We start from the raw sequence: 70,339 nt of genomic DNA on the forward strand, positions 1-70,339 counted from the left end.
GTACATAGCTTGCGTGTTGAGCGTGTCCAAAAGCGTTTCCTTTGGCACCTAGCATTCTCAGCTGGTATAGCTAGAAAAAAGCCATCGTACAAAGAACGTATGAAACACTTCAACATGTGCAGTCTGGACAAAAGGAGGCGACTTAATGACGCCATATTTATTTCAAAAATTTTGAAAAACTATATAGAGTGCCCCAGGCTGCTGGCACTGTGTAACTTGCGTGCTCCCTCAAGAATCCCACGCAACTCAATCACTCCACTCTGTCCTCCACATAGACGAACTGTTTTGGGTTCCAACTCACCCTACGCCCGTTTTTGCAAGATCATAAACAGCAGTAGTGATTTAGTTGACTTGCATCATGACTCATTGGTTAAGATCAAAACAGCAATCACGAAATCCTTGTCTGATTTATAATAACATTCCTATAAGTTATTTGCATATAAGTACATAATTATATAAGTTAGTTATAATATAAGTACATTAGTCTGACTAGATTACTAGAGATAATAATATTGTGTTTGTGGTGTTTACCTATAAGTGAGTGTTGCACTCTATTCTGTTTGTTAATAGTTATAAGTACTCATGCATTAGTGTAAACATTCGTTGGTGAACCTAACCTAATAAATAAATAAAATTGTAGAATCGAAATAAAGTAATGTTACAAAATGAGTAATGTTTTGCGTAATTTATTTATAATAACACAATGTTTTTGCTGGAGAGAACATGCGTCGCAAACATCACATCCTACTAGTTCTACTATCCTACTAATATTATAAATCCTACTAATCCTATTAATATTATAAATTCTACTAATATTATAAATGTAGAAGTTTGTGAGAATGTATGGTATGGATGTACCTATGTTTGTAATTTTTTCACGCAAAAACGCCTGGACCGATTTGGTTGAAAGCGCCCCAGCAACCGCGTCTCGTGAAAACTACTTGCTGTACCTATGTCACATCGACGGACGAGTATAGTAAAGCTTCCCAAAAGTGAATAGCTTTAAGGTTTTCATCTAATAAAAAAATAGGTTCGCTCGCGCCTTACACTTAATTTCTAGTAGTTATTTTTCTTTATTACATATATTTTTTTTTTTTTTTTTTTTGGTTGATTGCGTATGTAAGAGTAATAACTATAACTATTAGTCCTGTTTTTCCGTTTGTTTCCATAAAAAGTTGTTAAGCTTTAAAATTGATGATAAAATTGCGCTCGCTTCGCTCGCGCCTTTTCACTATATGGTCTGCTCTTCCTGAAAGGGCAACAGCCCCCTGCTCTTGCTTTATACGGGTGTTTCATCATCATCATTACAGTCAATTCTAAAAATGTCAGTCAATTCTAGAAGTAGGCCTGTCCCCAAAAACCAAGCCTATAATACCTAAATACCTAAAATGAATCTAGAATTAATAAGTGCCGCCCGCCTTCAGTTTATTTTCCACCTAGTGGCCCTTGCCTGACAAAAGGTTGACGACCGGTGTGCTAATTCAATAGAAATTGAACCACAATAGCTGTTTTAACCTTAGCGGCATTCTGCTACAAATATGAGACCAATCGTATTCCAATGACATTCGATTGGTTTGCGATTGCCTGCCTTTTGGTCTATATGGTAGGTAGTTTGCTCTACAATAATATTACAATCGTTAATAATTTTCAGACAGTATGATTCATTACTGAGTCGTGAGTGGATCTCAGTCGGATGTGAATCGTATGTCCCTTAAGTCAAATTAGGGGAATCTTGCCCCTGGGGCCCGATTCTCTTAATTATAGTTTTACTTAAGCAACATACGATTCACGTTCGACTGCGATCCAATCACGACTCGATTACGATTGAAGCGTATGTGTCATTCCGCTATTTGTTCTTTCTAATACACGTTTTTATCCTTTTCTGTCATTCAATAATTAATCATTTTGTCGGCAAATGATTTATGATTGCAATATGATTGTAGAGCAAACTACCGTATATACCAAAATCACCAAAATAACAGACCAATCGCAAACCAATCGAATTTCGTTGGAATACGATTGGTCTTATATTAGTAGCAGAATGCCCGATATGGTTAAAACTGCTATTGCGATCATATTGCGATTCGATTTCTATTCAATTTTGACATTATAAACTTAGGAGAATCAGGCCCATTATAAAGGCCGTGGCTGACAATCGATTAGGACACCATTTATTGGTATAGAAGCTAGAGCAACTTAGTTTTTAGGCTTCGATTCAGTGTCAAATAGTTTATCTACTAAGAAGTAAAGGACCTTTCGGTAAAAAACTATAATATGAAGAATTTCGAGTCGTTCTATTTATTATTTATTATACATAGAGCTTTAACATAAACTTTACATAAACAGAAAATGTTGAGATCAAGTCTATGATAATCTCCTGTCTATGATCGCCTGTGCTGCTTTTGACAGCCGTCATATTTTTTTGTCAGCTGTCAAATTCGATCAAAATTACAAAACTGAAGTGACATTATAAACTTGTTGAAAAATACGATTTGAATAAATTGTGTTTTACTTGAAAAGTCCCATCACTTTAAGCGATTCAACGTGGTTTATAGAAACATCATTGAAATTATTTCTAATAGAAAAATAAGAGTTTGTTTGTGATGTAAATTAATAATCTATTGCTTGCGTATGTGTACAAACCTATTACGTATTTCTTGCGACAGCTACAATTTAATTTGCTTGCGTTCAACTTTTCAAGGTTTCTCAAAGAGCTAATAGATTATAATAATGGCTACCGCAGCAAGCGGGACTCACAATTTCAAAGTAGTTTTACTAGGAGAGGGATGTGTTGGAAAGACTTCTCTGTTACTGCGATACATTGAAGACAAGTTCAACGACAAACATCTAACTACGCTGCAGGTATGAATTACTCTAATTATCAAATTACAAAACATTATCTTAATATGAAAACACAACTACAAAATGCTACTAGAAGAAGCACTTAATAATCTGATGATCATTGTTTCATTTCAGGCCACCTTCTTAAACAAGAGACTAAATATTAATGGTAAGCGTGTTAATCTCTCCATTTGGGATACAGCCGGTCAAGAAAAATTCCATGCACTGGGTCCCATATACTACCGCAATTCTAATGGAGCTATTCTTGTGTATGACATTACTGACGAAGATTCCTTTGGAAAGGTACTATCTCATATCTTATCACTTGTTTAAAGTATTTACTAAACCACAGAATCATTATGTTTTGATAATGGAATAAATTCAAACTCAGAATTACATTAATATAAAATGTATTAAGAAACATCTTATTATGAATATACTTTAATTTATTGCTTTGTTCTTACTATTTGCTGTAGATATTACTAGAAAAATTGAGTTTAGTTCAATTAAATGGGATTAAAAGTCATTTATTAATATTGTTTATAGGTTAAAAATTGGGTGAAGGAATTGAAAAAGATGTTAGGCTCTGACATTGTCCTGACAATTGCTGGAAATAAAATAGACTTGGAACATGAAAGGACAGTTCCCCTCGAAGAAGCTGAGAGGTAAGAAACACATTCACACGTTAGTAACTATCCAAAGTGGGAGTTAATGTAGTAATTAATGTTCATACTACTAATATAATTAGCAACTTCATTACAAGAATCAAGGCGATAATAAGGACGGTATCTTTTATTCATAAACATATTTATCTACTACAGCTATGCCAACATGGTTGGAGCTCAACATTTCTACACATCAGCTAAACTAAACCAAGGAGTGGAGGAGCTCTTCTTCAATCTGACAAGAACTATGATTGAGAGGCACGAGCAGAATGCTCAAACAGACGTAAACAGAACATCTCAAGTGTTGGTGGTAGACGACGAAGCAGTTCCCGCCCAGACATCTTGCTGCTCAGGAAACAGAAGTCAATGAATGTCTCCAAAGTATCTGTTTTAAATTACTCTTGATCAGGTTCAGAAATTTATTGACTATTACCAAATGAGGCCATTCTTCAGTCTATTTTCAAACCACCAAGACAGATCCATATTTCAAACACAGTAGAATAATAAATTGAAAACAAAACTGATGCCGCCATGTGGCTCTAAAGCCAGTTTTTATGTTATGACCATATTCATGGAATGTTAAACTGCCATGTGGTTTTATCATGGCCTACAGAACAACCTCATTATGTAATAAGGAAGTGGCTGTATGATGTCAGATCTATGTAATGTAATTCTATGTAAAAATGTAAAATATTATAACTTGCATATATTTATTTTGAATACAAAATGTAGCTACTTTTCCATTTTTCTTTTTTGGATGAATTCGTAAATATGTTCCATAGTTTATTATCATTAAGAATGGTGCACACTGAAGAGATATCTACATTGTTTAATATTATAGATTATTTTACATAAGAGTGAAGCTAGAATGCACATTTTATGAATATGTAAAAATATCTTTTACTATGTGATAAATAAAAGCTATGTCAAATGTATTATCTATTCATTAAAACGCTTTTATTGGACATTATTTGTAGACTTACATGTTATTGTAATAGTTAAGGTTAGGGCAAATTCACTTTTTCTGTCTCTGAACTGTTTTCAAACAGATTTATTCGAACAAATAAAACATATTTTTTGTGGAATCTAAATTGTAACTGCCGATAAGGTTAATTTATAATCGCATTTATCCAATGTATATGTGGCTCTATAGAAATTAAATATCTTAGCATCCTTCGTACAACCTGAGGAATTGACGTTGGTTTTAGTTAAACAAACAACTCTAATGCTTTAATTATCTTCATTTGATTAGATGAATAATAATAATTATTATTTTTTGATGTTATTGTTTTTAAGTCATTAAATTAATGATACGTCATGTCTTTCTTATTATGAAGGCATAGTGTGATTAGAACTGTGTCAGATACCTTTACGTAACTTATGAGTGTCAAGTCTGATGAGCCTGAGCCAAAATACATCATACGTTTTTACCTATCAATATTTAATTGTATATTGAATATTATATTTGGGAAAATCAAGTCAATACTTACTTTACATGTTTGTAGTCAAGATTATAGGTATACTTTTAAATTAATTTACTTAAATCTTCCTCTGCATGTTAAAATTCGATTCAAACAGTTCTGATTGTGATTCAAATATGTATTTCTTATTTTGATAAATAATACTTTTTCTCTTTTGACTACTTCTTGGTCTCATATTTTGTGTGTTACACTTATCAAATATCTTGGTGAAATTTTGCTGTCGAGTACCTATTTGATAAAATATGTTAAAAGGATTATGCTTATCTATTAACTGAATATGGGAATTATATCTTTAGGTAAAAAAATCATTTGAGCAAGCTATTTATTAAGTGTAGTTCCGCGTGATCATTTAGAATTCTATTTGAGATAGACAACACACTTCATTTCCTACCGTCTGTAACTACTATTTACACAAGCTTCCTTGGTCCGATGTTTCACCTTTTCTGTGCAACTTGTGACTAACAAAATTTCTTTTCTGCAAAGTTTTCCTGAAAACTGAACCCATCTCCTGTTGATGCATAGCAGATTCTATGTATACCGGACCGTCCCTTGAAGAGGCTCCTCTATTTTACAGGTTAATATAGTTTATACCGAGTTTATGAGTGTTAGCTATCCTGTTGTCTTTATATAACGTTCATGTTTACATTTCTAGTTGTCGTTTCTGGAATGGATGAATACAAAAAATAAAACACCATGTTTTTGTTAACGATATTCTAATATCCACTACTAGTATAACTGTGACTAAAACGATAACAACAAACTACATAGCATTAAGCTAAACAGTTTTCGCTGAAAATAAACATATTTGGTTTTAAAACAATGGCGCACTATATTTTTTTCTCTTTCATTGCAATAAAGTTTTCATGAATTTGCCAACGACAGTGTCTTATTTTCCTTCCGCCTATCTCACTGTGAATGACACAACCATGTAGTTTGTTACAAACCAAAAACTCTTATATCGAAAGTCACATAACACATTGCCAAAACCACAAGTTGTACACTTGCAAGCATCCCACTACATTTATAATAGTCTCCAATACTATAATTAAATCCAATATTATTATATTAATTTTAGAACAAACTTCATACATTTTTGTACCAAATATTTTAATCCTTAATCCCTTTGTACATTTGTGGTTTAGTGGTTACAATATAAAATAGTAGGAAAATCTATGTTTCTGGATAAGTTTTGAAAAGATCCTGTTGAACTGTTTTAAATGCGATAAAATTATATACATGTATTTGTCAACCAGTAAAAATTATGGTGTTCCATGCATATTAATTAAAATATTATTATTTACGACTAAATGCAATTTCATTTTTGGTGGTCTAGTGACAAACAATGTTTAAAATAGTAGAGAAATGTCTATTTCTCGGTACACTTCAAAAATAATGTAGTACAATAGTACATAAAAATTATGATGTTTCATGCATATTAATTAAAACATTATTATTTACGACTAAATCAAATTTGCTCCATTTTTGTGCTTGCTTTTTTCTTCTGCGATAATTTTCGCAAGACTTCCATGTCACTGTCATTTAGATCAATAAATTTTTTAGATTCTGTTTTTTTACAGTCATACATGAACTTTCGAATTGTATCACAGTTTGTATTTGTTGTGAAATTGGAACATATTATGTTGGTTTTAGCTAAATCTACAATGTTATTAGGGTAGACACTGTGTCACTTTTCCGAGTCTAACTCTTTAATTTTCTGTGCATTTTTGGATTTTATCTGTTCTGAATCCTTGTTGGCAGCAATTTCAGGTACTGCCTCTGTGTCGAGAGGCGGCAAGTCCAAAAGGTAAGGCATCATGCTTCGAGATTTCTCTTCCGACGATAGCCACTCCATCTGTGAACAATAAATTGATAAATGAACATGTTCCAAAGGCGAGTAGTTTGGGTGTCGTAATCTTGTGTAACATACCTTCTGGCGATGATCCCTGACGGCATCATCACAAATGTCAATACACATCTGTTCAGTGAGGCGTCCGTCGTCGGAGGCGTAGGCCGCTGCCTGCCACGCCACGCCCAGTTTGGAGAGCGCTCGGCCAGACATGCCGGCTGTCCGGGCAGCCAGTGTCGAACACAAAGCGCTGTAGTCAAACTGATCCACACTCAACCGCCTGTAAAACAATTATTTTTATTAATATGGGCGAGGACAAGGGCAGGAGGAAGATGATGATGGGCGCCACATTTTTTTGCAATAAGTGGCCCCATTGGCAAAAAGCTCATCGAAAATTTATTTACCTCTTCCCTTCTGATGCTGGTTTAAGAACAAAGGTGTCGAAGTAAAGACGAATCAATCTTTCACGCTCCTCGACTCCCGGTAATCCAAATTCGATCATCTTGTCCAAACGATCGTTGATGGCAGAATCGAATTGCTGAGGTGTGTTAGATGCGAGCACCAACATGATACGGTTGCTTTGGTCAGATGTCCGGTAAAGGAATGCATTGAGCGCTGCACGTAAATCTTCGCTAATTCTTTCTGACGAACGCTTCCTCAAAAATGCATCAGCTTCGTCAATGAAGAGAAGTACTCCTGTAAAATTTTAGTTATAGAAATAAAAAGATAAGACACTTGATATTAAAAATTATATTTCTGGCTTGTTTGAAACTAACCCTTATTGCTGGTATTTGCCCAATCAAATACTTTATGAATTGCCGCAACTGCGTCTTTTCCCATTGGAGCGACATCACCACCAGTCAGGATAGCATATTCCATTCCAGAGTGCTTTGCAAGTTTCTGTAAGTATCAAGCGAATTGTTGAGTATACAACCTCGTTGGGGAAACACAGTTTTAATGTGTTTGTTTGCTTACCTTAGAGAATAAAGTTTTACCAGTTCCAGGAGGTCCATACATAAGCAGGTTTCTATAGAATCCTTTATTCATGCGTGTATTTTTAGTCGCAATCGCGATATCACGAAGCCGTCGCTCAAGAGTCGGTGCAAGTACAACACCAGCTAAAGCATCTGTTGGCTTTTTAAAACTTGCTATTGCCTTTGAAATTGTGAGTATTGGATGCTTTACTGCTTCTAATATGGAGAATCTAGATGTTTCGTTAACAAGGGTGGGTTTGCCTAGAAAAGGTGAATAGAATGAGTATATCAGGCTGTTCCTATGTTAATGCATTAACAAACAATTATTGGTACTAACCAATGCGTGCTTCAATAAATCGTGCAGCCACAGACGTTGCGCCCTTAGCCGAGTATACTCCGAGAGCCAGCAATGACAACCCACCGGCTGCAGCTAATGTTTTATCCCAATCAGTGACGAGAGCATTCAGTCCAGTACCAACTACACTGCCTGCAGTCCTGTTAATTGATTAGCGATTGAACATTAATATAAGTTGACCAACTTTTTAACTGCCTGTTGTCACAAAGTTGACAAAGTTCGCACTCCAGTTAAGTCAGAATTACTTACTTAATACTCTCAAGGATAGTAGTTCTATTTTCAGCTGCCTTCAATCTAATCTGCTCCAGTGTAATGTCACGGTTCTCCCTATCTGCCTTGGCCCTGGCCCGGGCTTCAGCCTCAATTGCTTTGAGCTTGTTCTTCTCGCGCAATTCCATTTCATGTTCTATGGTAGCTCGTCGTAGAGCCTCCTGTTTGGCCACGCTCTCTTCTTGCCTAAAAGTAAGTATTGTAAAGTATCATGCCATGAGACTATACCATAAGTTACCATATTGACCAGCCCCCAGTCCATTAAAAAGTACAAAATGTATGGGTTACTTTAGGCCCAAGTTCATAGACAACATAAATATCAAAGATTTTGAAAATTAACTGTTGCACCACAAAAACTTTTAAATGTCTGATGAACACTTGTCTTAAAAATTACAGATTATGATGCTGAAATAAAGTCCGTTTTGCATATTTTTTTAGACAAGTGTTCAACAGATGTTTAAGTTTTTGTAGTAAGGCTGTAAATGTTTAAACAGTTTTTTTTTAGAAAACTGATAGTTATGTGGCTGGTGTACTAGGGCCTTAGACAATAAAAACACAATGTTTTCAGTACCAATTAACCTGAGGTACTTCTACCACAGACTGACATAATTGAGTGACATAAACCGAAAGACAAGTTATGTTTATCATATGACAAGACTTACTTTCTCAGGATCTCCTCTTGGGAGCGCTGCTGTTGAACCAATTGTTCTTCATATCGCTTCTTAGCCAACTGATCCTGATACTGTGCTCTCATTTGATGTTGCTTTGTTTCTTCCTATTATATCAAAGAAATACATTTATTTACATTACCACAGAAGCACACTTGTCAGTGATTAAGTGTTGACTAAATATAAATCGATTTCAGTGGCGTGCACTTGGAGAGGCCTATGTCCAGCAGTGGACTGCGATAGGCTGATGATGTGATGTGATGAAGTGTTGACTAATTGTTTTCATACTAAATAGAGTTAGTACTATGAAATATTCACCTGTAATGTTTTTCTGCGCTCTTCATAATCAATTCTCTTCTGTTCTACTTTGGATTGTTCTATGGCAGCCTCGTATTCTTTAATTTTTGCCATCTGTTCTGACTGTTTGGTACTTTCTTGCAGCTTGCTGAGTTCTAATGCTTCTTTTGAATGTTCTGGAGAAATAACATCTCTGTTATAGAAACCATTCTCCTTAACAGTGAACCAACAGGCAATTCACAAAGAGCAACTTTGATGTAGCATTTTGTACAATATAATAGTTTGACTTTTCTTGTTGATGATTGATTATTCATTTTAACATAATTTCATTGGAAAAATGTCTTTTTAATACATAATAAGAAGAGTAAACAAAATGTGCACTTTTTGGTTATTTACAAATTTTATTCATCCAAGTTCTTAAGTTAGGTGTGCCTTACTCAAATGGTTAACAAAAATTGCAAGTTGCTATTGTTTGATTCATACTGGCATGAAATCAACCCATTTCAAAAGTAATGAAAATTCTTTATCAATCCACTTAATAGTTTGAAATAACTTTTCCTTGCATATATTACTCTTTCTTCCTTATATCTAACGCTAAGTAAAATTAATTCCTAAATGTATTTGTTACATTCCTATGCATGATTTGTTGATGAGTTTCAGAATATTCCAACCTATAAAACTGAAATCAAGTCTACAATTTCGTGTTCATAGAGAGGTGAAGACTCTTTTTTAGGATGTCAGTGTATTTTTGTATGTCTATTGATAAGGTATAAATAGTAGAATTTGAACAATTTATCTTAATTAAAGTAGGCCTTGCGGCGCGCTGTAAGGTTATGCGGTCGCATTATGCAATAGCGCAATGTGATTGATAATGCTCGAATCATGACTACTTACTTGATCTTTCTAGTTCCCTAGCTGCCTGAGCAGCCCTTTCCAGGGCACTAGAATCAAACCGATAAGCCTCCATGGCTTTCTTTTCAGACTTGCTCAGGTTAACTGGGGGTGCGGCTGCGCCCCCAGGATCTGCAGGCGGCACATCGGGCGGCGGCGGGGGCGTCGAACTATATCCGAATAACCAAGACATTTGTCTCAGATACCTGTTTTAATACAGGAAAAAAATATTCAAAAATATAATTTTCTTTTTACAAAATTATTCTAACTTCAACCACGAGCAAGCGACCGTTCACAGAGCGAATGTCATGTTACTCGCTCGCTCCTTTGACAGACTTTGACTATGGACGGCTTGACATTTTTATGCAGTGTTGCCAACTCTGATTTTGGAAACTGCGTAGACATCAGTCTTTAGTGCGATTTTGACATAGCTTCAGGTTGGATGAACAGCAGTGATTGTAGTACGAGCTCAGCACTAAAAAACTGCGGTTTTGAATGATAAGGCTTCGGCTGTCTGCTTGGGCAATTAAGGCAATGTTCTTCGATCAAATGGTCTGGATACCGATGAGTAGCATTGTAAGGGCATATTTGGAGCTTTGGCCCATATTTTTCGCATTTTACAAGGTGGCGCTGGATACCTACGAGATTTGAGTACTCGATGGCATTTGTTATAAGGACCTGGTTATGTTTTTAGTAAAAAATATACTAACATTATGTTAGTCTGACACTTGTAATAGATGTAATGTTTTAAGAAGAAGTGTAAACTTTTAAAATCTACTGGAAATAAAAGGCTTTTGTTATGTTTTTAGTCGTGATCTATTAGCAAAGTGATGCTAACTTTTAAAAACGTTTATTTAAGTAACGACATAGGTACGATTCACATCCGACTGAGATCCAATCACGACTCAATTACGATTGAAGCGTGTATGGTATTACCTGTGGTATTACGCTATGTTTTCTTCCTAAATAAACGTTTCTATGCGCTTCTGTGATTCAATAATGAGTCATCATCAGCCTCCGAACCTTTTTCCTAACCATGTTGGGGTCGGCTTCCAGTCTAACCGGATTCAGCTGAGTACCAGTGCTTTACAAGAAGCGACTGCCTATCTGACCTCCTCAACCCAGTTACCCGGGCAATAATGAGTCATATTGTCTGGAACTTATTTACGATTGCAATATGATAGAGCAAACTACCGTATATACCAAATGGCAGACCAATCGCAAACCAATCGAACGTCAATGGAATACGATTGGTTTTATTTTAGTAGCGGAATGCCCGCTAAGGTTAAGACTGCTATTGCGATTCAATTTTGACATTATTAACTTAGCAGAATCGGGCACTCACTTGGTATTTGCGTTTTATGTTTCAATTAAATTCTTGGTTTAAAATAAAGCAATAAAACTGTGCCAATTACACAATTACAATTTAACAAGCGTTATCTAAGCAAGTTATAAATTTGTTTTATATACAAGTTGTTTTTTGAATTCATTCAACCATGGCAGGCGTCTGGTTGCTTTTTAGTGTCGCAGCGATTTTTATAAAAACCACTAGCGCGAAGTTGGCGTCTTTGGTAAAGATTAAAAAAATAATTCCTGTCGTGTCGTGGTGGCCTAGTGGGTAAAGGACCAACCTCTCAAGTATGAGGGCGCGGGTTCGATCCCAGGTCAGGCAAGTACCAATGCAACTTTTCTAAGTTTGTATGTACTTTCTAAGTATATCTTAGACACCATTGACTGTGTTTCGGATGGCACGTTAAACTGTAGGTCCCGGCTGTCATTGAACATCCTTGGCAGTCGTTACGGGTAGTCAGAAGCCAGAAAGTCTGACACCAGTCTAACCAAGGGGTACCGGGTTGCCCGGGTAACTGGGTTGAGGAGGTCAGATAGGCAGTCGCTTCTTGTAAAGCACTGGTACTCAGCTGAATCCGGTTAGACTGGAAGCCGACCCCAACATGATTGGGAAAAAAGGCTCGGAGGATGAAAAAAATAATTCCTGTATTTTATACTTTTTATTTGTTAATGTCATTCATTTCCTTTTTCAGCATCCTGTTCTGGTAGCCCGTTCATCGCTGGATTGGATGCCAAGTAGAGTAAACTCGCTTTACTCCGATGTGGGAGCATGGAGCGGAAAATTTGTGTGTACATGTGTTTGCTTCCTAGATAATCAATTAAATTAAATTGCACAATGTTTTTATTGTAATATTGCACAAAGTTATTGTAGGTATAGCGGCCGCCAGAAACTAGAGATCCATAACACTACTTATAGGTACCCACCTACTTAACTTGAGAACGGCTGAATCGATTTGCTTGAAAATTGTTGTAGAGGTGGCTTAGAACTGGGGGGAAATATTTCCCCCGGGATGCATGTGAAACCCTAGGCGGAAGCTAATTTCCTTCACTTCGGTTCGGTGAGATGTTTCCTTCGGTTTGATACAAACAGTTGTTTCATAGTGAACGTGTTTCATCCAGCCAGCACGTACTTAGGTACTTACCTACTTAGTTCCTATTGTACCTATATGTTTTGATCAGTCAGTCAGTTAGATCATTATTTTTATATTCTATACTACGTACATAACGTTTATTCTATTCTATTCTGTAACTGAACTAACTAATTAACGTATTTATTATGGGTTTTGGAACATTTTTTAGAGGCCTGTTATGGACGAAATAGAATCCGACGAAGCACTAAGATTCTATCAGTTTCTTAATTACTTGGATGGGTCGAGTTTCGGAACAGGTAATGCGTTTACTAAGCAAAGTGTAAAAAATCATATTTTTCGTAGAAAAAATAATCGTTCAAATTGACAGGACCTATTGATGAATTCGTCGAGGCGATGCATAGATTATCCAATTACATGAAACAACAGAATAGTAGAGAAACGCAAGCTCGGGGGATGCGAGAACTTGAAGCGATTAACGGAGAAAAAGGTAACTATGCCTGCGTGCATATTTAGACACATTTAAGGGACATAACTTATTATTGAGTAATTAACTAGAAATTCTGGTAAGCAGTATCGGGTGTATTGGAGGATATAAAAAAAACCGGGGTCCGGACCCCCTGATATTGTTTTTGCATTTGCAGCCAACAAAAAGTTACGTACCTCGCTGCGCTCGCGCATTACACACTGTGTCCCTTTCTTTTTACGTTTGCAACCAACAAAAAGTTACCTATTATTTTACGTAATTTTGGTTTTGAGTCTTAAAAACTAATTAAAATTTCGCGTTCAGAAACTATATATGCCTCTTTCTTTGCTTACGTACAAAAGAATAGAGTACTTGCGTTTTGTACACGCAACGTTTAGTTTGTAAGAAATCGCTTAAAAATAATAAGAGCACTCTAGTTTCACTACATTTGGTGTAATTTTAGGTAACAGTATTAAGACCGTTTTGGAGGTGAGTACATTAATAATGAGAAAGAAACGCAAGTTCTTCTGCACTGGAGAAGTAAAGGAACCGATTGTTAACAACAAAATAATTTGCAAGGTAATGGATATACTAATATTAATACATTATTTCATAAGCATAAGGTACTAAAAAATCCGTTTTATCAGGACAGAATATTACTTCCCATCGCTGGTACATCCTGTAGAGATGCTATAATGTACTGGCATCCGGATTTAACTGAAGAACATTATTGCGTGGGAGCACTCGAAGCCAAGAGTGCCGTTCATATTATGGACATTGAAGGTAAGGCGACAAGCTCCAATAACATTGAGCAATATTACGGGTTATTGCCGCTCGGTAACACCCTTTCGTGCTTACTGTTGACGATCGGGAAAAAAGTTTCGTTCGTTCACAGTGTTGACGAACGCTACTTATTATTTCGAGTAATTCCCGCTCGGTAACACCTTTCGTTCCTGTCGTCAACACTGTTGACGATCGGGAAAAAAGTTTCGTTCGTTCGCGGTTTCCATTTATTCCCGATCGTCAACAGTGAGCACGAAAGGGTGTTACCGAGCGGGAATAACCCAATATTGCAATAAAAATTTTATGCCTAAAAATCTTTGCGCTCTTTTCAAAATGTACTTACTAATCCTAACTATCTATATTTAACTCACTAACGTTATATTGCGCAATTTAATTGACCGTTTAGGAAGCCTCTAAATCCTTGTGATTTCTTTGTTCCTAGGTGAAATGTTCTGCAAAGGAGATGATTATTCAAAGCGTGAATATCTCCTAGCTTGTGATTTTTACGAAGATCAAGAATCTCCTGTCGCGGACTTACTTCAGTACTATCCTGATCCCGATCCAGAGATTAGTCCGAAGTTGTTCTAAGTGTTAACCAATCAAAGTATGATAGTGATACCTACCTATCATACGAACACTTATGACCGTTCATCTAAATATTACTCAAAAAAAATTGTTTAATAAAGTTTTTGAACCAATTTTTATATTTATTTATTTAATATGAGGTATTACAGAACTGCTCGTAGAGCCGAAAGGAGGTTTAATAGACCGTCATAAAGAGTCAATTAACTACATTTTTTATGTGTCAATCAACAAAAGTTGGTAAAAAAATCACCACAATCTTTCATTTCATCAAACGCATAATGATCTGAGAGGTATATTGATCGTCTGGGGAGGATCGTCGCCTATGCAAAATAACATGGAAACAATATAGATAAAAAGAAAGCATTTTAGATAATAATACTGCAATTAGACATCAATAAAACATTTATTTTTTGTTAAGACAGACCATCATTCTTATAAGTATGTAATTCAAAAATTATTACATAGAAAAAAATATTTTTTTATATGTAGTACAATATTAATAATTCCATAAGAAAATAGTGTTTAAATCATATGTATAAGAAATTTTGTTACTTTTAAATATATTTATAAAAATGTAAAATGCTTGAATAGAGAAATCAATTTTATTAAAATATAGAAAAGTATTCGTATTTCAGAAGCATGCTCCCTAGATATCGAATTATGAAAATACTTGTAGGAGAATCTTCAAAATACAATATATTAATATCAAATGACTGTAAGTAGCTGTCATACAGATGTACTTAAAATAAATCGAGATTACATGCCTAAACACTGGAAATTGTGATGAAGGTGTAAAGAACATTTCATTACGATGCCATTATGGCTAAATGCTGTCGGCAGTAGGAGTACGTATTACGTAAGTATATAAATCAACAATCATTTTGTAAACTTCAAGCTCAATAGTATTCCCTATTCATACATAATAAAACTAGATTTAAGTTAAGCCGGAGTGCAAAGGTAACCAAAAACACATTTTGTCAACCTTCAATTATTATGCTTTAAATATTAGCTGCATAAAAACAACAGTATTATTCAAATCAAATTAATATAAATACTACTTACTTGCCTAACATTAATGTTAATAAATGTTGGTAACAATTGTTTTCCCTAACCATAAGGTACATATAATATTATATGAATCTTCTTCTATCAAAATTAAAAATTACTAAAATGTAATTAATGCTTATTAGATCCTTGTATTTCTAAAACATTGAAAGGACATTTATAAATATATAGATTATAAACACAACACTATTGAATTATCTGGGAAGTCCAAATGTGATAAATCATTTAAGTAGATCTAAGTGGCTAGTCAAATAAACCACTAACTGTTAAGGGAAGATGGATCACTTTATTAATACTGGGTAACAAGATCGACACATTCAGTACACTTATATTTATATACGTAGATTCTCAATATTACAAATATCGCCTAATATCTACTGCTACTATAGAATTATGTATACCACTTTAAATATTCAATACATAAAGCCAATTTCAGTTTTTAAGTTCCAAATGTGATGATATATAGTGCTGTCAATAGAGACATGTAAATATATTATTATTATTATATATTTAATAATTGCACCGTACCGTACATACAGTAATGCGCAAAGGAGTACCTACAGGCAGCTAAACATTTAGAATATTATTAAAATCGTGTACGTTAAACGAGAATTATGCTATGGGGCCATCAGAAAGACCATTTTGGCACTAAAGAAAAACTGCGTAAAAATATACCATGGCTTGTACTTAAATTACAAAAAAATCACGTAACTCATAAATTATTTTCATTAACTAAGTCAACAAATTCTGATGGTATTCCCATATGGTAGAATTTTGTATCAAAATAATATTGAAATGATGATTACATACTCAAACTCGCAGCCAAGTATGCTTCAGCACAAAACAATAAAACAATCGCTAAATGCCAGATCCAGGTTACAGCCATTTGTTATAAACGATCGCAGTAGCGCGCGCGGCTTTAGACTTGGCTCACTAGAATAATACGCTATAATAATAATATTATCAATCACCTCTATCCATATAACAATTTTTTTTAAAGTCTTCTTTCGGAGCCACAAGATACAAGCTGCGCTTAGTTTGTGGCTCAACGTCAATGTCAGAGCTATGTAAGGTTACTTATGTCAATAAACAATAAACAATAAACATATGGGAATATCATCGATAATATTAAAAAAAGCTAATTAAAATAGGCAGGGTGTAATGGAGGATTCTGATACAGATCTTTGAAGGTTTCCCCTCTTTCTTCATTTCATAAACTGCAGCTTGAGATGTTTATCGTCTGTACCGGCCTAGATAGGCTGCGCAGTTGGGGCATTTGTGATGTACATCCATGCAACTGTCGATGCAGCAGGGGATGAGACAACATCCCAGAAAACATCTGAAACAAACCAAAAAGATTAAATAACTATGCAAGTCACATATGTCTTGCCGTTTTTTCAAATAATTTCCTTTGTTACTTACCCTAAAAGGAATATGATGGCTCCAGAAATGTAAGCAATCAGTCCAGGTTTTGTTTGAGTAGCCGTGTCAATTTCAGCATGGCAGCTGGGGCAGATCATATGAGTCGGGTGGGGACCCACTGGCACTACCGTCGTCACTATGGAAGGTCCAGATGCTGTAAACGAACAATAAGTTTACAGAATGTGTCACAATCAAATTAATAATAGCTTCAGCAAAATGTCATCATTGCAGTAATTACTCATTGTTTTCATTGGAATTTCTTAGAAATAAGTTTATTATTTCAATATAATATGTATTGTAAGCGGGTCATAAACACCTACATATTCCACAGGCATAGTATCAAGTGTTGAATCATCTTGTTCAATGCCAAACCACAAAATATCTCGCGAGAAGGTCGCGTCTACATTATGAACGCAACTTAGTGCTTAGCCTTCGCAAGTTCCGCTACTTAATATTCATAATACTTATTTATGTTTTTTAATCACTTTACTATGATTCTTATAGAAACAGATTGCCATTTAGAATCCTGTAGAGCATGTCTACTGTTTTTAATTTAATCAATTAAAATTGTCATTAACAAGCAATTTATTTATGGTTTTACAATATTCTAAGATAATAAAATAGAGTTATACATACAATATACGTAGGTAGTTGTTATTTAGTTAAATTCAGAAAACTACACAGAGATGCAGACGTGACATTCAAATATTAGGTCAAGGTTGCATATGAGGCCAAAATATACATTTTAAAACATTATGAAGTTTTACAAATACATCATTATAACACATCTGCTTCCCATGTTGTTGAGCAACTTTAACAGAACCACCTACATTTTGTGCAATTACTCGTATATTTTAACACAAGTCAATTTTCCAAAATTTGTATTATCGGTGACACTGTTTTAATGAACAGAAAGATAAAAGACATTGTTTACTGAGGAAATGATTAGAATTCACACATTTTTGTCTTATGAATACACAAGGAAAATATGTAAAGCTGAATAATAAATGATTTGAAAACTGTGTTTCTCCAATAACAATAAATATTTAGAGTTGTGTTGTGACACAATTGAATTATTGTGTCTTTTCTCAATGAGCTTCTCTGCATTCTATTTCTTTAATGTAAACACCCTGATAGAAACTTTTATTTGCCTGCCTATTATAGTATTCAATAATAATATATAGGGTAATTTAATTAATTACATATAACTTTTTACAGAATCTTAATAATGAAATTATATACAACTTACGACCAACTTTTTACCTACTATGTACACTAACTATAAATATTTAAAAAATTGCTACAAAAAACTCCTCATCGCTGCCCACCGGGAGTGTACCCAAGACGCTGGCAGCATTGCCACGTTGGATGGCAATGCTTACTTTTTGACCAAAATAAAAACCAGCAATTTATGTAAAAAGTTATTTGTTAATAAATTCTTCTCTAAAATTAATAAATTACATATCGAAATTATAAATATTTGATATATTCACCCAACAACACAAATTTGTAGAAGAGCGGCCAGTTGCTGACTAAGTATATTAACACAACTAGTTCACCAATTATGACTGAATTTTAATTTTACCCGATGATGCGAGGTTTTACAAGCTGTATGTATGAATTCATATTCAACATTAGTATCAATGTCAACTTAGTGATTTTATCTTTACGACTGCAGTGATGCAAGGTTATGCTATCATTCTCTTGTTTATAGTTTAATAGGAAAATAAAGATAATTATTTTGTTCTTTGTTACATTTCAGCCTGTATGGCTAATTTTCATAGCCTTTATTCAGACACTTTAAAAAGTAATAATAGGTCAGTGGGTCACCTTAGATATTCTAAATTTTGATATGCAATTTGTAGGAGTGCAGCATATTAAAATTGAGTATTTAAATACATAATAAATAGGTTTATCCTGGATGTGACCCAGTTATGTTCACCAATCTAGTCCAACATTATATTTCATGCTGTATGTAAGAACAATAATATTATTTGAGCCTCCAAAACATGTAAAGAAGATGATAATTTATCCATTTCACTAAGATAATGAGTTAATATGAAAAATTAAAAATGTTACATTCTGGTGGTCTACTTACATGGTGGGTACTGTGGTGTGTAAGGGCTGGAAGGTCCAACACCCCCAACCGCTTGAGAGTAGCTGGGAGGCGCGGCCGGTGGCGGCTGAGTCGTGTGCGCGTTACCCCACCCATATGGAGGCGGATTCCAGCCTTTCTCCATTGTGCCTTCTGAAATACACTAAACACTACGGTAACTGCTAATAAATGCTCCTTACAATCGGTCACTGTGATGCAATACAATCTTGAAGCTATTTTTAGGTATGACTCCACCAACCTATTTAACGCACGAGTAGTGTGAGCTGCCTCCAGGTAACTGGAAGTTCAGAAAGTACACTACCTCCCTCGGCGCTCGGCGCACCTCGATGAAAAATCAATACTTGCACTAGGGTATGAAATACTAGGTGTATTTTTTTATTCCTATTATATTTACACACAGTCCTTAGATATTATAACATAGCACTCTGTGGTTAACAACAACTATAGTTTCCACTCGGTCAGTCAGACAGTGACACATGCAATGTTTTCCAATCCATAGAGAATCCACAATTCTGCAACAAGTTGGAAATAATATGATAACTTTTTCCCGCGGTTTCACCCGCGTCTTGACACAACTGCTTCCTTTAATCAGATGGTGGCAAAAATAATCCTATGTTCTTCTCCCGGGTCTAAACTACCTATCCCTTAATTTTTAGCTTTTGCGGTTCAGCCATTCTTGAGTTATATATAAGTGGTGTAACTAACACGACTATCTTTTATATTTATATGTAGGTTACATGTTATTTCTTCTAATCTGCGATTCCATAACATGTTTGAGTTATTGAACTTCTGAGGCTTTTAATGTTAATTAGAAAAAAACTTTGTCAGTGCATAAATTAATCATCTGACTAGCCTTTTCCCAGCTATATTGAGTTCGGTTTCCAGGCTAAGAGGTTGCAGCTAGGTACTCTAGTATTGACGGATATTCTGACGATGGGATGGACAAATAGATTGTCTGGTTACATCTGTTGACATATTGTGAAAAGTTGTCAGAAGTGGCCTAAATTATTTAAAATATAGTCCAAAACATTTCAAGGTTACAGCCGCACTCACATCACTGCCAGTATAAATGAAGGCAAAAGTCGTATGTATGTACATACAAAAGTAGTATTAGTAAAGCTGGGTACTCACTTAGAAGTGGCTCGTCCACGATCCTCACGAGCACACTGCGAGCCACCTCTGTGCTTACAGCTTACAGCGCTTCACGCGCGAGCGCTTGCAGCGGGCTCATGCCTACGTACTCACTTGATACCGTATCTGATACGTTACGTGCTACACTGCTAAATGAGTACCCAGCTTAAGAATCGTTGTCTACTTTTCACCAATTAACATACCTTCTGGATCATTGACGTGACAAGGTGGTCGCATCCGTATTTTTAAGAGCGGTTGTTACTAAGCCACGAACATTTCGAGTGCCTGAATTAATAAGAGTAGGCGCAATACTGGGTTTTCTTATTTTATTGCACTAACTTTACCTAAACCTGAAGAAAGAAGCACTACTTATAAAGTAGGCATTTAGTTTCTTGCTACTTTTGGTAGGGACAACTAGAATCAATGTGAGTTATATTCATGACATCCTTAATGTTGTAAAAGCCGGAGTTGATATTTATATATAAGTATATTAATATTCTGAACAGTATTTTTTATGACACTCGATATAACAATGCATCCAATATTTTTGCAGAATCGCTACCAAACATGTGCATTCATTCAGCAATTCAGTCAATTTAGTCTCTGGTCTATCTTCTATGCATATGTTATCTGTGGTGTCAGTTTTGTGCACAGGTTTTGTGAGTGAGTGAGTTTTGCTTGTGTGTGTCTTGTTTTCATTTCCTTGATTTTATTCCATCAGAGTTAAAAATAAAGGTAACACCTTTGTGACTTAATTTATGATTTGTTTAATATATTTTGTAATAAGCCTCATTACAAATACTCACTTAGATCCTCTAATAAAGGTGCTAATTTAGGATTAGTGTTCAGGTGTTGATTGGTTGTGACCTTATTTTTATTAGGTAGGCAGAGTGAGATGTCGTCACCACGCCCGAAATCCCCTCGTACTCCCGTGTTACCTAAAAAGGAAGATAAAGAAGAATCGTTCTGGGACAAGATTGGAACCATTGGTCGCAAGAAGCGCATAAAAGAAGGTATGTGGTGATATCATGTTTGTCTTTTGTTTCTGTGTGATTCATGAAACACAGAAATTGGTACAATAAACAGTAGCAGGGTCAAGGATTATGTCGACGTTCGCTCTCTTTTTCAATACTCATTAAGATAATTACTAAGGATATTCGCCCTTCAGAGTACTCATTGATCACACAGCTGAATGTAGAATAGTCATTTTGATAGCTTCTCAAAATGTCATCTACTCATACCAAAACTATCAGAATATTTCATTGAATACAAGGTTAAGTAATAAACAAGCCATTTAACACATTAGGAAACCAAGTGGTTAACAGTACTAAAATTCCATAAATAAAACTCATTAAAAAAAAAATAAATTAATTTGTAAGTAGTTTAACTTGTTCTTTTGGTTTGTTCAAATAGTTCAAGATGTCCAGGCTGAAGGCAAGTTTGCCATTGACTCTCCAGGGAGCCCAACTGCTCCAGAAATACCACCTGAGGAGTACAGCTTGCGTAAGTTACACTACACCATATGTTTATGATTGATACAAGCTCAGTAAATATTACTTGCTCTATTTTCTGCACACATAATCTATTAAAAAAATATTCTAATTGTTCTATAGAGGGTATAAATATACTTGTTATGGGGTTTCCTTACGCTATGAGTATAATATGACTCACCTAGGCGTGGCTTAGTTATCCTACCAAACAATGTAATAACAAACAGGAAAAATACTGAAAAGGTATGTTTTTGCAATCTAAATTAATGTCTGTGTTGAATGTTTTAGATGACAATGAAGAAAGAGCCATAATCGAGCCTAGATCTCTCGATGATCCTCGAGTCAAAGAGCTGGTACAAGTACTTATAGATTGGATCAATGATGAACTTGCCACTCAAAGAATAATTGTTAAAGATATCAGTGAAGACTTGTATGATGGTCAAGTTCTGCAGAAACTCCTTGAGATGCTGACAGGCACCAAACTTGATGTGCCTGAAGTTACACAGTCTGAAGAAGGGCAGCGGCAGAAGCTAGCTGTTGTTTTGAGAGCAGTGAATCGGGTATGTTCTGTCACAGAACTAACAAATAACCTGTTTTCTATAATTTCTTCTGTTTATTTACACTTACTATTTACAGGTACTGTTTGGAACATCCAAACCGGTCCCTAAATGGAGTGTGGACTCTGTTCACTCGAAGAATGTCGTATCTATACTGCACTTGCTTGTTGCCTTGGCACGCCACTTCCGTGCTCCTGTACGTCTTCCTGAAAATGTCAGTGTCAATGTTGTTGTTGTGAAGAAGGATACTCCAAATCAACTGTCTCACAGGTACATCTACTCCTATTATGTATTGATTGTTTGTTGGTGTGTGTGTAAGTGAATAATACTAATACCTTGCTGTATAATTTCAGAACTTTTGTTGAAACCATCACAACGACTTATGATGACTTGGGAATGAAATGTGAAAGGGATGCATTTGATGCCCTGTTTGATCATGCTCCTGATAAACTGCAAGTAGTGAAGAAGTCACTCATAACTTTTGTTAACAAGCACCTGAGCAAAGTGAATCTTGAAGTGATGGATTTGGACACACAATTCCATGATGGTGTATACTTGTGCCTTTTGATGGGACTGCTGGAGGGATTCTTTGTGCCTTTATATGACTTCCACTTGATACCAGAAGATTTTGACCAAAAGGTTCACAATGTGTCTTTCGCTTTTGAACTTATGCAAGATGTTGGACTCGCTAAGCCAAAAGCAAGACCTGAAGGTAGGCAGAATTTTTACATATTTTCAAGAACTTTATATCGTGTGCGTTCGCGCAGCGGAATGTTGTTGAATTTAGAGATTTTAATTATGCAGATAATTAGTGTAAGACGTCCTATAATTGTGTATGGTAAATTAAAATTTGTGTATGCAGCCATTGTGGAGAAATTCACCAAAAACAGATTCCGCTGGGCGAACGTTGGCGAACGTTGTCCTGGCGGAACTTTTTTTAATCCATAGACTTTAGAAGAAAAGAGATGTGTCCGAAAATTAGTGTGTATTTGTGTATAATTGATTATGTATGAATGAAATCAGTGCATGCATAAACTTCGGAGAAATTCAAGTTTCCGCTACGCGAACGTTTGGCCATTAGCTAGTTTTCATATAAAGCGCTTACATAGAGAGCTGTAGATTTTTACATACGTTATTTTGAATTTGTTTATATTTGTTTAAAAAACAGATTTAGAAAAAGTCGTAGGGTTTAAAAGATAAAAATATAAACGTAAAATACACTTATTAGGTCTTAGTTCTTAAAGTATGCAGTTTGGGGTCTAGATTTTCACGTTTACACAAACCTTGTAAGTGTCTCCAACATGTTGCCAAGTATCAATGATGTTCCGTTAGTAATTAAAAAGTTATAGGATATTTTACCATGAACAGATAGTCACTAGATCACTGTTTACAAAGCAGTCGAATATCACGACGTTCTAAAGGAATTGCATGGTAAAATGTATGCCAATAATTAGTTTAATCATTCAACTATTCACTTGCAAAATTTCATGTCATTAAATTCAGTAATTAAAGAAAGACAATTATAATACTGACGGAGCATCGAAACCCTACATAATCCGACCAAGTTCGGATAGCTACAAAAAAGCGGCCGTGCCATATGGCTAAGCAACGTTCTTAACTTGGAAGGTTAGTATATTTATTAATATGGTACAGTTGCGTACACAAGCGCTAGGAAAAAATAAAACAATTGCATTTCTTCAATGAAAAATATTTTTTTAATAATAATGCCACTATCTACGACATTTTAGTTAAAATACGTAACGTTTATTAACGTTATTTTTAATCACGTAGTCAAGTAACTTATGTAAGTAATAATAATAAAAATATTTTTGTACACGGATATTTAAATAGAGAAGTACTTGTTAATTGAAGATTTATTTTTATCGTAGATAGTGGCATTTTTATTAAATAAATATTTTCAATCAAGAAATACAATTGTTTTATTTTTTCCTAACGCTTGTGTACGCAACTGTACCATATTAATAAATACTAACCTATCAAGTTAAGAACGTTGCTTAGACATATGGCACGGCCGCTTTTTTGTAGCTATCCGAACTTGGTCGGATTATGTAGGGTTTCGATGCTCCGTCAGTATTATAATTGTCTTTCTTTAATTACTGACATGAAATTGCAAGTGAATGTTGAATGATTAAACTAATTATTGGCATACATTTTACCATGCAATTCCTTTAGAACAGTGGTTCTTAACCGGTGGTCCGCGGACCACTGGTGGTCCCTGGAGGCATTCCAAGTGGTCCGCGAAGCTTAGCTTCGCGCCGTTGCTATACGTTATCTAACTTAATTTTTATCGACTAATAATTGTGAGCGGGGGTTTTCGCATGGACGTGTATCGGGTGTGTCTTACCTAGTCCCCCCATTCATGAAAATGTATGTTTGGGCTACATTTTACGTAATTTTGGTTTTGAGTGTTAAAAAATAATTAAAATTTCGCGCTCGCTTCGCTCGCGTATTCAGGAACTGTATGCCCTTGTTTTTGCATTTGTCAACAAACAAAAAGTTAAGAACGTTTGGGCTAAATTTTACGTAATATTTGGTTTAAGTCCGATAAAATTTCGCGCTCGCTTCGCTCGCGTATTCAGAAACTACATTATGGCCCTTATTTTTGCATTTGTCAACAAACAAAACGTTAAGTACGTTTGGGCTAAATTTTAAGTAATCTTTGTTTGAAGTCCGATAAAAATTTCGCGCTCGCTTCGCTCGCGCATTTGGAAACCATAAAGGCAAGTTTTTCTTTATTTGCATTTGTTTACCTACACAACTGCCGCCATGTGTTTAGCTTTGAGTAGAACTGACCCAAAAATTCAGATTTTTTTTTGATAAATAATAAAGAAATGAGTGCTAATTTAGGTAAACCGATGAGGTGGTCCCCGGCAAGACAAACTTTAGTTAAAGTGGTCCCTCGTGTCAAAAAGGTTAAGAACCACTGCTTTAGAACGTCGTGATATTCGACTGCTTTGTAAACAGTGATCTAGTGACTATCTGTTCATGGTAAAATATCCTATAACTTTTTAATTACTAACGGAACATCATTGATACTTGGCAACATGTTGGAGACACTTACAAGGTTTGTGTAAACGTGAAAATCTAGACCCCAAACTGCATACTTTAAGAACTAAGACCTAATAAGTGTATTTTACGTTTATATTTTTATCTTTTAAACCCTACGACTTTTTCTAAATCTGTTTTTTAAACAAATATAAACAAATTCAAAATAACGTATGTAAAAATCTACAGCTCTCTATGTAAGCGCTTTATATGAAAACTAGCTAATGGCCAAACGTTCGCGTAGCGGAAACTTGAATTTCTCCGAAGTTTATGCATGCACTGATTTCATTCATACATAATCAATTATACACAAATACACACTAATTTTCGGACACATCTCTTTTCTTCTAAAGTCTATGGATTAAAAAAAGTTCCGCCAGGACAACGTTCGCCAACGTTCGCCCAGCGGAATCTGTTTTTGGTGAATTTCTCCACAATGGCTGCATACACAAATTTTAATTTACCATACACAATTATAGGACGTCTTACACTAATTATCTGCATAATTAAAATCTTTAAATTCAACAACATTCCGCTGCGCGAACGCACACCTTTATATCACTTCTAATTTCTATTGGTACTAAAAAAGTACTTCTTTTTCAGATATCGTGAATCTCGACCTGAAATCTACTCTGCGAGTTTTGTATAATCTCTTTACAAAGTACAAGAGTCTAGCTTGAGAGCTACATTCAATTTTCATCACAAGTCCGTGTTCGTGCCTGATTTTTAATTTAATAAAAAATAATTATTAATATTATATTAGAATGTTAATGATATATTACAAATAATGTATGACGGTGCTTTACCTTAACTAAGTATAGATAAATATATTAATTGACTAACAACAAATTCTATCATTGAGACCTTTAAAAAATAATAAGAATTTAAAGAGAATATTCCTATATTGTTTGTGCAAGAAGAGGCCTGTGAAGATTTCGCTCAAATGTGATTAATGAATTAGGTATTATCATAGCATATTTAGAACAGGTCTATTGTATTAAAAATATTTCCCAACTTCCTGCACTCCGACAAAAAGTAGCTTTTAGCTTCTCTCAGGCTCCAAGACTCAACCACTACCTCAAGAAAATTTATTTTAAATTGGTCTAGTAGTTTCGACGTAAAGGTGGACAAAGTTAGTTTCGCGTTCATAATATTAATGAATGAGACATTTTGTGTCTTTAGAGAGATGTATTGTGGAAGTTAACATTGGGTTGCTAAAGCTGGATATTCACTATGGGATATTTAATAATGATACATATAAGTCGAATACAGCATCATCATCATCATCCGATGAACTATGGTATGAATCAAGCAAAACAATCTCTGTATTATGATCCATTTCTCAGAATTCAAACAAAACGTGATGACACTGTGGTGACCGAAGCTGAACTTTTCTAAATTATATATTATACCGTGTGAACAGCAATCGTGGGATGTAATATAGTAACAAAAAAAGTCCCGTAGTGAAAAGCCGGTTTAGTAGTCGAATGAACTATTATTTATCGTCGTTCTTAGAACACAATGTTGAGCAGGCGTGTAGTGTTAGCACATTAAAAGAAACAACAAAAATTGAGTTACAAGTCTTTATTTGTAATAAAAAATGGAATACAAGATTATCTTTATTTTCCAATACACAATATGAAAATACTTAAAAGTCACGAGTAAAGTGTAAAAAATTAGTGATCGTTAAGCGTTCACAGCGTGCTGTGATGACGCTTTGCATGAAAGCAAACATGGGAGTCCCATGTTTGCTTTCATTACTTGTAACATGGTGCAGGAATATTCCCGGGTATTCAATTGACTATGAGTAAACAGGGAACATTATTTTTTCAAAAACATATCTATAACAAACGTCATCGGCATCAGGATAATTAACTCGTGGTTTTTTTCATTTTTACCTCAATGCGATACTATTTTTATTATTACAATTCTATTAATCTTATATGCAGGATAGACATTGAGCAAACAAAATCTCATAAAGCTGCCTATAAAATTTACAAGACAAATATCTTTATTATATTAGTCAATTATATAAAAGTAAAAAATGTAGGTTTATTTTATTCCTATACATTGCTTTATGTTAGCTGTTTTATTGTTTAGGCGTTGTTCATTGCACAATCGTTTAGTTATTATAACTACAGGAATATATTGGGTCATGAATGATAGGTATACACTTGTATACTGTGATGGTTAACTGAACGTGAAATAATACAATTTAATTACATTTACGAAATAATGTACCTATACACACTATTGACATAAAAAACATTTTTATTCTTATCTGGTAAATCCTTGATTGCAAGTACCTATATGACAATGTAAAATAAATTGCCGATTATTGTACACAATACAGAACCTTGTCATAGTAGCTGCCAGTATGTTGTTGGTTAATAAATGATATGGTCACAACACATAAAATATGTATATCAATAATAACGATAACTAAAACTATCCATAGTAGTCTTAGGGATAGGAATTATTTGGGACCATCATGTGTAATGGTGAAATACTAACTCTGGGTATTATATTAATTAAAATATATGTCTCTCATAAATCTGTTACAATTTAACAAGAATAAAGTAAAGCTTTATATAAGGGCTAAGCAAAATTGACAAATCAAGTATTTCATATTCGATAATGGATTGCGAAGCTTGAAAATAACTTGTGCAAAATGGCTTTGGATATTGCTTGCAAGTGCCCAATTTTTTATAAAAAAAAACAAATTAATTTTACCCAACTCTATAAAAGTTTGCACCAACGCTCACTAAGGGTGGAATTTTAAACATGCATTCCTGTCCAACAAATAAATATAGCGAGTTGACATATTTTTATCTACCCTTAAGCTGTCAGAACATCAAACATATTCTTCACATAAAAGTTATAAAATCGGACCTAAATTAAATTTAATTTTAATCGAAAATAGCAAGCGAAGGTGCAAGCAGCAGTTACATTCATCATCCTCCGAGCCTTTTTCCCATCTATGTTGGGGTCGGCTTCCAATCTAACCGGATGTAGCTGAGTACCAGTGCTTTACAAGGAGCGACTGCCCTATCTGACCCCCTCAACCCAGTTACCCGGGCAACCCAGTACCCCTCGGTTAGATTTAGTGGCTTCTGACTACCCGTAATGACTGCGAAGCAGCAGTTACATTATACCACCATTTTAGTGTTAGGGCCAGGACAGAGAAAATCAATGTTTAACAATATGTTGAGTATTTTTTACATTCATAAATTAATACAAACACATAGTTTGGATATTTCATTTAAATACTTCATCTTAAAACCTAATAAAAATACGTAAGCATTAATTAAATAAGTACGCGTAATATTGCCATCAATACTAGACTGTCTTCCCTATCGCATCTAAAAATAACAGCATAACTAAGTTAACATAATTATATTATTTAGAAATACATTCTAAGGTAAAATAACAAAATACTTTTTTTATATATTTAAATAAATAATAAGAAATTACAAGTTGGAATGTTTGTTAAGAAATGCTTTAGTTAGACAAATGATAGTGATTATATTTCGAAGTGTTACATAGCATTACACAAAAGTGACCCGACATGGAACTAATATTTTAGGCCCATTCTTTCGATGGAGTTTAGCTTGGTCAGAATTTTCTCCAATCAGTTAACTATTTGATATTATGGGCCTTATTTGTCTAATGGCATGAATTTGGGCAAGGGCAATTTACTACCACACAAGCATGTTATGAATTTTAAATATTCTCTACGAATCAAGAACAGCCTACAATTATTACCGTGTCGTTGCTTGCGTGTAGTAAAACAATGTTGTAGTGCCATCGGTTTTAACAAAATCACGTAAAGTTTGCAACATAGTAGGTATGTTGTCAATGCAACATAAAAGGAAATCAAATAGCAAATAAATACCTGCACCATAAAGCGATTTCTGATGCAATCAAAATATTGCGTATAAGTAAATAAGCATGGTCGTCTCTTGAGATCAAAGCTACCAATTTGCTTGTGAAAGTTTATCGTAACGCTTATGTCAAGTTCTATTTACCACATGGTGTGTCCTATATAAGTATTTTTCTACCCAATAATCGATCGTCATATTCAATAAACTATAAAATACTACTATTATATTAAAACTACCTACCTGTATGTCTCAACTACAACCATATAAATTATCCTTACTACATATTACTAATAATGTGCATCAATGTTGAGAGCCTATCAAAATTACGGATGTTCTTTTTAGTGAGCTGCGGCTAAAAAGTGCACCCCTTATCTTGAGGTCACGGTGTAAGTACAATGTAGTTGGCATCATGAGACTGGACCAGTGAATCTATTGGAGTCTAAGCCATCTACGAGTAGATTATTGATTGTATTTTGATCTATAGCTATTTCACTATGTTTTATTCATAACAATCGTTCGAAAAGATGTCTAGCACAACTACTGAATAACATAATAAGAGAATTCCGCGGTCAATGGTAGGCGTTAGATGGTTTGCGTCAGGATCCCTGTCACAACTCTCCGATCCTCTCGAAATACTTATAGAGAGTTGCTACCTAAGCCATTCTGATATCAGGATGGCTGTCACTTTTTCCAGTGTGAAAAAACGGCGCCTGATATCAGAATGGCTGTCACCTTTAGATTCTGAATATCTTCAAAACCACGAGGGTAGCAATTGGTAGCAACTAATGGTAGTTGGTAGCAATTAGGTAGCAACTCTCTATATGTATTTCGAGAGGATCGGAGAGTTGTGACAGGGGTCCTGACGCAGACGCTAGATGAGTAGTACGAGAAACACTAAACGATGTTATATTAAGCGAATACTAATGTAATGAACAATGAAAAGAACGAACATTGATTTTACGCGTTCTACAGGAAGAAAGAATAAAGGCACTAATAAGTACACAGAAAAGTGAGAGAATGAGTGCAGACAGCACGTAAGGGAAACGAACACTAGAGTGGGTATTCGTTACGTGGGTTTCCGGGACATAGCGGATAGGTCGAGGGAAGTGGAAGATTCGCGTCGTAGAATTAACTTAAGTTTCTCGTCCTCCTCTAAGTCGTCCTCGAAAGAGACGGCGCGGCTGATCTCCGTGTGCCCCAGAGCCCGCGACTTCCAGGCCTCTAGCCTCATGACCTGCGAACACGAGCACTTTAATGACATTCATATAACAAGCTCAACACGACTCACATGCTGAAGAAAGAAAAATTACATTTATTTACCACCACTATATTTTTTTACTAAGACACACCCTGGACGATCAATTATATTGCGCAATATTACTTATTGTGCTTATTTTCTGACTGTAGAGTTAATGTTAAGGTTGCGCAATGATTTTTAGCGATTAATAATTGCACAATATTTTTCTTGTAATATTGCACAACGTAATAGTAGGTCTACGGGCCGCCTAACGAGTGCATAAAATATATAGTGTACACGAAGGCATTTTACTGTATTACAATATTTTCATTACACATGGAATTATCTACCACCTCCCGTTTTTGCAACGGTGATCGGAATCAATGAACAAACAGACATAGGAACAAACACGGCATGAAACATACAAACACACATGCATGGATAGGCAGCGCTTAGTTATTATACAAGCGAGTATGCAATGGGTAGGCTGACCGCCAAGGATTTATATGAATGTGGCTGACATGCCGACTAATGTAAGCCACCATCTTGAAATGTCATTTATGATGGATATTTGATGTAAATGATACAAATAACTTGAAGTTTCCCGAATTTCATTCAATATCAGACACTAGTAATTAACTTAGAATAACACATAAAACAATGGAGTATACTTTAAGCACATATATATTAGTCATTTCACTTAATTGTGACGCGTTTACAGTAACCTGTCATCATGTATAGAGAGGAGCTGCAATTTATTTTCATAAATAATCCTTGTCGGTCCATACAATATGTTAGCGTCAAGGTATGACATACACCGACTTAGCAGGGCGATGTCTTCGCCATTGTCGCACATACACTATAATATAACATACAAATTCGTACGCGACTAGTGTGTTCACCTGCTGAAACCATTTTATTGTTATTTATTAGAAATTAATTAAATCAAAGTCCTTCTAGTTGTTTACACAATATTAAAAATGAGCTTTAGTTTTTGCCCTAAAGCTACACTATCCTCGAGTGAATCCGCTAGAAGAAACAACTACTTTTGAATATATGTATTTGAGTATCAATAATTTACAGTTAAATGTAAAAACGTACACAAATTGTTATTTACATAAGATTTGTGTAGGCAGAAGTATAGCGCCATTAAGTAATAAATAGTATGTATGCGATTTCCTTACGTTACTTCATGTGATTGAAAAGGGCACTCATTAGCATTTGATTTTGGAATTCAAGTGGGCGACCCCAAGAATTTTGCAATGGAATAAATAAAAAATAACATAGTTTAGTTGTTTTATAGGGATTTTTATTTAACTTTTTAAAATTAAGATGATATTGGAATGAGCCTGTTAACACACTAGCCGGTAAACTATGGTTGAACTTACTCGAGCCATTTCCAGGGCTCAGTGTCCGGAGTGGTGATTGGTGTCGGAAACTGTGCAGTGCCAAACAAAATGTATCAGACATTTTGACAAAAGCGCATTATTATTATACATAAACAACACTATTATACATAAATATATACCTTCATTCTGATCAGCTGCGGCGGTACGCTTCAAATATCGAGATTAATGGAGTCGAAAATGTTCAGAACTATTAACAGTGAAATGTATCCATTCCAATTGTTTATTCCGATTATAGTGCACAAAGCTACAATCACAGAATCATTGTTCATCAATTTTAGAGTTTACAATCAAAATAAATATTTCATAGACAAAAAAAACTTCGGTGATAAACCTTTTTGGTAAATTTGACAGATGAATGACGTATCATAGTTGTTTGTACGAACTTCGTGTTTAAAACAATGTCGGTGACTTGTGAACAGATGGCAGTTTCCCACCGATATATTTGTACATTAATGTGCAAGTGAGTCCCACAGACAAAGCGTTGTCGTACAATGACGGAAGCGTTTGTTATAGCGAGTGATCACACTGTGCACCTTCCGATGAGATAATATCCATGATCATGTTAGTACTGTGCCAATTTCTTTGATGAAAGTAACTCATTAATTTCAGTGTACAAGCGTGTTAATTCAAACCTTTTTGGAACATTCTTTATGTTTCATTTTGTTAAAAAAGCAAAGCGTCAAGACGCGTTATGTGGTGTTTTTTTATTGTCTCTATTTTTTATGTTATAACTGTGTTTGATACGATCGTATGACCGCTCACTAAATACATTTAAGGCTATACTAGGAGATACTTTTGTTAATTTAAATTAAGAACAGGTAAAGTTATCGCAAAAGTCAATGGCGGTTCGTGGCTAAATTCCGAGCGCACCATAGGGTGACTGCGCTGAATCGTCGACAAGGACAATACCTTTATGTTCAAACACATTTAAGAGTAAATGCTTTTAGTGAGCACTTGCGTGATCGGGTATGTGTGTGTGTGTAGAGTCTACAGTGTGTGTGTGTGTGTGTGTGTCGTCAATGTGTGAGTACCTCGGCCTTTAGTTCGGCGACTTGTTCCTGCAACTCGCGAACTCGGTCCGTGTCACTGTCCATGTTGTTGCGAAGTTCGCCTTCTGTGGCCATCACTTCGTTCTGCAAATTATATGGTTAGTTGGTCAGAAAGAAAGAAGAAGATATAAGCTATTGGCGTCATTATTTGTTTGTATAATTTTATAACAAAAAAATATATATAATTGTGGGACCGAAGTAGGTAAACTTTAAAGTATGTAAGTATTTTTTTTTAATAAATCTTGTTTTTCGGATTTTATCGCGGTTATATTAATATTATTTAATCCCGACGTTTCGGATCTTTTACAGCATCCATGGTCACGGTCAGACTAAACAGTGTACGGAGAGTTTTATTTAAACGTCTAATATTCGCGTAAGTGTCGGAAATCAATATTTTAGTTCATTGGGGCTGCAGTTTAGATGGATAGTATATCCTTACCTTTAATTTATACTCCGACACCTCAGTTTCCAGCTCGGCTATTCTTTGAGCGTCCTCCATATTGCGAATGTTCGCTTGCATGGAGTCGTATTTAGCCTGTGGAAATAAAAAAAAATGTACGAATTAAACGTTATAGTAACAAGTTGAATATTTTAAACGAAACCCATAAAATTTAAGCGTTCGAGTTAAAAGTGAGTCGTGATTACATTTAGAAGAATATGTATGTATGTGAAGGGTGGGCGTTTTGGGGGCTGTCTTATGTAATTTTTTTTGACGTTCGAAAAGTGCTGTTTTGCAGCCAAGTTTGAATAAATGAGATTTGATTTGAGTTATAGCCTTAGTATCGTCCCACTGCTGGGCACAGGCCTCCTCTCACACGGAGAAGGATTGTGCATTAATCACCGCTTGCTCAATGCGGGTTGGTGATTTCAGAGTATATAGTACAGGTTTCCTCAAGATGCTTTCCTTCACCTGTTTATCAGCCATTGGTGTCAAAAATATACTTAGAAAGTACATATAAACTTAGAAAAGTCGCATTGGTACTTGCCTGACCTGGAATCGAACCCACGCCCTCCTACTACGTAAAGAGCCAACCTCTGGAGTATGAAAAATCGTACTGTAGTAATGATTAAATGATGGGTACCTTGCTCTCCAGATCAGCATACTTGTGCTGGAACTCTCGCTGCCTGGTCTGCAAGACTCGCTCGCGTTGCAGCGCTGCGTCGAGGCTCTCTCGTAGCAGACGAGCTTCTTCGTCCTGACGGCGGAGCTGGTTCGTCGACACTTGGACTTGGGTTTCGAGTTCCATCACCTGTTTTGTATGGAAATAATATAGGTAAATAGAAATAACTGTAATTTCAGGAACACTAGTCCGATTTGAAAAAATATTTGTCTGAGACAACCTACTTTTATCGAGGTGCGTGGAGTAGCTACCACGGCAAGTATTAGTGAAAGCTAATGTGCGTATAAAAGACACGCGGGCGAGCTTAATTTTAACCAAGAACAAGATTAGGATACAATAAATTCCTGTTACCAAAAACATCGCAATATTCTATACATATATGTATATATATCTGGTGTTTTGCATACCAAAAATATGAATGTAACATAACTCCTATGGGGCTTATGTTAAAATTCTATATCAAATCGCAAATCAACGTAAAGATATGTTATAGAAATCCGTTAGTTTAACGTACCTTCAGTCTCAACTCTTTAAGCTCCGTCAGTGCCTCGACCTCCCGTATCCTAGTGGTCATCAGATCCTCTTCAAGTTTCTGTGTATCAGCGGACCTGCCTTCCCAAGCTCGCAGTAGCTTCTTAGGCGTCGCCATAATGTCGGACACGACGTTCGACTGTACTGGCGTCGCTGGCACCTCTTGTCTATGCTCCTAGAATTTTTGAAAGTAAGAACTCTTTTTAACCTACTTCACGAAGATGAGGTTCTCAATTTGGCTGTTTTTGTGGGTTGAGTTTTATGATCATCTCGAAAGGATTGTATATTAAGCAAAGCTGTTTGGAATAGTTAGGCAAATTAATTCTGTAATTTTGACTGTTTTGTCATATACCATAAACTACATATAGCTGGTAGACTCAGATTCATAGACTTTTTAACACTTAAAAAGTCAATCAATTATTGCTAATTACCAGCTAATTCACATAGTTATTTCAAACAGCTGGAATCCTGTTAAACCAAGTTTATGATACAGATACATTACAAACATTCAATTTATCAGTAAAGTATCAACATTTTTCACATAAAACACTGTGGACTGCACATCAGTGGTAACTGTCATGAACGTTAACTCAATAGTAATAAGTACGATTATCCTATAAAACTGTTACCACTGACCTGAAGTTGACTGTACATAATTTAGTGTGAACATGAGTTTACCTGTAGATGTCGCTGCCACGCCTCAGAGATCTCGGTCACGCGCTGTCGGAGATCTTTCAGCGATAAATTCGCTTCAGCCTCGCGCAACTTTACGGCGATTAGTTCGTCCTGAAAACATCGTAAATAACATAAGGTGGAACTGACCATTTATTTATTAGATTAACATGACTTCAAAAGTCACTTACATGAATCAAAATAGGTACTTTGCGAAACAAACATTAAATAACACTGAAATTAAAACAATTTTCACTATGGATCTATGGAGTTTCTTGTCAGATCTTCCATTGTACCCACTTCTTGGGACCTTATTTTGTAGGCCTATTTCAATGTAAAAAATGAACTTTAGTTTGACACACGACAAACTATCCCTTAAGATGCGTCCTGCGCAGGCGAGTCAACGCGAACTCGATGCGAAACGAATTAAAATATGCTGTAGTATCTTGTTCTTACTGTGAATCTTGTTTGCTATTTTCGCGTCGTATCGCGCCGCTTAGTGTCCGCATACAGATCGCTTACATAGGTACCGTAAGAAGATAAAAAGGCAGATCTAACATAAGCCTTGGTGATAAACTTGAGGAAAAATAAAACATTTTTCCGCCGTGAAAAGAAGTTTTGCTAAAAAACAGATGTTTTTTCTTCATACCTGCAAATGCGCCACATTGTTATCGACCCGCTGTCTCCTCAGGCTCTTATTCTCATTCTCCAGCTCAGCTATACGGGCGGTCAGCTCCCGCTCGGCTGCCTCGCGTTCGGCGGCGTGAAGCCTCGCTCTAACCAGCTCCCTTTGTAGGCAACGAGCTAGCTCCTCCCCTTTCTGACTGCTACCCCCCTCTATACCTTCGAGGGATGATTGCCGGGAGTTGTTCTGGAAATTTCGGTGGTGTAAGTTTGGAAAGCACTGGTGTAGAAAAAAATATTGACAAACAAACAAAAAAAACAAAGTTGGTAGGTAATCTAAGATAGTCAGAGGTAATCTTAGGTAATCAGAGCTATTAGGCTGTAGACAGACGGACTGGATCTCAACTGCAATCCAACTGCAAAAATGCAGTTCAAGGGCAGTTTCAGTTGAATTGCAGTCGGCGTGCAGTCGTGTTGATTTGCAGTTCTATTGCAGTCGTGTCAACTACATTGAACCATTGCACTGCATTGTCCTATACCTTGCTTGCTTGTGTTGTATTCATCAACTAAAAAATAATTACCTCAGCAATAGTCATCTCAAGGGAGCGGATCTCGTCCTGCGCTACTGCCAAGCGCTGTTGAGCGTCCACATTGGCCCTCCTCAGTGCCTGCACCTCCCTGGCCAATGCGAACGTCTCCTCTTCTCCCTCAGCCAAGTCCACTTGTCCTCTCACCAGCCTCTCCGCCAAGCCAGAGCTCTCCTTCTCCAGTAGTTCTACGCGCTGCTTCAACAACCGGTTTTCCTGACGCAGGCACTACAATAAATACCATGTTGCCAAAAATAAACACATGCAGGTTTAATTCACAAGGTTAAATGAAAATGAAAACACAGTGTTTGTACGTTCCACAACTTTTTTTTATTTACAGTGGTGAAAGGTACGGAATGTATTAATGTTTGTTAGACCAAAAGCGAGCCTTGAAACCTGTTGGAAGATAGAGAAAACCACTCAGAAAGAGAAACGCACACACCGCAATTTTCGTAAATGTATTCTTACCCTCAGCACGGCAATGTCACTCTGTTCTTTTGTTTTGATAACTGTGTATTCTTTCTCGAGCTTTTTCATCTTTTTCGGGTTAACCTTGATAGAATACGCGAGGTTCATAAAAACATCCTGGTCAGCTTCCGCTTTTGACGGCAATTCCTTTTGTATATACTGAAATAAGTCACAATTTAATAAAAAAGACAATTTTAAAAGTAAATGGTGTCCGTATTTCGGAAGGCACTTAAACCGGGTGCTGTAATTTGTACGTGTTTTACAGTAGTTAAAAGTAATTAGAATCCAATAAGTCTTGCAACCAGTCTTACCAAGCGATATCGGTTTACGCGATTAATCAGCGTTCTTAATACTATACCTATCTGCTAATTTGCTAACTGGAGATAGACGTTAAACTGTAGGTCCTGTCATTGTACATCCTTTGCCGTCGTTACGGGTAGTCAGAAGCCAGTAAGTTTAACACCATTCTTACCAAGGGCTATTGGGTTGCCCGGGTAACTGGGCATGAGGAGGTCAGATAGGCAGTCGCTGCTTGTAAAACATTGGTACTCAGCTGCATCCGGTTAGACTGGAAGCCGATCCCAATATAGTTGGGAAAAGGGAGATGATGATGACTCAATGTCTTATTCCTATCTCCAGTGAACAAAATAACATATAGATAGAATATTGGGAACGGCCGTAACTGGGTCGATGAGGTCAGCGAATCGCTCTATGCAAAACACTGCCATATCCGATTAGATTGTAAGCCGACCCCAACGGAGTTGTGATGAAGCCTAGATACATAATAAATACAGTAGAACGCCGACTATCCGAATTAATTGAGACCACGGTCGATTCGGAAAATCGAAAATTCGGATAATCGGACATAGACCGGTTATAAAGAATTATTACTCGAAGAATAAACCTACATAAAGGTTAACAAACTTAGATCTACGCTAAAGTTTACTTGAACATCTTGATTCAGTAAGTTGTAACCTCATTAGGCCTTAACAGAAGTAAAAATTATAAAAATTCACCACAACAATAGAGGCATATAGTAGCTGAGGACCGATTAGGATGTATTTTTTATTTTAATAGTACACATATTTTTTATGTACACAATTTTACAATTTTGTATTTCAACGGTTCTTCAAACCATGCAGAGAGAATTGTGTTGCTGGGGAGTTTGTTCCACCATTTCTTCAACCACATAGGAAGAGGCGAAGGGCGGGCGTTTTGGGGGCTGTCATTTGAAAATTTGACCTTCAAAAAGTGCTGATTTTCAGCCTACTTTGAATAGATGACGTTTTATTTTTATTGGAATATTTCTTACCTTCAAAATACTTTCCATGTCCAAAGACAGCAGATCGTTTTTGCCGACAGTGAGCAAAGCGAGCGCTACTTTGAAGACTATCTCTATTCCTTCAGATAGGAACACATCCATGATTCGGCAAGCAAGAGGCAAGGTCAGCGTAGTAGTGAACAGAGTTAGGAACCAGCTGCTAGCGTACAGTGACGTGTTAAAACTCTGCAAATAATATACATAGAACCTCATTTTTATTTTATTAAAAAAATATGTCAGTGAGTGTTAGGACTTGTTCGCATCTCGATGGGACCTGTCTGTAATGCCTGCACCAAAATAAAAGGTCTATATGTTATTCTAATGTATAACCTATACTAGCTTTTACCAGCGGTTTCACCCACGTTCCAAGGTAACTTTTTGGAGACACAGATTCTATTCATAAGGCCGATTTCAACAACGGCGGCTGTTCTCATATAATATGCACGAGCATTTGCGCATACACAAGTGCACTCCCTATTCCTTCGCTCTCATAGCAATCCGACACGACCGGAAAGAGATCAGGCGCAGGACCGACATATACGTGCTCTCCGATGCACGGGTGAATCAATCAGCAACTTCCAGACTATGAGCGATTTCGGCCTGACCCGGGAATCGAACCCGAGACTTCAAGCACAGCAGGCGCGCTTGCGACTACTAGATAGACGACGAGGGCTGTATACAGGGTGTGTCGTTCACAATCACATCCTATCGCATATACTTAATGATATTCTATGGCGAATTATAAAAAAAGAACCTAATCCATTCAGTGGTTTAACCACAGGAGTGATTTTTCGTTTTTATAACTTACAACATCATGTGTAAAGCAGAGATAAAGTTAGGAGGCTCGAATGTTTTGATCAGTTGACAGATGTCATTTTTCAAGGGAGAATTTCAGTTGTTTGTAATGACTGACTTTTAAATGGTGTTTTAATTTTCGGACATTTTTATTCCATTTACTTTGTTCGAAAAATTCATTTTCTTATTTTTACGTATTTTTCTTTAAAAGGATATTAACGCATTTCATTTAATGTGATTGTGAACGACATACCCGATATACATAAAAGTACACGAATCATACCTGCGACTGGAAGTGCACATGTAAGTCGGGCAGTAGCTCTTGTACCAAGTTCTCGAGTTGAAACATGCACAGTCCCAGTTCAGCCATGCTCGGCTTAAACATGTCCCGCATGCGATGTTGCTGCATAATCTTTACGAGTACCGCGAAAGCTTCTTCTTCTGGCATCTGTTTAGTAAAAATATATTAGGAAATAAGTGAGAAGGTAGTAAGTCTGACACCAGTCTAACTAACGGGTATTGGGCTGCCGGGGTAACTGGATTGAAGAGGTCAGATAGGATAACGCTCCTTGTAAAACACTAGTACTCAGTGACATCCGGTGAGACTGGAAGTCGACCCCGACATAGTTGGGAAAAAGCGCCGGAGATAATATACATATTAGGAAAATATCTTGCTTGGGAACGACTTTATTTTGATATACTTATAAGCTGTAATATTGCTAAATTGCGCGTGAAGAAGTGACTAACATACAGAAACTTACAAACTTTTGCCTTTATAATATTAGTGTGATAATAGTTTGTGGTCTTTGATTCGAAAACATAAACAAACATGTATTTATAACTTAACATACACAAACATGAATATATTATTTATTATAATGAAAAACAAGATAATAGACTCTTGGAGGAGGTCATTTATACCCCTTTCCGCTGCTTGTTTATTTTTGTACCAACATTGTATGGTTTTCTTCGAAAATGTATCCATCTAACGTCAGGCTTAAATTATATCTGACTCAAACTCACACATAGTAACAATAATTTATATGTGTTTTCTAAACATTAGAAAAGCAAGTGGCCTATGTTATGTATTTTTCTATCCATTACAAATTATGTTTTGGGAATCGACCTACGCATCCATCTACTGCCATTCAGTCTTTTGTTATGTATATTGTAAAAACATTGTATTTTTTCCTATCATAATTGAGACGACAGGATTACAAAATACTTATTTTATTCTAACTACTCCGTCCTTTAAGGTGCACAATTTAACTAATAACAATTGCCAAATAATTTTCAGTTGTCTAATCGCTAATTTGATCAGAGGGCGACACTCACGGCTTGTTACAGTTTCGTTATAGCTATAGTTGCTACTCACCGTTAAAACCAGGATAAAATATAGCCTATGTTACTCGCAAATAACGTAGCTTCCTAATGGTGAAAGAATTTTTAAAATCGTTCCAGTAGTTTTTGAGTTCATCCATTACAAACAAACAAAGTTTTCCTCTTTATAATATTGAAAGTACAGATATCTAATCACATCAATTAAACATTCAAATTTTACTAACCTGCATAAGTAACAAGCCAACGATAAATCCAGATCCTTGGCAGTACCCAACTTCCCGGTCATGTAAAGAGTATGCTTTCATCACGTTGAACAACGACTCCTGGCCAAGGCCATCTTTCTCTTTGAAGAAGTCATGTTCAGGGTATGTTCTTGCTATGTCGCGGCGGATCACCTTCTCACATGCTGATTTCGCCTAAAACAATCATGTTTGATGAGATGCGTATAAGTAGGACATTATTATGGAGCTAGCATGTAATGTTTGAATGGAACCTTTATGTATTTTGCACAGAAGAACAAGGCTGATAGTATAGGAATACGAGGTATTCATACAAAACAGGGATTTCTTTTCTCAAAGAGACAAAATACAAAATTATCCATGGAGTTTCTTGCAGGTTCTTCTTCATGAGACCAACTCCTTGAAACCGTGCAACTAGCTTGACTTTTGAAAAGATCCTGTATTGTAGGTATATTTAAATATAAAATTTGAACCGTACAACTGACTTGACTTTTGAAAAGAGCGTACAAAAGGGCATGTATTAGGTATAATTGCTTTTTTAAGCATGTATTAGGTATAATTTTTTTTTAGCATGTATAAGATATAATTCGCTTAATTGCAGATAATATAAATATAACCAACTTTTATATATGAAGCGTAGAGTTTCTTCTCAGGGGAGGTGTCGACTCCCGCCAGCAGCTGCCACACGATGCCTCTGAAATGGTGCGGGACTCCCTGTCTGACGAGGTCTCGCACGAACTGGTTGCGTCGCTTCCACTCAGTCTCCCAGTTGCTGACGATGCGACCCCAGAGGCTCCAAAGGTCTTCCTCTCCGTTACTGCTACTGCTGACTCTTGCCTCAGCGTCATGGCTTGAGCTTGTTGCTGTTGATAATAATGCAATTTAGTGGTCTATTTAACTAGCTGATCCCGCGAACTTCGTTTCGTTTAAACCTTCTCTCTACAAACATTTTAAAACCAAAAAAAGCTAAATCGGTTCAGTCATTCTAGAGTTTTAGTCAGACTAACGAACAGAAATTCATTTTTATATTTAAGTCTAGCCTCCACCAGCGGTTTCACCCGCGTCTCCCGTGAATTACTTGATAAAAAGTAGTAGGAAGGTCATACCTTTCTCGATAAATGGGCTACCTTATACAGATTGTTTTTGAAATCGGTATAGTAACTTCTGAGATTAGCACGTTCAAATAAACAAACTTTGAAGCTTTATAATGTTACTGTGGATGAATTGGGTGAACTTTTAAGTACATCATAATATGCCCTGAGGTATGGCAAAAGCCTTCTTGTGTAACCTCAGTCAAGGCAATCTAAGCATCTAAAGAAAAAAAAAGGTATGCCTATAACATTTGTGCTTGATGCTACTCTATGTGTAATGCAGTTATGTCACATAATGTTGTTCACATGACCAATACCAATGACTGCAAGTAACAATCTTTATTGATAGGAAGAGAAAAATGCACTAAAATATTTTCCCATTAACACTTTTCAATATGACTCACAACATTCAAAACACGAGACAAGAAGAATAAAACACCTTTAGAAATAGGAAACAAGTATTACTTCATACAAATATTTAGTCAATGCGTCACATAATTACGGTGAACACAGATTAGACTCAGTTAAGAAAAACCTACCTAGAGACAGATTCTCTAACACACAGGATATGTAAAATTCTAACACACTTTTGGTGTCATATGAAACGTTTGGTTCGTCCATTTTAGTAGAACACTATTTACAAGACATGTTTTAGTACATATCACGCTATCTTACTTGTTACTGATAAGAGATAAACAACTGACAGTTTATGCGTTCCAGTTAACGAACCGGTTTAGTATTTTACTCAATGAAAATATTTTATGTTGCCAGTAATTTATGAGAAAACCAAAATGTATAACGATAGGTATTTTTTTAGACATCATAGAGCTAAATCTATTTTCTAAAACAACTTATTTTGAATAGATGGTTTTAAAATGATTACCATAGACGATACCATAGATATGTTGTTTATTTTACTGAACTGATAAGAATAACTGTTAATGCCTTTGTAAAATCTGGTTTAAAAGACATTTTATCATATGTTTTGTCGTATTATTGTTTAAAATGTCCTTATGCAAAGAATGGGTGACTAATCGTGAGAAACTGTTCTTATTCATTGTTTACAGTTGTTTCTCGGAGGTTTGTCCAGAGGGAACTTCTCCCACCAAGTTACTCTTCTATCTGGCCACTAAGTTGACTCTAAATTCATTTATTAGCTCGACTCATCCCTGTTTTTCTTAATCCTCCCTTTTGAATCATCCCGTCTACTGGTGAAAACGACATGATAATTTATTACCTACATATATTTTTTACCATTTGAGGAAGGAAGATACAATTAAACAAAACTTTAGTTCCCTTTAGGAGGCAAGACCTAAGTTCATCGTCAACATACACTTCAGTTTTCTTAAAACAAATATTTGCTATTTATTTTACACGTTTAATTTTCAAAGTAAACAAACAGTTGTTTAAAAAAAAACGGACGTCTAGGTATGTTGTCAGTGAAAATAAGCCTTACTTCTGCGCGAAAGAATGAGGTTATAGCTTCGAAGTATGGTATCAAAAGGCAAATGTGATGGTATATTATGGTAAATGAGACTTACCCGAGGCCAAAGATACTTGTGAGGTATCTGAGCTCTTTCGGCTGTGCACGGTGGTCAACGAGGGGCACTTGGCGTCCGCCTCGATGCGTCTGTTCTCCTCCTCCAGCTTGGCGAGCAATGCCCGATCGGGGGTCGGAATTGCTTCACTAGTCGATTCTATTATCCGGTAATCTGCGCACATTCGGTAAAATAACTTAGCAACAAATACCAGATAGCAATGTAGCACCACTTTTAACAAACAATTAGCCTCACTACATTAAATCCATGATCATGAAAAACTAGGATTGTTTGCACCATTGATGATGAACGCAGTACACAAACAAGGCTAACGATTTGTTAATAAAATATTTTTTTATCGTAGTATTGAGCCCGCCACTTCAGCGTTTTGCAAGTGCGAGTTAAGATGCCAGTGTAGAACTCAGCATTTGCGTTTAGTTGTAACGAGTTTGGCGCACGCAACATCTCGTGCTCAAGGGCTCCTTGGATCTCCTACTAGTGTTAGATTTGCCGAATGTATAATTTAGCTACTTCCACATGAAATGTGGACTGGTTTTTAGTTAAGAAATTAGTCGAAACAGTGCCCAACACACGCCCATTGAATGTAAATACCGAGCCCATAGATATATTACTACATACATACAAGTATAAATAACTACTGCCAATTTTCCCTGAAACAATACTAGTAATACTGTTATATACAGAGGTTTACTTACATATACTTATTTACCTACAATTTTTTTATGATTTTTCAGTTATTAGGTACCTATGTGTTTATATGTTATGTGCGTACGAGAATAAGAAAGACCCATATAAAAACACTATAGATACTAAGTACATACAGAATTGTATTTGAACATAATTATAAAATTTTTTCATGAAGAATAATTATTCAATAGAGATACATTTTAATAACGAACTTTAATACTTCAACTAGTAAGAGTATTGAATAAATTACCTCAGACTTACAAGTATTAGGTACAATAGAGAAATCGGTCTAGCAAGCAAGAAGTCGTGAATTTGATCCGCACGGGTGGCACTTTGCTCATTTAAGGAGTCAGAATAGATTAAAGAGATCAAGCCATCTTAAAATATATAGTAAAAAGGTAATTTAGCCAAAATACTTGTTGTTATATCTGCACTAAGCACCCAGCTACTGCGATACGTAACCAATTTCAAAATGATTAAACCGGTTCAGCATTTTTTGTCTAGATACTGAAATCATACCAAACATTGGTAACAAACGAAATGTTGCTGCAATAAAAAGAACCGCACTTTTATTCGTATTATTGTGAAGAAATATGTAGATAATCAGAAAGATACTTTGGTCACTTGCGACTCACCTTGGAGCAATACTTTTCAATTCTTATAAAAGTCATTGTGATTTCGTGAAGAAAATGGTTAAAATATTGATTCCGATAAAATTAGCTTTGCCTTGGAATTAAAAGACAAACTTGTTCATATCTTCCTTCAAAAATATTCCTCAGGTGTTTCAGATGTTCATGAAATACAGATTTTGTGACCTCAAAATCGGTTTTACATGAATATCTTGCTTCTTATGCTCTGTTTTAATGATCCTCAGAAAAAAACTTGTAAGGCATCAAATTCTGTTGTCAACATTTATTAGGTTTCGTTATACCGTTTCAGAGAAAGTGTCAGCCCTCTTTCACTGAAGCACGCGAGGAAAGAACCTTAGGTGTCCCATGACGAGACCATAATATTTTACATACGTTTGAGGGAATGTTCAGTTTGTAATATCTTTGATTACTTTAATTTTGAAGAAGTCTTGCTAATCTGACAGGGCTAAAACCACGAATTAATCTATAAATTATACCTATTTGTTCTACATACATTCTCAACAAGCGGTGATTACTAGATGTTAATAGGTTAATACTCAAGCAGCGTCAGCCATGTTAGTGTTATTACAAAAGAAATGTTCATTTTTTTTAATGACGTCGGTGTGATAGAATGCAAGCTCAATATTTACAGTGCTTTTAGTGAATGTTAGTGTTAAACCAACAAACCGTCCAGAGATGATACAGGTGATTCTGTATTACTAGCGATCGGCGTTCCGGGTGCGGCAGGCGGTGCGGCGGGCGCTTCCCTGGCGTCGGCATCCACCTTCATGGTGACTCTTTGCCATATAGAGCCCTCCCCTGGCCCTGCGCTCCTGCTCACTGCACGCTCCTCTCTGCACCAATACGCGCGGTCACGCCATCAGCTCCAACTACTACTGAAGGGCCACGCGCGCCCTGACCACGCACAACCCAGCGGACCTCAACTCACGATTCGTTGCAAATTATTTATTTCATATTTTATATCAATAACAGAAACCAATCATACATTTCGTGCTAACATGAATTTTGAATAATTAATTATTACCGCGTGTTTGTCTGGTGTGTAGAACATTACATCATTGATGAGTAATCATTGATTTAAACTTATGACGGCAAGTTATATATTTTATTTTTTGAAATTGAATAGTCAACCTGTATGGTAGGATGTTTTATGACAGGATGCTGGGTAGGGCTAAAGAGCTTAGTATAAAACATGTAAGCGACCCTTTAACAAAACGTTTGTACAAAAGCCAGCCGCAGCTCCACCACACATGCACAAACTGTTAATGGATGAAGTATGATAAAAAGAAAACTGTTGTCTTTCTGTTTGAAACACTGTCACGCACGATGCACTAGTCACTATTCGTCTTTCAGTAATGACTACAATGGTATGCGACTTGAAGTAAATAATATTGTTTGAATGACCGGCGGAATCGTTAAAGTTTTGTTTTGATGAAACCACATCAGGCAGGTGAAAGTCGCTGAGTGGTCCGTGCGCTCCGCGGTCATCCGCCCACTAAGCATGAAGGCCGCTCGTGTTCTTCATATCATAATAGAATAACTCGGTGCATGCGCGCTAAATGGATAGCTAGCTACACGCGGAATTATTGGATTCATTTAGTTATCAAAAAATATTTTACAAATCATACTGTTTCAGCCAAAATATAACATGCGAAAAATTTAAAAGGCACCCAAAATGGTGATAATTATAAAAAAAAAATGCTATCTCAATTCTAAGAGAAATAAACATTATTTTTAGGGAAATAACTCTTTAATGTTTTCGAATACGAATTAATGTACTGAGATACGCCATGCGCCAGACACAAATGATAAAAAAAACATATCTATAGGTACCAAATAAAATAATATTATTCCGATTCTGATGTCCAAAATATGTCCACATCATGGTTCATGCATGCTGTACAATGTATTACATTTGGAAATTATCTAGTCAACACGAGTTTAGAATATCTATAGGTAAACTTACTTTTTATTTTTTTTCAGAAATAGATCCATATATAAGAACACTTCTATGAGATTAAAAACCAATCTCGACATGGTGAATAGTTCGAGATCTACTAGAGCAGTGATGCGAGCAAAATAATCTAATCTGCCATTGTGGAATACTCTTATTACATTTACAACAATAACAAACTGAATGGGCGTCGCCACCATAATTTAATTATTACGTAGAATCATCGCAATAACTGAAATCGGAGCACCGAATGAGCTCGAATTCTGTTACGCACTCGGCGATAGTTTTATACGCAAGTCTGTTTTAACTGGATCGAGACGAAACTGTTTAACGCACAGATAGACATGCGTCTAAGTCTAAGTAAAAAGTATGACATATAAAAATATGCGAAAATATCTACAAATTGTACTACTACACAAGTAGCCGCCAGGGAAATTCACAGCAGATGAAATATAAATGTTTTTATCGTATTGGTACACAGTCCTATCGGCTAGATTTACCCTGAATATTTTATACCACTGCTGGCATGAAAAAAGTTTGCGCGAAACTGAGATTGCATTGCAACTAATATACATGAAAGTGAATGTCAATGAAAATTCGACAAAGGTTACAATAGTTTACAACGAATGCAATTTAAGTGGAAGACAGTGGAACATTATTTCAAATACATACATTCCTAATTTAACACAAGACAAAGTGCATTCATTTGGGATACCCGTATAGTTATTACGTGATTTCGTGGCAATGAACCAAAGGCGAATAATGGGAGGGCTAGTAAAACAATAAACCTCTCTAATACTTATGACACATTACGTACGACTATGAGAGATAACTACGTAATTACGCCGAACGCCAGTAGTTTTAGTATGTTTGTACCGACTAATAGTTTCCGTTATTCTGACCATTTATGCTCAGGAAATAGTCTACATTTGCCTTACGAAATATGCAACATTTATTTTAGAACTTTTCATCATGATATATAATTCTTTCTGTCTTTATGTATAATGAAATTGTGCTGTGGTCACAACTTAACAACACCGAAAAAGTTGTCACTACAATACTATGAAGAACTAAGTTCCCAAAATAACGAACTTAAATATTTCAATTAGCAGAAGAGCTCGAGATTGCGTTGCAATATGGCTGAACTATTCCTGCTTTTATTTCAGGCTTCAAAGGGGTTCTTTTATGTTTTTCACGAGGAGCTGAATAAACATGACTTGGTTCCCATATACCCAGTCTGCTTCAGTTAAAATATTCACAGACACGACTGATTTGCGCCGCGATATTTCGAGCGTCCAACCTTGCAGTCTTGACGTTCTATTATTTTCATTTTCAGCGAATTATTTATGATTTACAGTTTTTGCGGCGATAAATATTGTGTTCGATATCTGAAATACAATTTGATACTCGTCTAAATTGTGTTTATAGAAGTGAAAAAGCACTCAGGGCGGCAATCTAACGCCGTCTCGCCGTTGTTTGCTTTATCGACGAACAAACAAATCAGGTTACGGATTTCTATAGTGCCTAATACAGCTAGGTATAAAGAATCGGTGAGAACGACTAACGCTGATGATTTCATGATTTGAGCGTCGTGACATTATGCGTGACCTCAAGTAGTCGGATGATCATGGTAATCTTTGTAACCTTGCGAGTTTTATGTAAAGAAGGTAACCTCTTTGGATACAAAAACCCATAACCATATGAAACAGATCTGTGATATGAATTCGATATTTTGTTCTCTATGACGTACATTATACATATAAATTATAGGGTACTTTTTAGAAAAAGGTTCCGCCCGTGTCTATACGGAATTAATTACGCAGTAGAGCTACTAGTCTATTGGCATGATAAGTAGGAAGTCAGCAACAATATTTATTGCTTATGAAGGTTATACAATCTATAGTTACTTTTTATTTCAATCTTATATTTGTTGTAGTCTGCTTAGATTCCTTTATGGGGATAACATGAACTCAAAATTAGAGGGACCAACTAAATTTAACAATTTCACAGAAATTACACTTCTTTTCATAGAAAATTAATTCATAAAGTTCAATCTAGCTAATTCTAAAGTCATGCGTCTTTGTTATCATACAAAGATCTATTAATCCCAAGTTCACCGACAAGATAACCGTCCGTTTTTTTAAACAACTGTTTACTTGGAAACTGGAACGTTTAACTTCATTATAAACAATCGTTTTAGGAAAACTAACGTTTATGTTGTCTGTGGACTTAGGCCAGAATTAGTGTGCTCTACAAGCAGCATTTTGAGTATTTGACAATCTATCGCACTTTATGTATCTATGGGTTTCGTTAACTATTGGCATCAAACGAAACTACCTATGCTACTTTATTTATTACGTGCAGTGTTTATAATTAGAAATTGGCAAATAATATCATATTGCATCAATTTGTTCTTTAAAATATACAGGTGGATATGGAATTTTGGGCCACTTTTTTTGTTTGCTTTTTGCTTCTGATTAGAATTTGGCCTTTGCCTATGTCCTGACCACATACACAATTTGTCGGAATTTGACAATATAAAAAATATACTGCCAATTCCGTGTGATGAGATAATTAAAATTTCATTATTCATTTTACATCCTAGTATGGAACGTTTCTTGAATTAAAAAAAAAATTGGCCACGGTATTATTTCAGAAGAAACTTATTCTAAAGAACAAATTGATCAGCGTACTATGCGTTGTAAATATATGGAAACTAATAAAAACAATTATTACAGCAATAAAATACCTGCAGTATGTCTAAATATGTGGGAAGAACACGCCTCAGCTCCGACTGGTTCGAACATTAACTGGAAGAGAAATTACGATACTTTAGTTAACACTAATATTATAAAGAGAAAACATTTTTTTGTTTGTTTGTTTGTTCTAAAGTAACCGAAACTACTGAACCTGATTTGAAAGATTATATCGCTCTTGACAAGCTACATGATTCCCGAGTAACATAGGCTATATTTTTTCCGGGTACGGGCAGTTCACACAGAACGGGTAAAACCGCGAGAAAATGGATAGTAATCAATAAAACCCATAAAATAGGTAAAAAGGGTGTACATTATTATGAGTTTGACGTAGGTACCCTTTGTTATAGAAATCAGATGATATCAGTTATGTATTGTTTGGTTCGTTATTTAAAGGAATTATTTATTTCGATATCAAATAGGGCCTGGTGTGGTTAAAAAGGCTTTTGTAGGATATTCTTCAGCCAAATTTTGTATTTTTTGGGTAACATTAAATATGTAGAATTTTGAAATATAATTAACATCGCGAGATTCAATACCATAATTCGCGTTAGCCAATTCGCAGTGCAAAGTTACGATCAAGTATGTAGATAAAGACATGTAAAAAAATTCGCCAATTTATTATTTTTGATGCAGGTGTCAAAGTTTATTTATATTGTTGATCTCAATTAACAAGTCTCATTAACGCAAGTTATGCTGTTAGGTCAGATTACAACCGATTACGTGTATGATTCAATGAGGTTTCGCTAGCTGATTGCCATGTACGTATAGGCACGTGGAAGCCAATGACCTGTTCTTATTTAATGTCATTAGTTTCGAAAAAACTAATACCTACTCCTATCCTCGTTCAAAAATGGTCTAGCAGTTTTAGCGTAAAAACCATGAAAAATTTTGCATTTATAATGTCCAAGATACAGCCAAGTGAACGAACGTAGGCTTACACACTGCATATTTCCTAGTTTTCGACACAAAAAAACATAAACGAGTTGCGAATGACGAGGGCAGCCGCGCCACGTGGGTAGGCAAGCGTGACTCATGCCATAGCTGTGGCACGCTTGTCAATTTAAACCGACGGCAATCGCCGATGCCAATATACCCGTTATGGGTTACTGAACGCCTCCTATTATTGTATATGTAGCAAATCTTTACACTACTATTATCTAACTCTGATTTAAAATCACACTAACAGACACATAATATTATCTAGTTTGAAAAGGAAATGCTCTCTTATCGTATAGCATAATGTGCGTGTTTTACTGCCTGTATGGCAGTAATAACATTGCATCGATAGCTGGATAAGGTTGCGCAATAGTGATTGGCTCGGTCACAGTCGGTACATTGGAACAATTCTAGAGTCTGCATTAACTCCCCTCATCCCGTTTCGCTTAACGTCGGGCTCTCGACACACATAATCCAATTTAAATGCTTAGTGCATTAGGTACGTGCAATCATCTCAGTAGCCACTGTTATTTTGTACTCACGCAACCGCAGGTTACTGTTCAGTGTACACAGACGAGCCGCACGCTATTCTACGTCGCAACACATAATTGTAGAAACGCAACAGCGCAAAGCGCATCAAACATTTGTCATTATAGTTATTAACAATTCGAAAGCATAAAGACAAACAATAAAAAATTCTTATCACAAAGTAACTGATTTTGCAGCTTACACATTTGGACTTGGTACTAATTAGTTACTAATTGATTATGTATGAGTTTTCACTAACATTTGAATAGCATTAAGATATGTATCACCTTTTTTTATTCATAACAATTAATTTTGGAGAGAATAGAAACAGTTTTTGCCATGAAAGGTTTTCAATTTTAATAAATATGTAATTGATATTCTCACAATATACTATACAGCTTGGCACATTTTTGTGGTGCAAACATGACATAAATTGTTACATTCGCTGTGCAGTGCTCCTATTTCACTATAGTACAGCATTTCGCTTGCATCATGATTTACGCATTTTAATGGTCAATTATCTTTTGAAGTTTTTTGGTAGTTCTTTTCTGTTTAATAAGCTGAAGGGTATATGGAACAGAGAAGATTTTCATGAAATTTGTGCAGAAATGAACAAAATAAGCACAAGTTCTTTAGGCATTCCACCGTGCATTGTACGTGAATTCTTAATACCATAGTTTTTGGTCATTATTAGAGGTAGCAGTTAAAAACCTGAGATAATCATAATATTAATAGTATCATATTATCCATATTTTAAAATAAATCTAAGTAAAAAATTTTATTATTAATTGATGCTCAATCCTTTTTTGTGCGAAAGGAGTACTCAGCCCAGAAGTGGGACGGTTAAGAAGGCTGATATGATAAAATAAAATAGTTAAGAAAACTTGATTCTGTGCATAATTATGCACCCTGTGTTATTAGCTATGTATTTATTTTACAATATATTTTTTGGTAACCAGCCAGTCTTTTGCTAGTGATAGTTATGCAAAGACAATTTATAAAAATCAATAGAATGAGTCAATGACCAAAACTATTGCTGAGAAATTATAGTTAATTAACAATTCTTCCATAAAAAATCAGTCCCAAATAAATATTTGTTTTGCATGAAATACTGGAATCATTTTCATATGTTTGAGTTTATGAATTTGTTTTGAACATATGTAATGTGATTTAATTTCAATGATTAAACTCAGTATGAATGATTGTACCAAACAGGACTAATTTGTCTAATATTATTAATAGAAAACAATACCTATGCTAAACAAAGATGAGGAAACATGATCCTCGTTCCATGGATGACTCAAATAAAATTTCATGTTTTTTAAATATTGTTTTTATGTTATCAACTCTATATGGAACAATGTTATGGTTGTTTCAAACCTTGACATCAAAAATTATTAAAACTTGTACCACCTTATTATAGAACCTTTAAACCACGGTCCCGAACAAAATCAGTGGACTTAAGCTATTACTATAGCGAGTACTTCTTAAAATCACGTTTTATAATAAGGTGGAAAGAGATCTATGTCAAGCATTATCATAACTCACTTGAAACATCAGCCTTCAACTCTTGTTAAAAATCTTCCAGTAATGTATTGTGCAAAAACGACAATTTACCCAATACACAGAAGCTACAATGTTATGATATAAAATAAAACAAACTGCTAACTATAACACAATAGAAATATTAAACACTTGTCGACATTTTTAGTGTCGAATCTCGATCAAACACAGAATTAATGTTGTAGCTGTGCATTCTACAAATTGTTACCAACTTTTCCGGCATTATGAATAGCCAATTCGAAAGGTTATTGCACTAATTCATTTTGTTACTTTCGCAAGAATTTAGGAGCATAGTACAATGGTATTGATTTCAACCGACAAACAGATAATTACTACAAAATTAACGATATTCTAGTACTTACATGTGGTGATATATGTCCCTAATGGCAAGAACTATAATTGATTGATATATTGCTTTCAGGGAAATATTTTGATTTTAAAATTATAAAAATAAATATCGGAACCGCCCAGCTGGCAAATTTTAAATCACAGATTATGTATAACAAACTGTAGTGGCATTTGGCAATCCAATGGGTGCGTTCACAAATTCTCAGTAATAATTTATAATGACTGCAGTTACGTCTCATATTATGTAATATAAATATAGCATAAAATACTTCTGCTTTCAAAATAATTACATTTATTCCATGTGTATAATTTGTTGGAAGCAATATAAGAAATAAACCTATGGTTTGCTTTAGTAGTTTGGTAGTTTTAGTCGAGTCGAGTTGTACAGCACTAGAACCAGAAACTGTAAACTTTTTTAGTCTATGGTATAGAATAAGTGAAAGGCGGAATAAGTGAAGAGCGGGAATTACAAGATTTAAGTTGAGTAGAAAGTTTATATATTTTTTTAGATAATACTGCATTTTATGTGGATATCAGTATGATATTTTATGTATACGCCTTCATCCATTGAAATATTTGGCAGGTGTTCTTTAGCTCCGTACACAAGTTCAAATTGAATATGAGTAACAGTTTGGGTGTGTCGTACCTAATCAGCTTTCTAATCAGTAATCACATTAAATCCTATCAGATATACTTTACGATATTCTATGGCGAATTGTAAACAAAATAACCTTATGTGGTTTAGCCACGGGAGTCATGTTTTGTTTTTATAATTTACAACATCATTAAAGCAGAGGTACAGTTTTGACCAGGAATGTTTTGACCAGTTGACAGCTGTCAGTTTTCAATGGAGAATTTCCGTTATTTGGACTCAAAAATGGTGTTAAAATTCATTTTTTTATTTTTGCGTATTTTATTTTTTCTGCTGTACCAATTAAGTTCTAGTAGGAAACAATAAAATCTGTGACTATCTAGCATTACCTACACAACAAGCGGAAAAAAAAACAGAAGCTATTTAAAATATTCACTATTTCCTTCGAACCCATTGAGTGTTTTAAAAAACAAACATGTCACTTAAGCATTGTGGCCCTTGTACATTATTTGGGACGTGACCGGGATTTTTTACTTCTAACGCGCGGCCTGTCAGGGCGGTCGTATAGTACTTCGACACTAACTGCCGCTCCCAATATTCTATCTATCTATTGTTTTGCTAACTAAAGATAGGGATTAGACATATTTTGTACCAGCTTCCGCCCGCGTCACCGCCCGCGTGGAGTTCGGTTATATCGCGTTTCCAAGAGAATTCTTCAAAAGTCCGGGATAAAAACTATCCTATGTTCTTTCTCAAGGTCAACTCTATCTCTGTACCAAATTTTATTGAAATCAGTTCAGTGGTTTAGACGTGAAAGCGTAACAGACAGACAGACAGAGTTACTTTCGAATTTATAATATTAGTGGGGCTGGGGCTAAATTCTATCTTCATGCAAGTCGACAGAGATAGGATATTGGGAACGACTGTAAGTACCTATTCAATCACGATCCAACGCGTCGTACCTAGGTTAATTTATAATGTGTTACACATGTTGCCAAGGCGTATTAATTTCATTGTCATTCCATTGTCAATGACTAATTCCTTGAAGTTACGTTGGTAGTCGCGGTTTCGCTTTGATTTGGAAAATGATCGGCGGCATTGAACTAACGATGTACTGGTTAGATTAGATAGTTTGTGCTTCGAAGCCTTGTGTCGACAATATCATGAGTGATGGTAGCTACGTGTCACGTGCTTATCTTATAGGTAGGTACTTACTGCTTTCGGGCTGAAGTATCGTCTTCATTTGTTGATAAAAAGGAACTTATGTGTTAATCCGTTGTATACATTTACAGTTAAAGTAATGAAAAGTTTGTCAAAATCCATTTGATAATATGAGGGATGATAAAAACGGTAAATATTTGTAATTTTTGCAAGCCAATAGAAAATTAGGCTCTCGTTATGGTATATTTTGAACCTATGTAGTCATTTGAGGCACAGTAGTCATCAGTATTCAACGGAAAATAGCCGTGGAGGCAAGACACCGAATGAAGACTTCCAAATAGAATTGGAGCTTACTGATAGGTATGTCGTAGCTACTAAGATGAGGTATTTCATATTCAAGTTACAGCAACTTCGTGTACTACCTAAGTCTGGTAATCTGTAAATGCTTTGCGATCGAGTGGCGGAGGAGCCTTATTTAACACAACGGGATTAAGTTTAAGCTGATAGTGTGTGGGTGGCACTAATCAATGTAGTTAGCTACCCGATTTAATGCACGTTGATATACTGAGGAGATTAAAGTACAAACTTGTATTAAGTTCGACATAGCTATCACCCGGGATTTGTCACAGCGTATCGAAGTTTACTATTAGACGTTTCTTTGAACCGAGCTAGTGCAACACCTACCTAGGTGTTAGAGTATTAGGTGTTAGAGTACTTACCTATAGGTGTACAACGGCAACGTAAATAAAATACGCTTTGATTCTTTGTTGTTACAGTTGGGTGAACAGTAAGAAGTACCAAGTGAATGCGAAGCCTAATGGTCTTACAACACCTTCCAGTAAGAAAGTTACCTACGACTCCTAATTTGTATTGAAGGAACAAAATTTACAATTCTAATCCCCCGAATTAAGGTGTATTCTGTTCAGTTTGTGATACCAATTAGAATGTCTATTGCTAATCGCCTGATTCTCGTACCCATTAAAGCTGATTTATGTCTTAATTAAAGATTTTATTTTATCGTGTTCCTTAACTTTTAAATTAGTTGCGAATTAATTCTATTATTAGTAAACAAGCTTGGTTTATGCTGGCAGTAAAGGAACACTTTAGTTGCAAACGAATGGTTACAGTTGGTTCACCATGAAGCTCCGCCGATAAGCCGATTGATGCAAATATTTGTGGAGGATCGTTTCCAGGCACTTGTTTTTCCTTTTACGTTTTCTTAGCCGTAATCCTTAAGATCTTATTATCCCTTGTCTTTTGAATGGTATTCCAATAGCGCGGAAAATTTAATTGGCTTAGAGGTCATTTCATTGTTGGATAATTTACAGGATTTGTATTGTCAAGCTTGATTCTCGATTTCAGATTTTTATTGGAACAAAGGTTTATTCTATTAGACCCTTATTAGGTTGCTTTTTATGGTGGTGGTAGCGGGAAGTAGTTCATTCTAGGAAAGGGTAAAACCGCGACTAATAAACAGTTCATTATAATGGAAATTATTCGGAGAAGGGTACAAATTAAACGCAACGACAACGTGTTAGTTGATATTTCCCCAAACTCTTATTAATTGCTAAAGTAGTTTGACAAGTTGAGCCCTTAACTGCCCTATAGTGTGGGAAACAATTACATCTAAACTATAAGGTAAGTGCCTTCATTACTATGAAGTTGCGGTTTATTAATAGTTAATGGTGTCTGGGATTACATGTTTTCAAGCATTATTGTCAAAAGCGGTTTAATTGTTTTAATGTGCTTTTCTTTTTGTTGAATGTTTTAACCTCTTGCAGGTCTGACGTGCTGGCTATTCAGAATTGCATCAATATTTAAATCATAAGTCAATTTAATAAAAAAAAGAAACTCTTCATAAAGTTGCTAACGTACTCGAATGTAATGCAAATAAATTACGGTGTAAACGTTAATCAACCGTTTCCAATAAGATCTCGTAACTCGCATAAACCAGACTTTATATTTTCCTGTAAAGGGATCTACACACCAAAGCCGCTGACCCGGCGGCACAGCCCGGCGGCACGACTGCCGCGGCATGTGGTGTTCTAGTAATTCTCAAATACTCTATGAAAGCCGGCGGCATGATTGTACAAAATACGGCCGGCGGGTTGGGCCGCCGGGCTGTGCCGCCGGCATCAGCGGCTTTGGTGTGTAGACACCTTTAGGTATAATGAAATAAGTCATCTGTACTGTTTTTCTGCTTCCCATTTTCTTTTACAAATATTTATATTTCTCTGTGTTTGTATCACAGCAAATAAATATTCACTTAGCTACGTTAATGGAATTAGATATTTCTTATTATATCTCCTTGTGAGTAACGGAACGGAGAGTGGACGTTTCACTTTTTTTTCTTATTAGGAGAGTATCCGTACTGCAGACATACTGGATACACCTACAGCTTATATACGCTTTAAACGTACCTACGTAGGTATGTAGATTGTAGGTACTCCTACCACGACCCTTTTTGCAAATCTATACTTCTATACTAATATTATAAAGAGGAAAACTTTGTTTGTTTGTTTGGTTGTAATTTATGGACTCAAAAACTACTGGACCGATTTTAAATATTCTTTCACCATTAGAAAGCTATATTATCTGCGAGTAACATAGGCTATATTTTATCCCGGTGCGGGCAGTAGCTCCCACGGGACGCGGGTGAAACCGCGGGAAACGGCTAGTAAACAATAAAACATGCAACTGCAAATCAAAAAGGGTCTGCCAGTGTAACCATCTGTTTTATGCAGATAATATTTCAAACCAATATTATTCGTTTACCGAATTATTTCGTCTGTTTAATCACACTTGCACAAACGACCCGTATTGTTTGTGTAATTTAATTTTAATCAACATTCGTTCACCTATTTTCAAGCGACTTTCAAAAAGGTGTATGTTCAATATCCTGTGGTTACGTATATGTATAAAAAGTGTATTCGCAAATTTTGGTTTCTTTAATTAGTTTCATATTTTGTGCAAAAGTCTCTTTGAATTTCGCAAGCAAATTTTCAGAAGAGAAGAGAGATGGAGTTTTTTTCCAAAGGTATCTCAAATACAAATGTATTTATTGTACAGCATATTTATGTATCTACAGTAATCTGCCGGACTGAAAATTACTAGCAGCTGCAGTTTATTATTTTATTTCAAACCCAACAATATAAAGCATTCAAACTGGTAGAGGGATATCCAAGTGGCTCAATACACTCTCACAGTAGGTATCACAAAGCTCAAATTCTGTTAGTAACAAAGTACAGTCGAATGAACGCGTGCTTATCGTCGCAACGAGAGCGAAGTGCGAACCTAAACTCTGATTTATATTCACTCGGCGAACTGGCACCGGTTTCTGCACCTCAGCTGGCACTCATTCCCGCCAGGGCTGCCAGAAACCACGAAACTATTACTTTATTAACAACTGCACATCCTTAGGGACGTTTGAATCAAGTATGGCGGCCTGTGTGTGCCATTTTTACCGATTCAACGTACTTCACTTGTTATTGCATTACCAAGGCTGTACTTAAAACTAGCATGAACCACCCTGAGACTTAGTTGGTGTAGCCTGCCAGTGCTAATATATGTTTTAATGAAACTAAGTAGATTTTACTTTTTATTTTAACTGCAGACTCCTTTTACAGGCTATTTTGAAATGAACATCGTGGTATTAGCGGAGAGAAGAGTGCTAAGAAACTTACTATTAATTTATTATAAAGTGAGCTTTTTATGTAAAAAGCGTAGAGCAAAAAAGGTGGAGGATTAAGACTGTTATTCTGACACTCGTGGTAAAAGTCGGGAAATGGGATAGGCTATGTTTTTGTATATATGTGCGGATCTCTAAGTCAAGCTTCGTTTTGTGTTCGTACTTATTACAGAGGTAATGTGTAAAATTATCTAAGAATAATATAATAATATTTGAGAATATCTTCGAATGGTTCAATTATTAATAATAGAAGTTTACATCAAATATATCTATTGCAATTATTTTATTTTTTTACTTGTGAATTGTATGACAAACTGTTGGCAGAGAAGCTAGTTCAACATAATTAAATTAACTGATTGAAGCATACCTAATAGTGCTTTGAGCTTCTAAGGAAGTCATTAATGTTGCAAATATAACTTTTGCTAAAGAAACGGTTCATTTGATGGAATTCTCTTTTTAATGAATTTTTCCTCTCTCCAGTCAATGGTGTTGATTTATCATTATCAACTCGAAACGAATTTTCAAAATTACAATTTGTAGTATTCGGCCTAGAAAATGTTTATCTAACAAGTCTGAATTTAGCCCTGAATAGTCTAACTAAACTTATGTCTGTTAGCGCTAATTGAAAACAAACAGTTTTGTTTGTTTGTAGTTCTTTGATTTCAATTTGAGAAAATATTATTATCATGTAATTGTTTACGTAAATACATTTATCAGTTGGTAGACAGTACCTAGTACCTACACTATGTACCCATTGTTTTCGCAAACGTCCCATAGGAATTAGATTGCAGATCTTGATAAAAAGTTTCATACCTAAGTATAGCCTTATTCTATTAATGATGTGCTCAATCCTTGCCAATTATTATAAACTTATATTAAAAATAAGGAAGTAATTAAGTCAGTAGGAATGGTAAAAATGCCAAATATTTAAGAACTGGATTAAAAACTTCTTATCTTTTGCACAACAATCTTTAAAGCGCCTATCTTAATTATAGGTACTCCAACATAAAAGAAAGTTCTCTCAATATTTAAGTTAATCGTTATATTACGGCGAGACATTGTTCTGAGACAAATTGGTCTTGTAGTTACAATTAGTAACTCTCGGATTAATTTATCTCTTGTACTGATAGGCTAAAATATATCAGGTTATTAAGCAGCTGTCATTGATAAAACCGCTCTGTTAATAAAACAACTAAGTAATCTATGCTTTTATAAACATTTTGTCATTATTATAACAGCTCTAAGCTATTCGAAATCTAGTACTGCAGATATAAAATGGCACACGAAAAAAAATGGTCCCATCAATAATTCTAATATAATATGTAGGTGTGAACATTGAATAAAACAGCTTATTCCCAAGCCATTTTGTCTTCCAAGTAGACCTTATCAGAGTAATAAGCTTCTCGAGATAATGACTGTTTTATAAATGATTTGAATTTATTAGGCCTTGAGAGTCAACGTCTGGGACCCAGTTTGTTTTGATCTTTATAAAAAGAAAAGGCTGATTCAAGAAACCAGTGTCCATATTAATACGATTAGGAATACGTTTATTTCTAAGTAGTCTCTAAGTGGTACTGTCAACACATAAAAAGTTAAAAGGTAACTTTAAATAAAATGTCTGTTACAATGGTTATTTTACTGAAATAAAACGCGAGTTCACATAAGTTGTGCGCGTTAAACCACGTCAATTATATTATCACTGGCGTGTGAAACGAGTTAAATTGGACTTTCAAACTGCTTTTTGCATAAATCCTGAAAGGGAAGGGTTGACCATTTGACCAGAATCCTTTTGTTTTAGGGAAAATTACTTTTGATACACATTACACGAGTAACTGTTTTCCTCGAATGGTTAATTGAAAAGTATCCTTATTATCTGATTTTGGGTACCTATTTTAGCAGAAAGCGATTTTTCCTAAGATACCCAAAATTTTCCAAATTGCTTTTATCCTATGCCATTTGACAGAGGCAGTCTTTCTTCTACTCTAACTACTTTAATTATTCTGTACAATTTGATCGCTTCCCGAAAATTCCATTATTTTCTTTTTCTTCCAGTTGAGCTTGAAAGATATTGAAATTCTTCGCTTCGCAAAGGGATCGTCTTAGAAATGTTTACACTTTATTGACGAATAGGCTGGTTTTTCCAGTACTCGATTCATTTGTGATAGAGAATCTCTATTTGGCCGTAATTTCATTTTCACCCCAGTAAAGGAGAACAACGAACTTTGTTTTAATTAAGTAGAAGATAATGAGCAATTTACCATATTGTGCTATACCTACACTTTATTGATTTACTAAACTTTATAACAACAATGATTTTTAAAAGAGAGAAGAGAAACAGTTGACACAAAAAAGTAGTTCGAATTTCAATAAAAACCCTTGGCCATATTATACCTAAATGCTAAAGGGGCGCTCATAAAATCTTTCACATTCCTGCAAAAGCGTGCAGTGAATTTCTTGTTCCGTGGTTTTCGAACGGCAATATATCGCTTCGGTCTCACCTCGGGACAAACTATTGGCATGACATCGCACGTGCGATCGAACTTCAAGTCATATTACGTACTCTGTCACATCGCCCGTCAACATTCTCCACAAGAATTTATGACGGACATATGACACAGAACAAACCTTTGTCTCCGTGCTTCTGAACTATAATGAAGCTCTTTTTATGTTTAATTAGCTTCTGTAAATACAAATTATAGCAATGTAGCTCTTAACATATTTCCTTTAATTAAACTTTAATAACTTCTGAAAGCCTAATAGGATGGAAAAATTAACAAGCGGCAAGAAAACTCAAATGAAGCCTTATTAAATAAATAAGGATGAAAACTATATCCTGTATTTTTATTCATAAAGATATACTGAAAACAACATCAAGAAACTTTAATAAAACACTATTAAAATGAACTTTTTTTTGCACAAGCATCAGGCCTCCCGTTAGTGCACGTCAATAATAAATTCGAAAATCGTTCATTCATTTTTTAATGAAATTAAAAAAAACTCGGTATTATTTATGCTTCTTTCTTTTTTTATTGCAGGTGTAAAATGTGTCGGGGCCCAGCAGGGCCAAGGCCTGCCGGGGCTGCGGGTTGTTCGAAAGAGATACCGCGGCCCTGGTACATAAAAGGCCTATGACGGAACACGACGATTTTAGTCAGTAAGAGTCTGACACTCCCTCACCGCTGCTAACCCACAGCGGGAGGGGTCATTTGATGATTTTACGTCGCTAAAAAAAAAAAAAGGTGTAAAATGTGTAGAAGGCACCGTAAAGAAACAATGTTTCTATTTTACGTAGGTAATAATAATAAGTTTTTAAAACTGTAGATTTCTATATGAACAAAACTGAATGCTTATAGACACTTTTGGAAATTGGGGCAGAATATTATCTAGATTGCACCTGCGGTTTAATCACTACGTATATGTCGTTGTTACCTTATATCATTGTTTGTTTGGTATGTTAACGTATAATTCCGTCCGACGTCTGATAGACACGATATTGACAGGCATTTTAGCCTGTGACATTCTAATCTCCGCTGAATTCATGTAGGTATGAAGTGAAATTGTATTTGACATGGCAATCAGAGCCTGGGTTATGTTACTATTCGGAATTCTGCTAACTGCAGTTGCCTACGGCACTTTACGGCAGCGATTGCATGCAGCTTGTGCTGTCGTCAGCAGTTGGCGATTGGCAGCTTTGTTCCAAATAGTACCTTTATTTTGTTATATCCTACGAAGGGAAAGTAAGTAGTTTAAAAATAAATAAAATAAAAATAAATAAAATTCTTACCTCTTGTAAGTAAAACAATAGGGAACGGTCATAAAACAATAGCAGGTTATCCGTCCGTGGTCTTTTCAATTAAACAAATGTAGGTAGGTACTAATAAAAAACTATAAGTACATTGTCCATGTTTTGTCGTCTGCGTGAAGTCGGTAATTAAGAAGGGTGGGTTTTGAAGGAGGAATGATAGAGCTGGGAGGTCGATATTCAATTTGCATTTGAATCGGCCTCAGGGCGCGAGGGACCCTCGCTGGCAACAAAGGCCAGAAATAAATTTATATGCAATAGGGAACAGCAACACGTTGATATGAAACAGTGGGCGTAGGTGAATGAAGCTAGTAATTATACTTAACGAAATTGTTCGATAATTACGTGGTTTCATCTCATTATAGTGAATACTTTGGTTATTTTGTATAGTTGTTTTTTTTAGTGAATCAATCGCTAGTGGTAAGTATCTCTGTCTACATTGACCGTGCATTCGTGCATTAATACTTTGTAGTGTAGTGTCACTTATCGATTATCGATACAAAAATGTTGATGTTTTCGTATGCCTACCTTTCTTGCAATAGTGCTATTATTCCGGGTTTAACAACAAATGGACAAATAGAACCACTATTCCATTTTATAATTCAGTCAGCCCAACAACAATATCAACACTGTTTTCTCATTCTGTCGCAGCATTAAGTATTAGAATATACTGATAATCTTACCGTCTATAAAACAAACAGTAGCAGGTACTGACTGACGACATGACTACCTCACTATTTCTTACACCGCCTAGTTACAAATTATTAACAATCCCACCACATCGTTCTTCCTTAAAACCCACAAATGAATAATAATGAGTCCCTTTTCCAAAACTTGGTCGTGTCGTGATACTAAACGGCATTTCTCTTTACAATTTCTATCTAACCATTCGGAACTTTCCTAGTTACATAACGCTTCTCTAATTAGGCAGTTAGGCCAGTTATGTTCACAAAGGAGACATTTATTTCCCGTGCGACCAACTTACCGTACTTTTTGTGTGATCCGAGGCTCTGATTACGCAAACTAATATAAAATTGTAGCGCCCACTAAATAGCTATGTTTTTACTAGCATGCTTCATTTGTTGGCAGTTTAACAGCGGCGGTTTTATCGTGCCTCAAAACTGTAATTGGCAATGCTTTATTATAATTTGTTGTGGTTTAAAAGTAGGTTTATTAGAGTTTTTAAGGTTTTTGTGGACAGACTGACTATCCGAGGCACTAGGTAAGTCGTGTACCTATTTATTATTTGATGACGATAACTAAAATATATTTGTGTCTTGTTGCATGTCTGAGCTAACAATTTCTATAAAAAAGCTGGTCTTTTTACGATATCATTTGAATAATTATTCAATTTTCAATTGTATTACCTTAAATGCGCCGCTTAGCTTGGGATCTAGATTGTGATTTTATCAATTGATATTCAGGTATTCTTTAATTCAGTTTTTCAGCTTCTGTTGGCAAAAAAATGTTTTTATCGAACATTTTCATAATTTATTTGAACAGAAAACTTTTTATAAAATCGGTACACAATCATAATTGCCATTGTCACAAAAGAAAGATTAATGAATCGATTATAAGGATAATGTCAAATATTTTTAAAAGGAAAAACACCTACAGATTAGAATTTGGAAAATGTTATAAATCCACCGAGGTGGAGTGAATAGATAGACTAGTGCTATTTTCATATAACATGGTATTAGCTAGGCTAGTAAGGCCCAAGTTTACCCATGGTATAAAGGTCCGTTTTTATTAAAATATATCTTTGAACACTGAACGTGAAAATTCAGAATAAACAGTTGTTTTGAGAAAACTGACTATTATATTGTACGATAACTTAGGCTTAAGGATGTATCTGGGAACCAAACCAAGTATACCATAGAGTACCTACAGTGTAAGAAATCTTTTATGAGTACAAGTTTAAAATCTTTTACAACTAAGAGCAGACGTGGTGATTAGTGTCCGGCTCATAAGGAAAGAGGATTTGCCCTCTCCAAGAAAATATTAATCTGGTGCAAGCGATATTTATGTTTTACACGACCAAAGCCGGATTAGGTGTCCGGTGAAGTCCTTTAGATGAACTACATAAGCTGGTTTTTGAAAATAATTTTCAATGAGTGCTTTTAAAGAAAGTATATTTTCGTGTGCATTAAATCTTTACTGAAAGGAAGCATTAAATTGACAAAATGGAAAATATTTTGAGAGACGAGAGATTTATTTAATAACTGGCTGTTTCCCGTACCCAGATAAAATATATAATTATGATTCGTCTAAAGCCTTAAGTGCGGCTACCACCTAGACTTGACCGGCTAAAGCTGCGTGTAACCGGTCATATGCGGTTAAACTTAGTTTTGTCCTCTTATCTTCGGTTTGAACTACATAGCATTCATAGCCTTTGTCCCTTGGTGGTACCGTAACGGACCAACGGTAAAAGAATGTTTAAATCAGTTTCAACCCTAGTTTCTTCTACGTAGGTACTAACAAAAAGAAAAAATATATATCTTTATAAATTTTGATATAAATATGTATTTCATCACCTTTACATATTATTGTCTGTTTCCTTCATAATGATACGTTCCGTTATACGGAATATTGAGCTGCATCAAAATGAAAGCCCCGGGTGATGCATGCCTCGTTAAAATCTTTATTAATTGTGATGAATGTGGTATTCTGTAATCCTTTAATAGTTTAATGAATTGATCACTGTGATAATAGCAAAGCTATTAGGCGATTGGCATGTGTAATGTTATCATTTAGAGTTTATTAGATATTAGCTGTTTACCGCGGTTTCACTCGTGTACCGCGGATATACTCTCTGCACCGGATAAAATGAAGTTTATGTTGTTTTTGAAGCTTTGGACTGTAAAAACTGTTCAGTAGTTATGGTATGAAAATCTGACAGACAGACGTGCTTGACACTTAATACGCATACAAAATTATAAATATCTATCTAGTCTAGTTCCACTGGTATTTAAACTTTTGCATTTATAATATTAATAGGATTAGTAAGATATTAGGTAAGTATTTAATTAACACTCTTCCACGCCAGTACCTGTTAATACTTAGGGCTAAAGCTTCAAATTGGCTACACCAGACACAGCACCTTTCTCATGCACGTTCCCTGCGTTGACATTCCCAAATGGATAGTGAATTGATTACAGGGACAATAACGGATCGTAGCGGTATTGTGACACGCACGACTACGGGTAGCTGTGATGCCACTTTTGGTCAGGCTATACGTAAACTGGACCCTACCTATTGCAGCTACTTAGCTGTAAAGGTCTACATTCGCCCCAGGGTACAAATTTTTGAACAAACAATAGAATTTAAACGTCTTTCACCCACTCTGAGCAGATAATTTCTACCGGTTGTTGAATCTTTCTATTTTTAGAGTTCCATATCCATGCAAAAATGGGACCTTATTACTAAGCCTATAGTAAATATTCTAAGGGCTCCCATATAACAAGTGTGTTTTTTCATAGAAGGTTGTATGGAACATGAGATTTAGTTAGCTCAAATACCGCATCTCTAGTTTACCGATTACTGAAATGGAGATAGCGCGCCCCCCATAATCCAACCAACTTTTTTTGTATATCCCTTGTTAGGCTAGTTAAGCCCAACCGAATTAAGTTGTCATTTATTTTGTAGCATTGCGACCGACGACGAGGTAACTTTCCATTTTGCTGGTTAAAAATGTCAAACTTTCTTCAGTCGGTCGTTCGAAAATATTTGTCATGAAAGTTGGTACAGTATTTTCATAGTTGTTAAAATAGGATTTGAAGTAGGTACATACCGCGGTGCCAAAAAAATGTCGCGTGTTACATTTTTCACAGCCTGGATATTTTTGTGAGTATATTATTTAAAAAAAATGATTTCACCGGACCGAAAATTGGATAAAAAGAGGTATATTTTTAAATGAAAGTGAAATTGGAAGATGAACAAATTGTTAGTGCAGTTTGGTGAATCTATTGGTCATAATTATATGATTTGATTTTTGCTTGTGGTGGTTTGGTCTTACAGCTTTCAAAGCTAGGGTAACAAAAGCTAAAATACCCTCAAAAAAGTTTCCAACAATGGTAAATAGTGGAACTTTCACACCATTTCCATAACGAAACAAAATATTCGTACAGTTAAAGCTGTGCAACGTGCATTAACATATCATTAGCATTGCCACATCACAGATTGGCGCGATTGCGCATTTCCAACCCGACGCGGCGGAGGCGACGCGACGCGTGGTTTCCGCTCAACTTTACCGCTAAATCTATTCTATCAATAAATGCAAATCGTTTCATTATCATATTCAATAACGTTGACAAGCGTCCGCTAATAATATCACAAACAGTGAATAAGGTCACACTGGAGTATAACTACGTTTACTACTACTAATAGTTTAATGGAACTGTACGCGTGGTCCTTCGTGGACGTCGAAAGCTTCTGCTGTTGTAAAGAGATTTAAGGTTTTGAAGCTGCTGCCAACTAAAGAGTTTTATTCACTCTTATTTCTGCGAATGTTTTTCAATGAGAAGCTTTCTGAATTCTGATGAAGTTAAGAATTTTCAATGCACATGCATGCCTTTGATGCTTTTGAAGCTTTCAAGAAATTAATCATCAATATTAATTATCTTTACGTCCTGTTCTGCCAGTTTCAAGAAACACATTACTCAATACAGTGTAGACTTAAATACTATTTAATTGCATCCTTACTCCTTTCGTGGTCGTACGTAGTGGTCGAATTGATTGCAATTAAACTTAATTCTGCACCAATCACCAACTAAATAATCGTAATCTGTTTGACAACAGTCCTTCTTATTATGTTTAATTACTGTATAACATAAAAATTGTGTTCGCGTTTTTTTGTGCGTTATATTTCATCGATCTTATTGACCTTTTCTCTAGGTTTCACGATATGAATTGGTAAGCATTTCTAAAAGTATGTTGATTTCCCCTTGGGTCCATGGTTTTTGCCACACCGAGTTGTGATGTCTATTCCATTAAGATTCACCGAAGGCGCGAAATGTCACCAAGTGGCGTTGATAAATGACGTTCTTCTTTGGCAATTTTCCACTTTTACCACGTCCACTGCCTGCTCGATTTGCTTTAATCTGTAACAAAATTATGTGACAAAAACGTGACAATTTCATTTGTGCCCAAATTAAGTGGCAATGCTATACTTGATTGTAAGTTTACGTGAACTTATATTCTCAGAGGACGAACTGCGGACTCCCAACATCTTCGTAAGTGCCTGATCAATCAATATATTTGAGTGATTGACTTAGTGTCATGAAAATATTTTTCCTTCATTAATTTTATTGAATCCCTGAAAGTCAGTGCCGCGCTGTTTAATAAACGAGGATCCATCAGGTGGAAAATATCCTGTCAGCTGCAATAAAACTGCCTTGTATAAATATTTCACGCAAAAACTGATCCCTCTTTATGCGATGGGATAGGTAAGCAGGGGATTGTTAGAAAATACACCGTATTCAAAATGTTGAATTTGAGGTTCAGATCAGAAGGTACACAAGAAAATATAGGAGTCGGGCTTTTAGTTCAAGTCGCGTAGAGTCTAGGGCGTACCAAATAAACCTACTACTATGTAAACATAACTCCCTTCCATTACAGTTGGGTAAAACTAAAACCAAGTCTAAATAGGTACGTGTAGGAAAAGCTTATACAGGAAGGCCATTTGACCGCCGAAAATGTTCAAGTACTGCCTAAGTAGCGCAGAAAGTCTACGGAGGGACTTCCAACGCTAGAAGTGCTGGAAATGAGCCAGAATGTTCCAGAACTCAGAACTAACCACTGGTTAATCAACGTATGATAATATTATGCACAAAATATCTTTTTATTTAAATCATATTATCTGGAGGAAGTTCCTACAATGCTGTTTAACTTGTAAAACTTGTGATAGTCTTAGACCACGGAAGTTTCTTGATGGGACTGAGGTTTGTCTTGCTGTTGGTATTGCAGGACTCAAACTAATGGAAGCCTTGATAATTATTACAATGTTATTTAATTTGGTCGTGGTCGGTTCTTCAATCCTTATTTCCTTGAATCTCTATCTCACGTCATGTTAATAGTACATTTGGAACCAAACCGTTTTTCAATCTATTTTTCTTTATAAAAGAGTTTGTACTTTATGCAATTTATGTTTATATGTAGATAAAACCTTCGTGTTATACTTATAAGCGCTCTCTAAAAACCGAACTCGTTTTAATTCAGAGCACACAGAATTTATGATTAATAAATACATACTAGTCCGAATAAATAAAAAGAGTGCTTTGATATAAAACTGAGTAAACATATGTGTAGTTTATTTTTACATAGAAAAGGACATTAACGAGCATTTACCTAGCTTTTACAGTTTAGCCGAGGTTCTCAAAGGCCGGACGTCCATCCGTTCAGTGATGCAGATCGGTAATAAAGTTTGGGTGCCAATTAAAGACTAATAGGTAGTATAAGTTGGGGCTGTAGGCTGTAAACAAAGTGCCATTAGAGCATTATCCTGAGTGGCCAAGACGTAACACTATGAAGCACATGTACATACAATTTAACGGGTTGACATGAATCCAGAGATGGGTTTGGGTCTGTCCCGTAAACATAACGGATTAGGGATTATAAATCTTTAAGTAGGTATTGTTTGTAGTTGCAAGTGGAGAGGCCGAGAGCAAAGTTTCATTGTTAGGTTTACCTGGGAACATTAAGTAAGGTTAAGTTAGTAATTATTTTATGTTAGTTTTAGCTTCTTTTCTTTTTACGCACTCTATCTGCATCTCTTTCTATTCTAACTCTCTCATAACGGGCCAGCTGGAAGAGATTTCTAATGAAATAAGCTGTGCCTTTGTACTATCTTTTCTATTTTTCTTCTTCTCTGTATTCTGTGTGTGTGTACATAAATTGTTAAATAAATAAATAAATAAATAAGGTTGTTTTGGTTCCAATTAATTGGTATTGTTGAAACGGATTTTAGTTTTATCAATTTCAAGTAAATTAGTGACAGAAGATAGCTCAGAAATTAGATAAGAAGGGATAGAGGCTGAAACTTTACATGGTGTAGACTTTAGAACGCAGTTGCACACAAAGAGTTGATTTTTGCAAAATTAAATTCCAAAATTCAACTCCAACCAAATATCGATGCCATGACATACCATCAGAAAATGGATTGAATATAGGGCATCACCAAGGCTGAATTATACTTACTAACAATTTGAACTAAACTACTACTTAGAAATCTTGTTAAAAATATATTGTACTACGTTCTCTATAAAAATAGATTTAGAACACAGGTACCTACTTACCAATATGTAATTAGAAACACGTTGTTTAAGAACTGCTGACAATTGGCAAAAGACCTCCTCTTATCTTATAATTAACTCCAAAAGGTTTTCTTCGTACTAGTAAATTAATATGGTAGCAATTAGTCACATTACGAATCCTCTTGTTTGGAAGGCTTGTTACTTGATTAAACTGTCTAAAGATCGAGCATTTAATAAAAAAAGAGAAGAAAAAAATCACGTTCAAGAAAGATCAAGAATAAAAAAGCAAACGTTGGTCTCCGTGATAACAAAAATGCCCAATGACAAACAATATATTGAATTTGCCAAATCAACCATGAAACTCGTAACCTATGGTAATTTATAAACTCATACTCTGTGCAGCGACGTCCATAACTATCAATCAATTGAAAATTTTATAAAGTTTAACTCTACCTAAGAATACGTTTTCAAATAAAAGTAGAAAACTTTGCCTCGAATTTATGTATTTTCGAGTTCATTTTAAGAGGCATTCTGTTCTATCAATACAATCGCATGGCATGCCCCGGAAGGTAAGACAAAACCATTATTTAAGACTCGCCCAGACTTGTTCGAATTAAAGTGCTTTTAAAATTTCCTAAAGTAGAGCCGCTATTACCATAGATTAGACACGCAAGCGCCAGACTGAGGCGATACCTACCGAGAACAAATGAAAACTCGGAACATCTTCACTATAGCCGCGTATTATACTAAGATTTACTTATGGAAACAGGTTTTGATTGAATGAGGAAAATATATAACCACAAATAGCCACTCGGAAAATAATTTCCTGCTATACAACCCACTTTCGTTGATAGGTAGGTACCTGTGAAATATTGCTCTTCCTAATTTCCAGACCCATGAAGAAGACATTACGTTAAACAATTATTGTTTTGTCCAACATCCGTAGCTTTATTACGTTATTAAGACCGACATAAATAATCCAAATTATTCCTAATCTATAATTTCGCAGTTGAAATTATTATTGTGCCTACATTAACGAATTCAGGATCAAAAGAACAAACCAATTACATAGAAACGGCCCGCTTT

At 35.5% G+C, this 70,339-nt stretch overlaps 6 protein-coding genes across 14 annotated transcripts; 3 read left to right on the forward strand and 3 right to left on the reverse strand.

The window, feature by feature from the left end:
- Positions 1–1,799: 1,799 nt before the first annotated feature.
- On the forward strand, positions 1,800–14,688 carry LOC110374259 (uncharacterized). Of its 3 annotated transcripts, none has more exons than XM_064035630.1 (7): positions 1,800–1,831; positions 12,331–12,423; positions 12,938–13,025; positions 13,097–13,216; positions 13,656–13,771; positions 13,840–13,975; positions 14,418–14,688. In XM_064035630.1, exons 2-7 carry the CDS (start codon positions 12,367–12,369, stop codon positions 14,561–14,563), a joined length of 663 nt encoding a protein of 220 aa, XP_063891700.1. In that variant the 5' UTR covers positions 1,800–1,831; positions 12,331–12,366; the 3' UTR covers positions 14,564–14,688. The 3 variants fall into 3 exon arrangements, with proteins under 3 accessions (XP_063891700.1, XP_063891688.1, XP_021187583.3); XM_064035618.1 differs by lacking the exon at positions 1,800–1,831 and adding an exon at positions 10,743–10,864; XM_021331908.3 differs by lacking the exon at positions 1,800–1,831 and adding an exon at positions 11,713–11,859.
- Positions 2,423–5,863, forward strand: LOC110374222 (ras-related protein Rab-21). The gene is made up of 4 exons (XM_021331840.3): positions 2,423–2,862; positions 2,977–3,144; positions 3,388–3,506; positions 3,663–5,863. The coding sequence occupies exons 1-4, from the start codon at positions 2,731–2,733 to the stop codon at positions 3,874–3,876; spliced, it is 633 nt and encodes a 210-aa protein (XP_021187515.1). The 5' UTR covers positions 2,423–2,730; the 3' UTR covers positions 3,877–5,863.
- Positions 5,684–10,634, reverse strand: Bor (belphegor). Its single transcript, XM_021331839.3, has 10 exons — positions 10,292–10,634; positions 9,419–9,573; positions 9,095–9,207; positions 8,412–8,618; positions 8,145–8,302; positions 7,809–8,068; positions 7,610–7,733; positions 7,238–7,529; positions 6,915–7,113; positions 5,684–6,839 (listed from the first exon to the last, which is right to left on the reverse strand). Exons 1-10 carry the CDS (start codon positions 10,479–10,481, stop codon positions 6,672–6,674), a joined length of 1,866 nt encoding a protein of 621 aa, XP_021187514.3. The 5' UTR covers positions 10,482–10,634; the 3' UTR covers positions 5,684–6,671.
- A 2,041-nt stretch (positions 14,689–16,729) lies between the features above and the next one.
- Positions 16,730–19,648, reverse strand: LOC110374260 (LITAF domain-containing protein). 2 transcript variants are annotated; one of them, XM_021331910.3, is made up of 4 exons: positions 19,402–19,648; positions 19,146–19,305; positions 17,048–17,201; positions 16,730–16,964 (listed from the first exon to the last, which is right to left on the reverse strand). In XM_021331910.3, the coding sequence occupies exons 2-4, from the start codon at positions 19,285–19,287 to the stop codon at positions 16,859–16,861; spliced, it is 402 nt and encodes a 133-aa protein (XP_021187585.1). In that variant the 5' UTR covers positions 19,288–19,305; positions 19,402–19,648; the 3' UTR covers positions 16,730–16,858. The 2 variants fall into 2 exon arrangements, with proteins under 2 accessions (XP_021187585.1, XP_021187584.1); XM_021331909.3 differs by having other exon boundaries at positions 19,146–19,295; positions 19,402–19,647.
- A 1,233-nt stretch (positions 19,649–20,881) lies between these two features.
- LOC110374269 (beta-parvin) lies at positions 20,882–26,256 on the forward strand. The gene is made up of 7 exons (XM_021331926.3): positions 20,882–21,029; positions 21,176–21,307; positions 21,708–21,797; positions 22,073–22,344; positions 22,421–22,611; positions 22,695–23,053; positions 26,011–26,256. Exons 2-7 carry the CDS (start codon positions 21,190–21,192, stop codon positions 26,085–26,087), a joined length of 1,107 nt encoding a protein of 368 aa, XP_021187601.1. The 5' UTR covers positions 20,882–21,029; positions 21,176–21,189; the 3' UTR covers positions 26,088–26,256.
- A 720-nt stretch (positions 26,257–26,976) lies between these two features.
- Evi5 (Ecotropic viral integration site 5) lies at positions 26,977–52,930 on the reverse strand. Of its 6 annotated transcripts, XM_021331837.3 has the most exons (18): positions 52,775–52,921; positions 49,376–49,436; positions 45,339–45,505; positions 43,318–43,488; positions 41,307–41,548; positions 40,671–40,862; positions 39,389–39,553; positions 38,302–38,496; positions 36,990–37,148; positions 36,516–36,749; positions 35,960–36,181; positions 35,317–35,424; positions 34,622–34,813; positions 34,069–34,236; positions 33,426–33,521; positions 32,969–33,070; positions 31,917–31,966; positions 30,382–30,525 (listed from the first exon to the last, which is right to left on the reverse strand). In XM_021331837.3, the coding sequence occupies exons 3-18, from the start codon at positions 45,439–45,441 to the stop codon at positions 30,519–30,521; spliced, it is 2,406 nt and encodes an 801-aa protein (XP_021187512.1). In that variant the 5' UTR covers positions 45,442–45,505; positions 49,376–49,436; positions 52,775–52,921; the 3' UTR covers positions 30,382–30,518. The 6 variants fall into 6 exon arrangements, with proteins under 6 accessions (XP_021187509.3, XP_021187510.3, XP_021187508.3 ...); XM_021331834.3 differs by lacking the exon at positions 31,917–31,966 and having other exon boundaries at positions 26,977–30,525; positions 36,516–36,737; positions 52,775–52,922; XM_021331835.3 differs by lacking the exon at positions 31,917–31,966 and having other exon boundaries at positions 26,977–30,525; positions 45,372–45,505.
- Positions 52,931–70,339: the final 17,409 nt, after the last annotated feature.

The sequence above is a fragment of the Helicoverpa armigera genome, chromosome 1 (assembly GCF_030705265.1).
Source record: "Helicoverpa armigera isolate CAAS_96S chromosome 1, ASM3070526v1, whole genome shotgun sequence".
Lineage (NCBI taxonomy): Eukaryota > Metazoa > Arthropoda > Insecta > Lepidoptera > Noctuidae > Helicoverpa > Helicoverpa armigera.

Bases quoted from the DNA above. Each gene is read 5' to 3' on its own strand.
- LOC110374260 (XM_021331910.3), bottom strand. From the start codon at position 19,287: ATGGAGAAAGGCTGGAATCCGCCTCCATATGGGTGGGGTAACGCGCAC. The intron at 17,202-19,145 runs GTAAGTAGACCA...GTTCGTTTACAG, and splicing joins CACACCACAGTACCCACCAT to CATCTGGACCTTCCATAGTG. The intron at 16,965-17,047 runs GTAAGTAACAAA...GGTTTGTTTCAG, and splicing joins GCCATCATATTCCTTTTAGG to ATGTTTTCTGGGATGTTGTC.
- LOC110374269 (XM_021331926.3), top strand. From the start codon at position 21,190: ATGTCGTCACCACGCCCGAAATCCCCTCGTACTCCCGTGTTACCTAAA. The intron at 21,798-22,072 runs GTAAGTTACACT...TGAATGTTTTAG, and splicing joins ACCTGAGGAGTACAGCTTGC to ATGACAATGAAGAAAGAGCC. The intron at 22,345-22,420 runs GTATGTTCTGTC...TACTATTTACAG, and splicing joins TTTTGAGAGCAGTGAATCGG to GTACTGTTTGGAACATCCAA.
- LOC110374259 (XM_064035618.1), top strand. From the start codon at position 10,784: ATGATAAGGCTTCGGCTGTCTGCTTGGGCAATTAAGGCAATGTTCTTC. The intron at 12,424-12,937 runs GTGTGTACATGT...AACATTTTTTAG, and splicing joins GAGCATGGAGCGGAAAATTT to AGGCCTGTTATGGACGAAAT. The intron at 13,976-14,417 runs GTAAGGCGACAA...CTTTGTTCCTAG, and splicing joins TCATATTATGGACATTGAAG to GTGAAATGTTCTGCAAAGGA.
- Evi5 (XM_021331833.3), bottom strand. From the start codon at position 45,441: ATGAAGGTGGATGCCGACGCCAGGGAAGCGCCCGCCGCACCGCCTGCC. The intron at 40,863-41,306 runs GTTGGTTATATT...TGATTGTTTTAG, and splicing joins TCTACGCTTCATATATAAAA to GCGAAATCAGCATGTGAGAA. The intron at 34,814-35,316 runs GTAAACTCATGT...CAAAAATTCTAG, and splicing joins CGTGGCAGCGACATCTACAG to GAGCATAGACAAGAGGTGCC.
- LOC110374222 (XM_021331840.3), top strand. From the start codon at position 2,731: ATGGCTACCGCAGCAAGCGGGACTCACAATTTCAAAGTAGTTTTACTA. The intron at 2,863-2,976 runs GTATGAATTACT...GTTTCATTTCAG, and splicing joins AACATCTAACTACGCTGCAG to GCCACCTTCTTAAACAAGAG. The intron at 3,145-3,387 runs GTACTATCTCAT...TATTGTTTATAG, and splicing joins ACGAAGATTCCTTTGGAAAG to GTTAAAAATTGGGTGAAGGA.
- Bor (XM_021331839.3), bottom strand. From the start codon at position 10,481: ATGTCTTGGTTATTCGGATATAGTTCGACGCCCCCGCCGCCGCCCGAT. The intron at 8,619-9,094 runs GTAAGTCTTGTC...ACTTACTTTTAG, and splicing joins CAAGAGGAGATCCTGAGAAA to GCAAGAAGAGAGCGTGGCCA. The intron at 7,114-7,237 runs GTAAATAAATTT...ATTGTTTTACAG, and splicing joins CCAGCATCAGAAGGGAAGAG to GCGGTTGAGTGTGGATCAGT.